General features: G+C 40.4%; 1 long non-coding RNA gene across 1 annotated transcript; it reads right to left on the bottom strand.

Moving 5' to 3' along the window:
- Positions 1 to 58,721: 58,721 nt before the first annotated feature.
- Positions 58,722 to 65,931, bottom strand: LOC121492104. The gene is made up of 3 exons (XR_005988110.1): positions 65,721 to 65,931; positions 59,364 to 59,396; positions 58,722 to 58,849 (listed from the first exon to the last, which is right to left on the bottom strand). It is a non-coding gene; the product is annotated as an uncharacterized LOC121492104 (long non-coding RNA).
- Positions 65,932 to 72,089: the final 6,158 nt, after the last annotated feature.

The raw sequence follows: 72,089 nt of genomic DNA, 5'->3' as shown, positions 1-72,089 counted from the left end.
AACAGACACATAAAATATGTCTTATAATCAGCTGTATAGGACTCATGCTTAACAAATTCTTCTATGGTATTCAAATATTTTCATAGATAAATGAGTAGACTAGATGCTCCCACCTGCTTCAGTCAAGTTTGGGGGACAGATGTTAACAAAACTACAGTAAATTATCCACCTCACATAATCTTCCTTTAAGGGGATGGATTTTTGCCCAAGTATACTACATGATACAACAGCACTTACCATGTTCCATAATTAACTGTTCATGGGCCTACATCTCCACCAGGCTGGGAGCTTTCTTGAGGATGGTGTCTTACACATTTTCTATGGCTCACATGTATAACATGGTAATTAATGAATTGACACATTAGCTAATATAATTGGCATAACATGAAAACTATCACTCTAATCTTTGGGGAGAGAGGAATTCTTAAGATGCTAAAGGAGCTAATAGTAAAAGATTGATAAATTTATTTATATTAAAATTAAAATGTCTCTTTATGACAAAACACTCTTAAAAATCAAAATGTTAAAATATAAACTGGAAAAATATATTGTAACACATGTAACCGATATGCACATAAGCACAAAAGATATAGGACTTCTACAAAAAAAAAATCCCTTAAAACAAAAGACATGAATAGGTATGTTACAGAAGAGGAGTTATATGTTACCAATAAATATATGAAAAGACATTTGATTTCATTAGGGATGAGGAAAATGCACATCAAGATCACAATGAGATAAGATTTTAGGACCAACCATTCAATGACAAAAATCAAGAAGACAGGTATTTGAGCAAAATGTGATCAACAGAATCCATTTCACATAGCTGATGGAAATGCAAATTGCTACAACAAATTTGCAGGACAGGCTGTCATTGTCTTGTAAGACCTAATGTTCAAACCTCTTACTACCCAGCAGTTCCATTCCTAGGTAGGTGAGTGTTTACCTGTGTGTGTATGTATGTGAGCATGAATGTTTGTGTACAAGCTACTTTTAAATATGTGCTGGAGACATATATAATAATGTTCATTAACAGTACTATTTATAAGATCAGGAATGGGAAGCGCTACAAGGCTCTTTAACAGTACAGTAGATACATAAATGGTGGTATATTTACACAATGGAATATTTTAGAGCTGTTAAAAAGAATGAACTATATCTACATGCAATAATTTGAATAAATCACAGCAGTATATGATTGAGTGAAAAGTCAATCTCAAAAGATTACATAGCACATGATATATATTTTTATAACTTTACAACAAAAAACAGACTATGTGCTTTTTGAAGGACATGTAAGTAAAAGAACAGGGAGCTGGGAGGTGGTGGGAGCCCCCAGGTGAGGCAGCATGCAGGACCTAGAGACACAGCTCAGGGCCCATGGAGATCTCTTGAGTTTGTTAGCTGCCTGTGATGCATTGGACTAGCACAAGCATATGCAAAATGACGAACTTATAACATCTTGAAGGTTGCTAATTGTGTGACTACTGTCTACGATGACCTGGAGCAAGAGCAGAGCCATGTCATCAGTGTCCCTCTCTGGGTGAACATGGCATCCCAATTAGCTGCTGAACATTTATGATATAGACATCTGTCAAATTTTTGCAGTCTTGCATTCTGTAGGCTCAACCTACAGAATGGTGATGGTGTAATTAGCATTGAAAACAGGCCCCAGGGCAGCCCTGGTGGCTCAGCGGTTTAGCGCCATCTTCAGCCCAGGGCCTGATCCTGGAGACCTGGGATCTAGTCCCATGTTGGGCTCCCTGCATGGAGCCGGCTTCTCCCTCTGCCTGTGTCTCTGCCTCTCTCTCTCTGTCTCTCATGAATAAATAAATAAAATCTTGAAAGAAGAAAGAAGAAAGAAAAGAAAGAAAAAGAAAGAAAGAAAGAAAGAAAGAAAGAAAGAAAGAAAGAAAGAAAGAAAGAAGAAAGAAAGAAAGAAAGAAAGAAAGAAAGAAAGAAAGAAAGAAAGAAAGAAAGAAAGAAAACAGGCCCCAGTTTAGAAGTACACTTGTCAGGATGGAAAGTTCCTGAAGCTACATAGCTTCACGCTTTTGTTCTGATGATTCAGTACTGAGTTTATTGGAATGGAACTTATTGAAGTTACCTCTTAATTAGAAGTGAGAACTGGAAGGCAGATTTCTCTCAGATGAGAAAACAAACACACCAAACCCTGAGAGATTAATTTTTCAAGTAGTAGAATTAAACAGCACTTAGCCATAGGTGCTACATTCTCACCTGAGCCACCTCAGGCGTCCCTCTCTGTCTCTCACCTGGTAGGAATAGATGTGCTCCTAAGAATTCACTGTCACACCTATCATCGAATCTGAATAGTGATAGTTGATACTCAAGAGAATTTTACAGAAGATTATGAAATGCTAAGCCAGACCCAAAAAAAAAATTCTAAATAAAGGTTTCCATCAAGATGCAATAATTATTCTAAAATCTCTTTGTATTGCTCAGAGATCTCCAGAGAAACAGAAACAATAGGATATGTATAAATAAAGAAATTTGTTATTTTGAATTGGCTCATGAGACATGGAAGCTGATAAGAACCTCGATCTGCTGTCTACCAGCTGGAGAGCCAGGAGGTTCCCATGGTGTTGTGTTCAGTTTGAGTCTGAAAGCCTGAGAACCAGAGGAGCCAATGGTGTGAGTCCTGGACCAAGGGAATGAGAAGAGACATTGCAGGACCTAGAGGCACAGCTCAGAAAATCAATCCAGCTCCAGGTCAAGCTATCAGGCAGAGAGGTAAGTTCTCCTTTCCTTCACCTTCCTTTTCTGTTCCATTCAGGCCCTACGTGGATTGGATGAGGCCCACCCACACAGGGGAGGACAAATTGCTTTATGTGATCACTGATTCAAATGCTCATCTCATCTGGAAACACCTTCACAGAAACACCCGGAAATAATATTTAACTAATTATTTGGGCCTCCTATGATCCTGTCAAGCTGGCACACAAAACTAACAATCCCACTCTTTTGATCAATATCTAGATTTTTCTGTAACAAAGTAGGAGGCTATAAGCATCACTGAAAGATATTTTCTATAAATTGGGAAATTTTTAATTTTTGTCTTTTTATTAGTCTCCTTTTTTCCCCATGGGTGAAATGGCAATAAATTACTTATGCAAAATACTTTATTCGGCTTGTTATATGTAAGGTGAAAGTGTACATATATTAAAACAGATCTTAAAGCTAGAGATTGTTTTCTAAAATTGCTCCTTTATAACATATATTTGAATGCACTCTAATACAGTATATCATTTTTCTTACGAAGGCAAATGCACATATTTCATATTACACATGATATGGCCTGACATAATTGCTTTACTTCTCAATGACTGGTGATCTGATGAAAATGAGAACATTTTAAAGAAATCAGCGGTTTGTGACTGGTAGATTTTTGCTTCAATCGCCCAAGTAGCTCTGATTTTCATCAGTAACCAAAATCGCTTAGGTCATAGCAGCAATTCTTCCACTTAGCAAATTAAATCCCAGGAAGTTCCCCGAAGGTGAATATGAGAAAACTGGTTTTTAGGAGTTGAAAATTTGACTAATCTTTATTATTTAGTAAGTCAAATTTGCATTGCATACTAGGTTCTCAGCCAAGTAGATAACAAACATAGAAAATTTTATTAACCATCGTAACATCAGCTGGTAGCGACACTTATGGTGAGCACTGTGTAATGTACAGAACTGTCAAGTCACTATGTTGTACACCTGAAACTAATATAACCTTATATGTCAACTATATTTCGTAAGAAAACAATTGTAACAAAAAAAATACTTAATAGATTTTCCAAATGCAAGTTGTTTTGATCCTTACTAAGAGTGTTTATCCACTAGTAAGGAACCAATCATTGTTTCCTGATCTGATTACTCATAATAGGGGGCAAACAAGAAGGGCCATGTTCTGTCTCTCAAAATTGGCATGATTTCACTGAGCAGCACAAATGGGAAGACAAGTACACATGTAACTCGTTATTAACTGTGTACTCTTTGAGTAATATTTGGCCAGATACCCAAGTTCTAGATGGCAAATGACATAGTTTTCTTACTTAACTGAAAGTTCCTCATGTAAGATGTAGAACTACTTTTACAGTGTCATAAAATTTGATTTGTGCTATTCCTTGTCAAACATTAAACTGCAGTATTTAAACAGAAAATAAAACTACCATGAACACAGTATTAGGGATGATTGTTAACTTTTTTTTTTTTTTTTGATTGTTACCTTAACTGGGGAGAGAAAGATGTGGCAGGAGAATCACACGGCTTATTTTTGTCAATATCCTGGTTTCCATGCAGGATGGTGAGTGCACCAGCAGGAAAAAAAAAATCTAGTTTAATTCTTAAAAGGCATCTCTAAAAACCAAACTAAAATCTTTAGAATATGAAGTCAGAAAGTAATAAGACCTGTAGATACTTCCTCAATCTGAAGAGACTGCTTTTTGATCATGCAAAAATAGCTGTGAAAAATATTTTTTTAAATTTTCTAATATCACTCATCTTTTCAAAGAGCAGAGCAAAACTACCCAAGGAGGGGGAAAAAAATGTCCACTATAAAGGATTGAATAAAGAAAAATCCAACAATCTGATGAGTAGTTTCCTCGGAAAAAAATTTCAATGGTTTGAAAAATGTTTCCATTTTATCATTGTAGAGTAAGATAAGTGGAGATTACTCACCAATTTAGAAGTACATATTTTTCAGTTGTGAGTGTCATTTTTAGTGCAACCTATAAGAATCAGGTCAAGGATTTTTAGTCTGTTTCTGATTCCTGCCCGAAGCCCACTTGAATTCAACTATGAACGTCAACTTCACAAATTGCCTTTACCACATAAGGATCTAAAGAATATCAGCCAATATTCTAACCCTTAATTATGAGCACTATTTGAATGAGGCTATAGAATGTTTAATTAATAGAACATGTAAGCACATAAAATACACATTGTGTACTCAAGATCATTACTCATGGTCAAGTGCGGAACAGGCTGTATTGCTTTCCTGGTCCTTTTGTTATCCTACAGGACCCAAGGAAGTCTCTGGAGAGGTGAGAATGAGACCTCCACTCAGGACCAACGACTCAAGTTCTTGGCTTTGCCTGAGAAACTATTCACACATAAGCCAGACAAGTGAAAACAACAATAATAGTTTATTGAAAGCAAAAGTACACACTCGAGATGGGAGTGCAGGCTGACTCTGCCGAGAGGGAGTCCCCCAGGAGGTTTGCATCTTGTCTACTTATAGGGAGGTAAAGATAAGGGGTGGCATATATTCATGGAAGGGGTAGGGGTTTTCTTTTTTTTAACAAGGAGGAGGCTTTGGGGGCCTGGCGAATTCCTAGGTCTAGTTACCTGGCTCATGTGTCCTAACATTTTCTGTGCATATACCCTGAATATGCACAGAATATACTAAGTACCCTCTAGTGCCTGTGGTGGAGGGTTCATCCTTAGTCATTTAGGGCACTTGTGTGCAAGCTTGTATTTCAAAAGAGGAACCTGGCTTACTTAGTCTTTAGTTAGGTCCCTGACTAGTTAGTCTGACCACAGCCTTCCTATTGGTCAAGACATAACATCCTGTTTTGAGCTCTGTTCCCTCATTCCTATGCTAACCTGCCTGTCAGTTTATTCCAAACCCTCTCGTGTATGTTATATCCATCTTCCAAGTACCACATCACTAGCTCATCTGCCATACAGCAATGCAGCTGGAATATGAATACCTCTCATGCAAATGACATGGGCAGATAAATGTCTGACTTGTCCCATGCCAAGGTCAGAGATACTTGCCCCAAATCTTGATGAGTAAAAAGATTTGACCTGTGCAAATAGCTACTGCCTCCATGGGAAGGAAATGGATAGGTTTCTCCTCTAGGGTTCTAGGTTGGAACCAGAAATCATCTCCAAGAAACGTCGTGGTTATTTTAAGAATGTCCACGGGTGCCAATTTGAGTCATTGTATTCCTGAAATGTCACTCTTAAGTCTGTTTTATTGATAATAAATAAGACCCATTTTTAAACTGGGGACTGCTTATATAAACTTGACTCTTAAAGCAAGTTATCAAGAGAAGACCTTTTCCCCATACTCAATATATGAAGATGAGTTCAGGGAGGAAGCAAATTCAGAAAATATTTCTTGCATGTTTACTCTGCTAAGCATCATCCTCAGGCCCAGGCAGCTACCAGCTATCGATTCCTGACTGCGTGCCAGATATATTGCATTCATTTTTTTCTATGTTCGCCATTCTACATATTAGTTATGAAGTCCCACGTTTGACCGATAAGGAATTCCAGTTGTCCAAATTCACAGGACTAGTACATGCTGAAGTCAGCATTTGAACCTAAATCTTAGTCTGAAACCTGAATTCTTTCATTATAAAATGGACAATTTTTAAGGAAACTTATTAGCAAACTGGATAGTTTGAAAAGCCACAAGTTCTTTATAACTAAAGAACTGTTCCTGAACATTTGGAAACTATAAAAGGTCAATCAAGTCCTTCTTCATCCCCATCTGTTTATTGTAACAATGTCACATTACAAACTGAAATCTCCAGCCAAGTCCACCTTAATTATCTGATAAGTTTGGTTTTTGCACATTCCCATTTTTCCCAGTGTATAGACCAGGGCACCTCACCCCTTGTATGTTATGTTACACTTGGCTCTGCAGGGGTCTGGGGGTGGCAGTGGACAGAGACCTCCTATGCTGGTCTTCCTGGTTACAAAATGTTGCCTGGTAAATAACTCACCCAGATCTCCATAAAGGTATTTTGTAAATGGCCTACGATGACAAATATTAGCATTTATGGCATTTGGGAAGCTACTTTCTTAACATCAAATATCAAAACTATAATCTCGCTCTAATATGCCCAATTTTAAGAAGACTGGGAACTATTGCTTAACAACTTAAAGCTTCAGGAAATTAGGAACTGATATCTCTAAGAAAATAAAAACAAGCCACATGTGTCCTATGTGAAATTAAGTGGGCAAAAAATGTTAAAATAAGCTGTTTCCCTTTCTTTTCCATTTGAATGCACAAGGCTCATCTCCAGGTAGTAAAACAGCATTTGTCAGCAGTGGGCCAGGAAAAGCCATCTCTAAAATGGAGGGAAAAAAAAAAAAAAGAAAGTTTGATGACCAGATGTGGGAATGTAATTTGAGACAGAAGAAGCTGAATTTCAGAGACTAGAATGGCCCTTATAAAGAAGCAGCCCGGTGAAGGGTGTTAGAGGGCAGCGCTTCCAAGTTGTAACGTGCATGTAAATTACTGGGGAATTCTATAAAATTCAAATCCTGATTTGTGAATTCCAGGTGAAGCTTGAGCTTCTCAGGTGACATAAGGCCACTGATCCTCAGACCACATTTCAAATACCAAGGTTATAGGGTATTTCGCTTTTTAATGGTGTCAACTGATGTTTTGTGGTAGTCAACGACAACGCCTAAGGAAGAGCAGTCATGCCAAATGAAACTAGCGCAGGAAAGGCAGGCTGATGGAGCTAAGCATGCATGGCCCCACACATGGGGAGGCCATGGGAGGAACCCAGAGGCCTAGGTCTGGCCCTAGTATGCTCATGACCTTATAGACAGTGGATAGGTGTCCTCTGGGATTGGCTTTATGAATTCATTCATCCATTCTATTCTGATATAGCCAAAAAGACAAATACATTTTGGAGTATGGTAATTTCTACAATCAGTTATCAATTTATTCAGGAATAGTGTCAGGTTGCCTTACATCTATTCTGCTATGATCTGAGAGTTTGTGCCCTCCTACCCCCAAAATTCATATGTTGAAATCCTAATTCCCAAAGTGATGCTATTAGGAGGTGGGGCTTTTGGGAGTTGAATTGGAGGGCAGACCCCTCACATTTGGATTCACGCCCTTATAAAAGAGGCCTGAGAGAGCCAGCTCCCTTGTCCCTTCTGCTATGTAGGCAAGAGGAGAGTTGTTGAGGAAGTAGGCTCTCACCAGGCACTGAATCTGTGGGTGCCATGATCTTGGACTTTCCAGCCTCCAGAACTGCGAGCAGTGCAATTCTGTTGTTTCTAAGCCACACAGGTTATGGTTCTTTGTTACAGCAGCCCAAATACACTAAGACACACATGTGCCCTTTCTGTACTTCCCCAATCACTTTCTTTACTGCTTCTGGAAATAGCTGAATATGGGACAAGAACTTTTGAACCAAAAGTCTATAAAGAGCTGAAATAACAGAAAGCACAAACATTAGGTTCCTGATTAGACCTAGTTTGTAAGACCCATCCTTCACACTCACACTAATCAATACCTCCTTTCTCTCAGAAGACTGTGTATTGCTCACGCTTCCCTATTCTGCTTTCTGATAGCTCTCAGTTCCCCCATTGCGTATGCTAAATTCCAAAGGGAATCTCATTTCTGGAAATCCCATTTCTGTTCCATGGTTATATCCTCTCTCTATCCACCCCATTGCAAAGCCTCATGGTAAGTGTACCATTTGACATGCTCTCCATCAAAGGCATCAAAGTCATGAAGGCTGGGCAGACACCCAACAGTCACCAATGATGCTGATGAGAAGAGCACTTGTCCCTCCTTTTTGGCGGTGGCCATCCAGTTGTCCCCTTACCACCCAGACCCTTTCTCACAGAGCCTTCCAAAGACTCCCCTACTTCTCAGCTCTCAGTGGCCCCCAGCAAAGCACAGCTACTTTAAAACACATCCTCAAGTAAAACATGAAAGATAAGATGACTCATTCTAGTAATTTGTAAAGAAAAATACATTGAGCTGGTTGGTAATTCTACAGGATTTCCAAACTCTCTATCCATCACATCCATCCTTCCTTCTATAAACATAAATGAACATTAGTCCCAAGAACCAGAGGGAAACACAAGGGCACGGGAGGCAGATCCTGTTCTTAAGGAATAAGGTATAAGCAAGACAGACCTGGGTTCTACCTTTTCAAACCTTATTCCTATAAGTTAGCATAGTGCCTGCCATACAATTAGTGCCTACTGAAGATCTGTTGAATCAATGAATATTTAAGTGAAAAAAGAATAGGCGTGTCTTATCTTCAGAGACTATCAATATCTTAAGAACAGGATCTGCCTCCCATGCCCTTGTGTTTCCTCTTTTTTCCCTGATTAACCTTGCTAGAAGTTCTTTCGTTCATTCCTTCTGTCCTTCTTTATACCTTTCTTGCCTTCTGCTATTTCAGTTATCAATCATCTCTGTATTTTCTTTGTTTTATATCTTTTTTTCTTTTACACATTTTCCTCTTATCTATACTTTCGACTTGTCAACATTACCTCTGGATCTACTGCTTTCTTTTTAAACTTAAAACCTATAGAATTGTATTCAGTATTTTTTCTAATATATAAATGTATAAGACTTTAATTTTCCTCTGAGAACTTTTTAGATGCCAGATGCCCAGTAGATGACAGAGAAATATATTGAGTGATGTATTTCCTCAGTTTGGAGACTGGTAAAGTAGGTTTCTTTTGCCTCTTTTATCTTAAACTGAGGACTGTCTGCTCCTAGGTGTCCTTAGTGGGGCACCGGGAGGTATAAGCATCCAGGAACAAACAATGAAATATCTTCCAGGGATAACAATTTTACTAAATGATGATTTAAGTGTGTGCATGCATGTGTGTGTAATAGAATAGAAAATGTACGTGAACAGTTGAGACCTAACAGGTGACTTAATGACATGGCTGTTTGCATCAGACCACTTTGGCCTCGGCAGCCACAGCATTTTTCCATGACTCCATGACTCCACCACAACACCTTCCCTGTTCTACACGGTGAAGGGTATTTTTAGAGAGAGGAAGAAACCCTGTTCTACTGAGAACATGAGATATCCATTGGGAAAGCTGGTTTGGGTCATTATATGAAAGATTAAATGCCAGACTCAGGATGTCAAGTTTCACTGGTGACAGTGGAGGAAGAGGGATGGGGCTGAATGTTTATGAACTGAGCAGGGACTCATGGAAATGGGCAGATGGCTATGTTTCTGAGGCTCAGTGGTTGTGGATGTGGATGTGGATGTGGATGTGGATGTGGATGTGGACAGTACGTGGGTCTTTATCTGAAGATCCAGGGGTGAGCGTGCCAATATAACAAAGCCAAATGGAAAGGGTATGGCCATGATATATGTGTGTGTGTGTCACTGGAGCAAGGTCAAAGTTGCCAGGTCTGTGTGCTCTGGGTACTGTGCAGTGGAAGTGCATGGAAAAGAATGTCACAGTCTGAGGAGCCATGGGAACAAGTAGGGGACTCAGGCTCATCCTCCCTGGGGTGAGGGTTCCTGTCTACACGGGTGCCAATGTCACCTCAAGAGAACATGGCTCTATTCCTGGTCGTGGCTTTCTCTCATTGCCAAGTCACAGGGAAGGGGTGAGGCAGGAGATGCAGCCACCTGGATTAGACCCAGATTTGAATTGCTCATCATTGCATGAAGGCAGAGGAAGGGAAGAATGATTAGAAATGATCTTTGCTCTTAGAGGAGCCCTGGCCTTTTTAGTTAGATATGCTGGTAGAGCCCAGGGGGGTTATTGATGGATCCTCCCAGGTCATCCTCTCAAGGGGGAGGTAATGTGACTCCTCAGAAGCTCCAGGTTGGGTCAAGGTCACCCCAGGAGTCTTGTCTGACTCCCCCACCTCACCCCACTACTCATATTCTAGAGTGGGGCATGGCTCTGAAGATAGGAACTATCCTCCCAGGCATGTTTAGATGGTTCTGGACAGAAAGCATCTGGTGAAGCTCAAGACCATTGCTGCCCAACAGATAAATCATGTGCACCACACATGCAGTTTTAAATTTTCTAGTAGCCCCAGTAAAAATGTAAAATAAACAGATGAGATTCAAATAATGTAATCAGTATAAAAATTATTAATGAGATGCTTTATGTTTCTTTCTAAGTCTTTTTTGCACTTAGTTTTACACATGCAGCACATCTCTGTTCAGACAAGCCACACTTCTAGGATGCAATAGCCACATAAGTTTAATGGTTACTATTGTGGACAGCATGCTTCTAGAAGGTTTGAACCTCAGCATCACAATCATGCCTCCTGGGCATCCCTGCAGTTATCAAGATCCAGAAATACCAAGTCACTTGCCAGGGTTCACACAACATGTCAGAGTCAGAGCCAAGACAGGATCAGAAATCTCTCAAACCTAACTGACTGTTCTTTCCAACACAGCGTGTGCTGACTTCTGTCTTCACAGCCACAGCTACACCATCCGCAGGCTCTCAAGTCTTCCTTCAGAGCCTTTTACATTACTCTAACTCTCCGTTCCGGCTCCCAGCACCCCACCCGGGCCCCAACTGCCTTACCTCTGGACGATCCCAGCAACCTCCTAACTGTTGTGCTTGCTTTTTTGGTCTTCCCTTCCAGTCCTTCTGGCAAAACCTGAATTTCCCACAGCTCTGATGAGAATAACCATGCTGTTGAAAATAATGGTTCATTCAAATATATTTTAGATAGGTTTTACTTTTTTCAAGAAGTTTCTGGTTTGCAGAAAAATCAACTAGAAAGTACAAATAATTCCCATATACCTTCCCCACATGCTTTCTGGTTTCCTCCATCAACATCTTGCATTGGTGTGGTCCACTTCCTACAATTATGAACCCATAGTGATACATTATTATTAACCAAAGTTCACAGTTTATATTACCACTCATTCTTTGGTGTCCACAGACAGAGAAAGGGAGAGACACAGGCAGAGGGAGAGACAGGCTCCCTGAGGGGAACCTGATGCAGGACTCAATTCTAGGACTCCGGGATCACACCCTGAGCTAAAGGCAGATGCTCAACCACTGAGCCCCCAGGTGCCCCCCTATTTAACTTTTTATGACCTGTAGTATCCGTAGTTCATACCTCCTTTTTCATTCCTTATATTTATACTTTGTGTCTTCTCCTTTTTTTCTCTCTCACCAGTCTGACTGGAGGTTTTTGATTCCATCATTCCTCTAAAGGAGGCAAGAGAAGAAAAGAGAGAAGAGAGAGAAGAGAAGAGAAGAGAAGAGAAGAGAAGAGAAGAGAAGAGAAGAGAAGAAGAGAGAGAAGAGAAGAGAAGAAGAGAGAAGAGAAGAAGAGAAGAGAAAGAAGAGAGAGAAGAGAAGAGAAGAGAAGAAGAGAGAGAAGAGAAGAAGAGAGAAGAGAAGAAGAGAAGAGAAAGAAGAGAGAGAAGAGAAGAGAAGAGAAGAGAAAGAAAGAAAGAAAGAAAGAAAGAAAGAAAGAAAGAAAGAAAGAAAGAAAGAAAGAAGACAGAGAGAAAAAGCAAGCAGGAAGGGAAGGAGAGAAATGGGAAGGAAGGAGGAGGGAAAGAATCAGTGACAGAGCCACTTAATCTTGAGTCATCCTCAGCTCATCCCTCCAGTTCCCAGAATGACTCAGCTATGAAAGCACAGAGACATGAATATTAAGGAAGAGAGGGAGTGTGTAAATCAGTTTCCTTGTGTGCAAGAACCAGGGACATGAAGCAGGCCCTCTCAGGTATGGCAGGATGCCTGCTTTGTGTCCAGCTTTCCTCAGGGCCTGTAGGGGCCGGGCTGGTGGTTACAGGCCAGGCCTGGGCCTTACCTATGCAGATGGTTACCAGGCCTGCCTGCGCGTGAGTGCAGCAGACACAAAGCAGAGCCGTGCAGGTGGTGCACCCCACTCCAGCTGTGGAAAACCTCTGGGCTGGACACAGGGAAATGATGTTTGCTCCAGGCTTGGGCACCAGGGTGCACAGCCGTTTGTGTGTGTGTGTGTGTGTGTGTGTGTGTGTGTGTCCATGTGGGTGTGGAGGGGAGGCAAGAGGGGGAGGAAGGAGGAGACGAGTGACTACCAAATCTGTACTCTCCAGGAGAAAAGAACCAGCGGCTTCTTTATTTCCTTCCCTGCTGCACCCAAATCCCACACTTTCCTAGTGATTTGATCTAAAAACACCTCACCTACCTGAAACCAAGCTGTGCCTATTAGTCATTAACACTGTTCTAGAAATTTGTACTTTTATAGCATTCCATAGCAGAGAAGGAGGTTCTCCCCATAAAATTACATGCCTTTTAGGAAATTAACTTTATAAAAAGAGATCAGATTACCAGGCTTTCCTGGGGAGTTTTGGACACCAGCCAGCACATAGGGCAGGTATATAACTGACTTCCCAGGTCACCTGGTCCACCCCAGGCATGCTTCCGTATCCCTTAAAAACTACTGAAATCAACACTTTCTCTTGTTTGGTATCATGTGAATCTATTCTAAGTACAGAAGTAAGGGGAACATCTTCCTAGCAATCTGAGATCCATCACTAAAATGCACACCCAGGACAGCCCAGGACAGCCCAGGATGATGCCCACAGAAATGAACAGCTTGACTGGGGAGGGTTAGACCTCTGCATGCCTCTTTCTGCAACCCTGTCCACTGTTCCTACGTGAGCCTGCTACCCTCCTAAAACACCTGACCTCTCAGCAATCTGAAGAAAAACAAAAAACAGACTCTGCCTTTTCCCAGGTCTTTGACAATATGTCAGGCATTCAGGCAGCATCTTGCAAAAAAGGGCTGCCTACTTGGTTTGGCTCCTCCAGTAAACTGATGAACTCCATTCAGTTTGTATCTGGAAAAGCTTTCAGCCTTTTAATTCAAGGCTTCATAAAGAATGCATGTATCCTCTGCTTCTCAAAAGCGTGTGATGCTGCTGCTGCACTTTTACAGAAGACTTACCTTAGTACCTGGTTTTGTTAACTCAAAGAAATCTAAAGAGGATTTTCTTTTATGAAAAAAAAAAAGATGAAAAGTGAGAATCACAATTTAGTGTTTGTTCTGCATTGAGCCCATATAGAGGCAGCACACACCGAGCCGAGCGGCGGGAGCGTCCTGCCAGCAGGAACCACACGCAGCATCTCGGCATCAAGCCACCATAGCTTCAGACTGCATCTGTGAGCATCTGTGCTTTATCTGGATTTATTTCGTGCATTCCTTAGCAATATGTGTCCCAAGGTATCAGAAAAACCTAAGTGTGGTTATTTTTGGGGTCTGAAAACACTCAAATTCTTTTTTTTCATATGAATGAATAGGAATTGCTTCTGTGCTTTATGCCATTTCAGCTTATGAAAGTTTTCATAGGAACATTCTACTTTTGGATAGCAGGGGAAAGCTGTAATTGGATCCACCCTCACATGAGAACCTGATAGTTTACCCTGGGTCCTCATAGATGACAGCAGGTGAAGCACACAACAGACTGACCTCAGTACCGAGGGGCCCCTCCCCAAGCAGCTGGTGAGAACCCTTACCTAGTGTGGGGTTCGGGCTCATGCAACTCCTCCTGTGTGCCGTGCATTCTGGAGTTCCACAGAGCCAGCCTGAAGCTGTCTGCTCCTTGCTCTGAGCTTAGCATTTACAAACTCAGAACACATCTATTGGTTGCATGGGGTGTAGCTTTCCTCCAACATGCTCTGCCAAGTGACAGCTGTATTTCTGCGAGAGCACCCAGAGATCATATCTGTTGTCTGGTACTGTCTCAGAAAGAATAAAACCAGGTTTGGAGGCAGCCCCAACCCTGGTTGGCAGCTTCCTTGTACCCCCAAGAGGGGGCTGTCAGTTGGCATTGAAAAAGCTTACCCTAGGCTCCAAAGCACGAGAGAAGTGAGCCTTTCTAAGCTTGACCTTAACAGACCCTAATCATGAACTTGAATCATCTATTCCCAAAGAGAACCTTTTGTTTCCTTCTGCTGATCCTTTTAGGTCTCAACTGTTTCACCAAGGAAATTGATTTGTCATCTCCATCTAAAAATAAATTTAAATCCTATTATGTGACACAATTTTCCCTGCTGGGGCAGAGATTACCAATAAAGTAGCAATCAGTAGTCTTTGACAGAACAACTCCTTACCAAATGTTTGTTTCATTGACTTACTGGTTTGTTCATCACACATCTCCTGTGTTCCTTCTTTGTACCAGATACCATGTTAGGCACTGGGATACAGAGATGAACAGCCTCCCACCTCCAGGGAGCTCATAGCTCAGGGGAGTGAGACACCTAAGCAAGGAAACACATTACTTTGCTGTATGAGGTATGCTGACCACACGTGGAGGGTGTCATGGGGTTTTGGAGGAGTGGTTTGGGTTACACGGAGAGTGGGAAAGCACGAATAGGCCAGTGAAGAGTCCGCATTGTCATCAGATAAAACTAAGCTTGAATCTAGCCCCAGCCCTGCCCCTTACTAGCCATGAAGTGTTAGGAAAAGTACTTAACCTTCTTAACTTTGGCTTTATTATCTGTGCAATCAAAATAATTACAGTGGACTCTCATAGGAGACGAGATGGGATTATAAAGCACTAGGCATAGTTGCTGACACCTGTGAAGCATCCAATAAATAAATAAATAAATAAATAAATAAATAAGATTAATTAATTTTAATTAATTAATTAATTTTCTCATTATTATTTTCTGTGGGTCAGCTTCTGACACACCAGCATAAGATCTGTGCAAAAGACAAGATCTAGGGAGGCAGACGGCGACTTCCTAGGCAGGTGACAGAGAAGACCTATGTTCTGTTTACAGGGAGCTGTCAGCCTGTCTCAATTTGCTGTAAAACCCACTTCTTCTCCAGTTGCTGGCTGGGAAATTCTACCCCGAGTTATCGGTTTACGAGGTGTATGGCAGAGGCAAGATTGGGAACGGTCTCGCCACGTTATCTGGTTCTCTGCCTGGGCAGTGCCCCATTCCTCAACTCCCTGTTCACTATGCACTCAGAGTTTAGAGCAGAGAAAGCTGCATTTCCTCTTGTCACTGGCATGACTGTGTCTGTCTCCTGGACAAGTGCCAGTTGTAAATGGCTCCTAGTTTTCGCCCATTAATACTGTGTCTGCATGTGCCTATCTAAGCCTTTGTTTAAGTACTAAGAAAGAGTGTGTCCAGACAGTAAGCGCACAGAAATGTAGACACATGGCCAAGGAAAAGAGTGTGGCTGATATAAAATACAGTGGTGAATAAATGCTCCGAACCTGAGAAATTGTAAAGATTCATTTCAATTTTTTTCACAGATTTATGCAACTTAATTAGGTTGGGAGGGAGGCATGTGATTCCCAGATACAGAACAAGTGAGAATTTGTATATATAATATGTTTATAAATTCACTCAACATGCAAATTTTCCACCAGGCCTTCTTTTCTTTCTCTAATCCTAGCAAGGACAGAGAGAAGGAGAAGGCAGCTTTCCTCAGGCATCTGCAGCAGGCCACATGCTGGCTATCACTTGCACGAATTGTCCCATAAAGGCACCTTCCATCATCCCTAGATTCTGAGCCAAAGTACCAGGGCTTTAAGGACAATGGTGTTCACTCACCCATTCATTTAGCCAGCATTAATGGCATCCCCCATTGCCTATAAAACATTCCAAGAGAGACACACAAATGAATAAAACCAACCAGGGAGTTTCCAGGTCTAAAGGAAGATACATATTACTCTAACACCAGATACAAAAAGGGAGGAAGGAAGCAAGATCAAAGATGAGTAAGAGTTATCAAAAGAGCTGATGTTCATTATGTAATCTATATGAAATGCACTATCAATGGTTCATTTTTTAAAGAGCAGAGTAGTCACTATATAATTTTGCAAATTAGAAACAAATAGCTGAGTGATATTCCATCATCATCTTTTATTACTCAGCCATCAGAAAGGATGAATACTTACCATTACATGTTGGTGGATGGAACTGGAGGGTATAATGCTAAGTGAAATAGGTCAATTGAAGAGAGACAATTATCATATGGTTTCACTCTGTGGAATATAAGAAATATTGCAAGGGACCATAAGGGAAAGAGGGGGACCTGAATGGGGAAAAACCAGAGAGGAAGACAAACTATGAGAGACTCTTAACTCTGGGAAACCAACTGAGGGTCACTGGAGGGGAGATGGGTGGAGGGATGGAGTGACTGGGTGATGGGCACTAAGGAGGGTGCATGATGTGATAAGCACTGGGTGTCACACTATATGTTGGCAAATTGAAATTAATTTTTAAAATTAAAAAAGAGGGATCCCTGGGTGGCGCAGTGGTTTGGCGCCTGCCTTTGGCCCAGGGCGCGATCCTGGAGACCCGGGATCGAATCTCATGTCGGGCTCCCTGCGTGGAGCCTGCTTCTCCCTCTGCCTGTGTCTCTGCCTCTCTCTCTCTCTCTCTCTCTCTCTCTGTGACTATCATGAATAAATAAATAAAATCTTTAAAAAAAATAAAAAGAAACAAATGACAACTTGAATGAAAAGTTGAAAGTTTAAGGCAGATATTTTGCCTACAATGAACAAAGAGCTTTTATTTTTAAAGATTATTTATTTATTTATTCACAAAAGACACAGAGAGAGAGGCAGAGACACAGGCAGAGGGAGAGGCAGGCTCCATGCAGGGAGCCCAATGTGGGACTCAATCCCGGGACTCCAGGATCATGCCCTGAGCTGAAGGCAGACACTCAACCACTGAGCCGCCAAGCGTACCTCAAAGAGCTTTTTGTGTTAGCTTCTGCCTATATAGCAAGCATTAAACACACAGTCTTATCCATATATATATATATATATATATATATATATACACATATATGTATATATATAATATGTTCTGTATACATATATATAATATGTTCTATATATATATATTTAGATTTGGAGATGAATTATAAGGCCACAACAACTTCCAAATTATTCAGATATTGGAGTGTCAGTGAGACTCATTGCTGTAAAAGTCAAGCCTCAAAATCTTTCTCTTTTCTTCAGATTAGGGACACAACATATCCAAAGCACAGCTTAGCTAGGGAATGGTTTAATATGTGAGGTAAAATACAGATTTCTAGCACACAAACACACTAGGTTTATACGTGAAGAATACTAAAATCCTCAAGTATATCACCAGCTATCCACACATCAAATCTGGTCCTGAAAAGTGAATGACCGTCATGTCGGCTGCCAGAGTCAACGGGGAAAGAAGTTTCAAACAATTCAGAAGCCCATGTTTACTCACAGTGTTTACTACTTGCACATCATTATTCTTCATTGCATTAAATCCTGAGGCTTCTCTTAGCAGACATTTGATTCCATACCTTGAGAAAAAGAAGAAAGAATAGGGCCTTGAATGAGCACAAAATGATATTTCTTTCCTAAATGGAGTATAATTCTGACAGACTTTTTCCAAGTAACTTGGGATTTTTGAGGTTTGACATTGATCGAGCAGATGTAAAGCAAATAATACATTGTATTATAAGCTAACTTGCCATGCTGCTTTCTGTGTAATAAGAGTGATTTTTAAAATAATATCAAGGATACTGTGAAGTGTGCCCACTCTTCCAGAAATCAACCTTGTGACCTTGATACGATATATCAATTTATTGAAAAATATGACATATTGAAAATAGCTGGTATAAAATCAGTGGAGAAAGAAAGGACAAAACATTTTGATAAATTTAAATTATTATAATCTGTTAAAAATACCAACAATAAAAATAACATACTTGAGAGAGTTTCAATGCAAAGTAGATTAAATTATGAAATGCCAACAATATGAAAGATGTTTGGAAGGAAGATAAGGATATTGATTAACCTTGGATTCTGTTAACTGAAGTATGAATGGTAAAAAATTTTAGAGTGACAACCAAAAGAACAGCAATAAAATGCATAATTTTCACCCCTCTACGGGGAAAAAAAAATAGAAAAAAGGAAAGAATCTAGTCAATAAAAGCAGGGAAGGAAAAAAAAAGAAAACATCATGACAAATTGAAAACATAATAATACTGAAAAACATATCATAATAGAAATTTAAATGTTTAGAAATAAATTGCAATTAAAGCAATATATCTCTACAAATACCCACCATTATAGCTGTCGTTGTAGTCATGGTTATATAACAATTCCTACCAGGCATCTGGCATCTAAAAAGTTCTCAGAGGAAAATTAAAGTCTTATACATTTATATATTAGAAAAAATAAATACTGAATATAATTATATAGGTTTTAAGTTTAAAAAGAAAGCAGTAAATCCAGATGTAATGTTGACAAGTCGAAAGTAGAGGTAAGAGGAAAATGTGTAAAAGAAAAAAAGGAAGTAAAACAAAGAAAATTACGAGATTATTGATAACTGAAATAGCAGAAGGCAAGAAAGGTATAAAGAAGGACAGAGGGAATGAATGAAAGAACTTCTAGCAAAGTTAATCAGGGAAAAAAGAGGAAAAGAAAGAAAGCAGATAAATACAGATAATATGAGGAATGTAAATTATGCCATAACTATATATAAAATTTAAATTACATTATAAAAGTATATTCAAAATAATTTTGCATCAATCATTTGAAAATATAGTAAAATATGTTGACTCAAAATACATGAAATCCTAAATTCATGTAGAACTATTAAACAAATGGCATAGGCAGTCAAAAACACACAGCCCTTCAAACCAAGATAACATAACAAAAAGGTTTTTTTAATTTTTTTATTTATTTATGATAGTCACAGAGAGAGAGAGAGAGGCAGAGACACAGTCAGAGGGAGAAGCAGGCTCCATGCACCGGGAGCCTGACGTGGGACTCGATCCCGAGTATCCAGGATCACGCCCCGGGCCAAAGGCAGGCGCCAAACCAATGCGCCACCCAGGGATGCCAACAAAAACTTTTATTAAGCCTTCAAAAAGCAGCTAATTCTTTACTCAAAATTTATAAGAATAAAAAAAAGAAAAAGAAAAGATATGTATCTTATTTCATTTGGCCTGTACAAACTTAATTTGAAAACAGGAAAATTAAGAAAGGTATAGGTAATCTCACCTATGAATATAGATGTGACTCTCCTAAACAAAATATTATATCAAAAACAGCAGTATCTATTTTTAAAATGCATCATAACTGGGTAGAACTTATTCCAGACATGCAAGAGTGTTTTTTCACACACACACACACACACACACACACACACACACAAAAGAAACACATAATAATGAATTTACCACATTAACACAGTGAGGAATATGTTTAATAGGGGTATGAAAATATATCTGTTAAGATGTAACAATCTATTCACGATTTTTTTAAACAACAGAAAGCATTTACCTAGCATCATAAAGAGCCAACTGGATAAAAAAATATGTAAAACAAAATCCATACTAAAGCACATCCCCTACTTACTGGTAAAATTTTAAAATCAATTAGAGAAAGACAATTATTATATGATCTCACTCATATGTGGAATTTAAGAAACAAAATAGGGGATCATAGGGGAACAGAGGAAAAAATAAAACAAGACAAAATCAGAGAGGGAGACAAGCCATAAGAGACTCTTAATCATAGGAAACAAACTGAGGGTCGCTGGAGGGGAGGTGGGGGTGGGGATGGAGTAACTGGGTGATGGGCATTAAGGAGGGCATGTGATGTCATGAGCACTGGGTGTTACAAAAGCTTGATGAATCACTGACCTCTACCTCTGAAACCAATAATATATGTTCATTAATTGAATTTAAATAAAATTTTTTTAAAATTTAGAAGTAGTCTGGGATCCCTGGGTGGCGCAGCGGTTTGGCGCCTGCCTTTGGCCCAGGGCGCGATCCTGGAGACCCGGGATCGAATCCCACGTCGGGCTCCCGGTGCATGGAGCCTGCTTCTCCCTCTGCCTGTGTCTCTGCCTCTCTCTCTCTCTCTCTCTCTCTCTCTCTGTGACTATCATAAATTTAAAAAAGAAAGTGTAAAAAAAATTTAGAAGTAGTCTCATTCAAATCAAACTATTCTCACAATCTTTAGCTCACGTCAGTGAAATAAGACAAGAAACACAAATGTTTAATTAAGATCAAGAGAGGAAAATATCTGATGATGTCATAGATGTCCCTGGAAAATACATGAAGACTGACAAAGTATTAAAACTAATAGAAGTCAGCAACATGCAGGTTATCTTCCACTTGTACTTGCACACCCCCCCTCACCCTTCCCCACCCTCCCCCACTCTCCCCTACCCTTCTTCACTTTCTCTGTGGCCTGTGGCACTAACTTCTGTGAGCTTGAGATGGATGTGGCCAGTGGTGAGAGGGAGAGCAGAGGCAAGGCAGGAGATCTATCAGCAGAAAGTAAAGCCAGGCTACTGTTCCCTCAACCCCATGTGGCTGCTGCCGGCCAGCTGATCCTCTCCACAGATGTCTTCGCTTTTGTCAGGCAGACATCCTATGGGGACCTCCCTGTGTCCTGTTCCAGGTTTTGCTCCTCCTCTGACCTTTCAGGTGGGCGACTGATAATTGAGCCTTACTATTACTAGCCCCAGGCTACTGTATTAGCCATGGTGATTTTATATACCCTGCTCACGCCTCTGTAAATAGTCCCTTTGCCAAACACTTCCCAAATTAACTTAATCTGAGTGTTCCATCTATTTCTTGCTGAGATACTGGTTTATATAGGCAAGTGCATTGAACACAAGAGCAGAAATATAAATCAATATTTCTCCATCAACTGACAGGAGCCAATCAAAATATGATTATTAAAGATCCTGGAAATTAGTCTGGCAAAGAAAATGTGTAAAATATTCACAAAGAAATATTTAGAATTCACTGAAGGACCTTAAGACAACCGGGATAAAATATATGAACATACAATGTTCACTTTTGGAAAACCCAATCTTATAAAAATACCGATTCTCCCCCCAAATTAATGTGCAAATCAAAGGGGTTCACATCTAAATTCCAACAAGATTTTTATGAGATGGAATCTTTCAAATGAATTCTAAAATGCAGAGGGAAATATGAAAATCTAAGAAGAGTCACTCATCTTTGGAGGAGAAAGGAAGAGAAGGAGGCAGGTCAAGAGAAGGAAGGAGAAGAATCTCTCCTACTAGAAATCAAGATGTACTTTAGAGCTAGAGAAATAATAAAAGTGATGTATTTGCATAAAAGAAAATTTACAAGTGAACAAAAGAGAGAGCCCAGAAGCAAACTTGCACACTAATGGTGACTTGCATTATAGCAAAAATTACATTCTAAATCACTAGGGAAAGAGTCTCTTTTATGAAAAGTATTTGTATAATAAGCTATCCATAAAGCAGAAAAAATAATTATCTTGTTTAAATAGCACCAAAAAAGAAACCCAAGTATTAAAAAAGCAAAAACTTTATTTAAACTGCTCACAAAGTAGACTATCTTCATCATCCATGCATAGAAAGATATTTTCAAACAATACACCAAAAACTAAACTTGTAAACCAAACAATCATCTCATTCTACCTTCATGTTAACTCTACAGGCTAAGAGAAAAGCTATTGTTGGGTTTAGGTTGTTTTTGTTTTTGTTTTTTTGTTTTTTTACTCCTAAGGAAGGCCTATGTGACTTGCTTTTGGTGACACAGATGAGATTTTGTTCCGGGTCTGACTAAAACGCTAGTGCTTTGGGAAAATTATCACTGTTTTTGTCTTTCCTTGTATTTTTAAGAAGCTATTAGTCACTTAGTTTTGAAAATTGATGAAATTTTTGACTATTTTAACGATGACCTACAGTAGATGGAGAGGTGCTTGAGGCAAGACCTGTACTTATATTCCAGTAAGAGTGCCCCAGAAAGGTTGGAGGCAGAGAGGAAGGGCAGGATCCTGTGTCCTGACACAGCTGATGCATGCCAAACCTGAATTTTCCTGCCAGGTCAGAGAAAAGACACATGCCACCAAGATCACCATCCTTCCAGCCCTGGACTCTTTCTCTAATTAGAATGTCAAGAGGTCCATTGGTGGAAAACTTAAGAGTAGATACCTGAATAGAACAGCTTCTTTTCTGATACATGGTAGACTTATTATTATCTCTGAATTGATTCAAAACTCTTGAACCCATTACTATACCATCAAGTGTTCAAATTTACTCCCCACCTACCATTTTGTCTGCCACAAAACCCTGTTTAACCTTTAAGCATGGAGGCTTTCAAGCTCTGGGATGTGGAAACTAGGTTGAATGCAGAGCATCAAACTTCCTGATACTTGAATATCTCTTTCCATCTGCAGTCCTCATCTCCAAGTTCTAGCATGTTCTATGCCCAGGAACCCTCCCCCCGCTCATTCTCTTGTACCTTCCTGACTGTGGTGAACCATCCCATCTGGGGCCAAGCACCTGTTTACGAGGGTAAGGGTAACACATGAGCTGTGATTGGGACAGGACTGGGACTCGTCCCATGGCTACTTTAGCTGAAAAAACTTCATAAAGGAGGGGAGGGTTGGTGGGGACCTTGAAGAAAGCCAGGATCAAAGCCTACAGTTCAGGCTTTCTGGCAGGTGTGTTTGATTGCTTTGTGCCTACAACCAGGAACTGTGAAACGTGGCTACCAATTTGTTTTCATCCTTTGTTGGGCTTCGTCTAATAAGGTCAAAACAGCCTGTCAGTTTAACACAAAGGTACTAGCTGGTTCATTGGAGACACTCACTTACTGTTTGACTCGGCAAAGCCAGAGAAGCTGGGAGCGGGACCGCCCTCTCGCCTCCCTGGCCTCCCTCCAGCCCCCTGGAGTAGATTTGCTATTGTACATTTCGAGATTGCAAGGTGTGAAAGAGGTAGCTCAACATGAGCCCTGGTGAGTGAGCAGAGGGGCTTTGCTGCTCCCGGTTATTTGATCTGCGCTGTTAATCACAATGAGCCCTACTGCCATTGAGGGATGCACACCACTTCACGAAATTCAATGTACTCAAGTCTATCTATTGTTGGTCTATGGTTGGATAAGGATAATTATTACAGTAATTAATAGATCATTTGCAATAAGAAGAATTTGCTCTATTATCTTCACCTTTATCTTCAAAGCATTAGACAAACAGTGACTTGATCCTTTAAACACCCCCCCACTTGGCCTATTCTCGTCGGTCAATTGCTCCCCACATTAATCTTAGGACATAGCAAGGGAAATACCCCCTTCCTGTAGCTGGGCTCAGTAATGACAATCTTCTGAGGTTTTGTGGCTACAGCCACCTTCCTTCCGGCATTTGGTGGGCTAAACACCCCGTTCATCCCACTGCTGGGTGGTGAGAGATCCCAAACAGTGCACCGCATGGAACTTGAATCATCTTCCAATACACTTTTTTTTGCAAGTAAAAGTAGCTTTATGAATGTGTAGGGTTTCATCTGGAGCTTCGAATTCTAGAAAGTAGGAAGAAAGTGACCACGTAGACTTGCAACAGACACACAGCTGCAGGAATACGAGGTTTCCGTGCAGGCCAGCCAGAGCATGAAGAGAATCCAAAGTCATTTTCAGCCTGTGTTGGTTCTGGCTAGAGAGACCAAAAGTATTTCTCAGCTAATTTTTAAGGTAATGAAAAGGAGGAAAAAATACCTACCTTCTAATTTGAATTTAAAAATCTTGATTTATTTCTGCCAACAATTTGCTTGATAGCTTTATCTTTACAGACTTTGCAGTGGTAACATAGTTTCATCAGACAACCCTTAATCACCCAGCTCTGCAATATTATGAGGACTGGGTGTCCGATCACGTGATAGTTCCCAGCAACCAGGCTTTACTTTTTTTTTTCTATACATAACACAATACCAGATGGAACACTTTTTTTCTTAAGCTGAGTGACATTTTTCAACTGTCGATTGTATTATATTTGTACAGCACACAATTAAATGTTTGCCCATTTCAAATTGAAAATCAATACTTTCCCTTTATATCTCCTCTGTATAAGGAAGCAGCATTGCCTCCAAAGGGAAAATACTGTTTCTAGAGTTTCAGGTCTTGTGGTGAATGCAAAGGTCATCGGCTGCGTGTGGCACCACACACCGTGGTGTGCTTCACTCAGGCTGTGACAACTTGCTGAAAGAAAGGTTTTTAGCCAGACACAAATTTGGGGGTGATGAAATCTGTTCAACGTCTTCCGTAGCTTCTCAGGAAACATCCGGTGATTCTCCCCAGCAGCTGTCTCCTAGGCCATTCCTGCAAGAAGGCAGGAAGCAGCTCAGCACTGAGACCTGAACTTCAGCTCAGTTTCTCACCTGGGGACAGAGAAAAGTTCTCATAAATTGGAGTCAGGAGACCTGTGGACCCACTCAGGCTCTGGGACAAGGCCACCCTAAGGCCTTAGACCAGGCAGTCCCCCTCCTGAGTCTCCAATCTCTACTTATAAAAAGCCAAGAAGATTCCTGACAGAAGTGACATTTAAGTTTATGTCTAGTACCCTCTGTCAGCTTTAAATACATAGCAATGATAAATCAAGCATAAAAAGAGAAATCCCAAAAGAGAGAGTTGGGCTCAAAAACCCAACAAACATACCATGGACTGAAATAGAACTTAAATGCAAAGCAGTGAGCGGAGCTGAAGCCACAAGCCTCCTGGGTCATGATCCAAACCAAAGCAGTGGTGGCCAGTAATCAATGGGCAAAATGGACACCAAGTGCTCCACACAAACTGGGAGATTAAAGCTGTGGTCTGCACCTGGAGTAAAGTGCCATAAAGGCAGCTCCCAACCATGACCAGAGGCGAAAAGAAGCTGTGATTGATTCTTCCTAGAGCTTATGTTCACAGGAGAAGGGGTACAGGAGAGCACAAATACCAGAAATGGAACCAAGCTACCTGCTGGCTCAGTGACAGGGTTTATTTGAAATTCATTAGATGCAGAGCTTATCTGTGGTCTCAGAGCTATAAGGCTGTACCTTCGAACTTTATAGGATAAGAAGGATACAGGTAGAGGGAGGAGCAAGCTTTCAAACTCATCTAAGACAAAAGTTCTAAAGGCACAAATATATCTTATGGTAAGAAAGATGGCCAAATACTAATGTATTGAAAAGCTATTATCTTTATATGAAATTAATTTTATAGAACAGCTTGAGAAAAAAACAATAAATTTGTGTAGGAACATCAAAGAGATAAAGGAATCATTTCTCTGAAAACAAACAGGAAAATACGAAACAGAAATTGGCAGAAATTGAACAAGAGCAGGAAGTGAAAAATAGTCACTTAAATGAGAAAGACCTAATACTCTCCAGACTTGACACAGCAAAAGATGAATTGGAAAATAGCACAAAGGAATTTAACGATGATATCAATTATGTAATATAAATCTATAGAGCTTAAAAAATTGTCAGATGTATATTTTAAAGAGAATGGAAAAGTCAGAAAATAGACAAAGTTTTATAGAATTGGAAAACATGTGACTTTGCAGACTTACATTTCACTTCAATGACTAAACCATAAAAATAGTCACATGAAGATATCATAAATATTAAGAATAAACAGAAAAATGATACAAACTGGAGAAAAAAAGACAGGCTATCACAACGTTTCAACAGTAGGACCTAATGTTAACATTAGGTTAAACTTAACAACGGAGCAACAGGAGACAGAAAATGGTAGGTTAAAATATTTAAAATGCTGCAAAAAGATAGCCAAATCTGGAATTTTATACACAAAAGTATACTTTGGAATGGGAACAAAAGAAAGACATGCATATCTACACAAAATATAAAATAGTTTAACCATTATAGGCCCTCATTAAGAGAATTTTTGAAGCACTACTTCAGCAAGGATTTAAAAAGAAAAAAAATGTACTCAAACTCAAGTATGACAATTATTACAAAAAACAACTATTAAATTATACACACACACATAGTAAAAACTGATGAAATTTTGATATCAGAAAAGTAAAGCAATAAAAACCATCAATGAAATCAAAATCTAGCTTATTGAAATAATCAAGAAAATTCAAAAATCTCTAGCCAGATTTAAAAAGAGAAAAAGACAAATTGCCAATTTCAGTAATAAAATTGATACATGGCTAGAGAGCTTATAGATTAAAAGGATAAAGGAATAATAATATATTAATTTTATATAATTCTATACATTTTATAAAATAGCCAAATTCCTTGAAAAAAATCTACTAGTAAAGAAAAAATAGCTAACCTAAATAATCCTATATTTGGGATCCCTGGGTGGCGCAGCGGTTTGGCGTCTGCCTTTGGCCCAGGGCGCGATCCTGGAGACCCGGGATCGAATCCCACGTCGGGCTCCCGGTGCATGGAGCCTGCTTCTCCCTCTGCCTGTGTCTCTGCCTCTCTCTCTCTCTCTGTGTGTGACTATCATAAATAAATACAAAAAAAAATTTAAATAATCCTATATTTATTAAATAAATTAAGTTGTAGTTAAGAAACCCTCCCCACAATAACCCCCCCCACACACACACACACCAACACACAGATGCAAATATCTCAGACCCAGTTGGTTTGAATGGTGAATTAAGAAGGAAATGCCAGTTTTACACAATTTGTTCAAGAAAATCAGAGATGAAGGGTGCTTGGGCGGATTAGTGGGTTAAGTGTCTGCCTTCAACTCAGGTCATGATCTCCAGGTTCTGAGATTGAACCCTGAGATGGGCTCTCTGCAAAGCAGAGTCTGCTTCTCCCTCTCTCTCTGCCCCTTACCCCACTCATGCTCTCTGTCTCTCTCTGTCTCCCCTCAAAAAAAAAATAAAATATTTTTTAAAAAAATAAAAAAAGGGAACACTTCTCAATTCATTTTATGACCCTAGGATAGTTATTTTCATTTACCAAATAAATGGTGAAAAATAAGCACATGAAAAGTTGTTCAGCATTCAATGTCACCAGAGCAAATAAAAGCTCCACACACACACATAAAAAACACTACACAATAGCAAGCATGGTTATATAATTTTTTCCCCTGACAATACCAAGTACTGGTAAGATTTTATAGTAATCAGAACTCTAATTCATTGCTAGTGGCAATGTAAAGTTGTACAACCATTTTGGAAAACAATTTTAGTTTCTTACAAAGTTGACCATCACACATACCATATGACTCAACCATCCCATTCCTAGATACGTACTCAAGAGAAATTACAACTTATGTTTACATAAAAACTCTGAATGTTTGTAGAGACTTTATTCAAAACTGCCAGGAACTGGTAACATCTCAAATGTCCCTTATCTAGTATGAATAAACAAACTTGTGGCATAGCTATATGATGAATACTGTTCTGCAATAAAAATGAACAAACTGATATGTGCAATAATGTGTGTCAACTTCAAATCTGTTATGCCAAGTGAAAGGAGACTACATATTGTATGACTCCATGAAAAAGAAGGAATCTGTTTAAATAATTTAACAACAGACTAAATAAAGCAAAGAAAGGATCAGCAAATTTGAAGACAGGTCAACTGATACTATATGAAGAAGGAAGACGAGGAAGAGAAAAATAATTTTAAAAACTTGAGCAGAATATCTAAAATTGATAGGACAAAAATCAAATAGTCTGAATCCTTGAAACTAGAGTCCCAGGAAAACAGAAAAGAGGAAATTGGAAAGTAAATGTTTGAGGTTATATTGGCTGAGAATTTTTCAAATGGATAAAAGAAATTAACACAGAGATATAAGGAGCTCAGCAAAATAAAGAATAACATAAGTTACCTAGAAATATCATATTCAAATTTATAAAATTAAAGATAAAGGAGAAATATTAAAAATACCTACAATACAAATAGAACAGTAATCAGAATAATAACACAACAGAAACCATGGAAGTCAGATGACAAAATGACAATATCTTGAAAGTGCTGAATTTAAAAAAGAATCCTTTTGGCCAACATATATACAACAAAAGTATCCTTCAAAAATGAAGATAGGATGCTTGTTGCCAGTATAATTTAGTAGCTCCTACTAGGCTGGTCTCTCATACAAATCAAAATATAAATTCTGGGCAACATGCACAGCAGCAACTAAAACAATCATCTATACTTACTGGAGCAGAATAAAAGTAGCAATATTCTGGAGACAGATTAGCACTTGCAAAAAAGGAATGACACTGTGCATTCCCTGTTATCACAGCTTTCTGCCAGAGGGTAAACCCTAGTGAATGTCTAAAGTCTTTGTGCCTGAAGAACTGGAGGAACTGAAGGGAAAAGTTTAAGCAACCAGAGAGTTGAGAAGTGAAGAGTGATTTCTAAAAAGAAGAGGACGAAAAAGAAGTAGTTACAAACTCTGTGTTTCCATTCTGCCCAAGTATCTGGTCAATCCCTAATTCATGTACACATGTGTGTCTGAGTTAAAAGGGGAAGGAACTGAGATTTAAACATATCCCCCAAAAGATAAGAGTTTGCTGTTTCTTTCAAACCAAGTTCATTCTTCTCTGTCAAAATAAAAAATAAAATACAAAGTAAAATAAAATAAAAACCCATTCAGATTCTTTGGAAGAATATTTAAAAATCCATAGTCTCCACAATGCAATATTCACAATACTCAAGCTGTGATCCAAAATTGTGTGACAGGAATCCCTGGGTGGCTCAGCAGTTTAGCGCCTGCCTTTGGCCCTGGGTGTGATCCTGGAGTCCTGGAATCGAGTCCCAGATCTGGCTCCCTGCATGGAGCCTGCTTCTCCCTCTGCCTGTGTCTCTGCCTGTCTCTCTCTCTCTCTCTCTCTCTCTCTGTGTGTCGTTCACGAATAAATAAATAAATCTTTTAAAAAAATAATAGAAGAAAAGAAAGAAAAAATGTAAAATTCAAAATTGTGTGACATGAGGAACCAAAAAGATGTGGCTCAACTTCAAGAGAAAAAACTATCAATGGAAATGAGCCCTGAGATGATGAGGGTGGTATAATAAATCCATAGGGATTCTAAACCAACTCCTATAATAATGCCTCATGAAATATTTTTAAATACTTACAGTGAAGGAAAAGATAGAAAATATCATCAGAGGGACACCTGGGTGGCTCAGTGGTTGAGTGTCTGCCTTTGGCTCAAAGCGTGATCCCAGTCTGGGGATCGAGTCCCCCATTGGGCTCCCTATAGGGAGCCTGCTTCTCCCTCTCCCTATGTCTCTGCCTCTCTCTCTGTCTCTCATGAATAAATAAACAAAATCTTTAAAAAAAAAGAAAAATATTATCAGAGAAATAGAATCTGTACAAAGAACAAAACAGGAATTTCTATGTTTTAAAAAAAAGGAATTTCTATGTTTAACAATTATAATACCTAAAATCAAAATTTCACTAGCCAGGTGTAACAGTAGTGTGACAGTTTTTTTTTCTTTTTTTTTTTAATTAATTTTTATTGGTGTTCAATTTACTAACATACAGAAAAACACCCAGTGCTCATCCCATCAAGTGTCCACCTCAGTGCCGGTCACCCATTCCCCTCCAACACCCGCCCTCCTCCCCTTCCACCACCCCTAGTTCGTTTCCCCGAGTTAGGAGTCTTTATGTTCTGTCTCCCTTCCTGATATTTCCCAACATTTCTTCTCCCTTCCTTTATATTCCCTTTCACTATTATTCATATTCCCCAAATGAATGAGAACATACACTGTTTGTCCTTCTCCGATTGACTTATTTCACTCAGCATAATACCCTCCAGTTCCATCCACGTTGAAGCAAATGGTGGGTATTTGTCGTTTCTAATTGCTGAGTAATATTCCATTGTATACATAAACCACATCTTCTTTATCCATTCATCTTTCGATGGACACCGAGGCTCCTTCCACAGTTTGGCTATTGTGGCCATTGCTGATAGAAACATCGGGGTGCAGGTGTCCCGACGTTTCATTGCATCTGAATCTTTGGGGTAAATCCCCAACAGTGCAATTGCTGGGTCGTAGGGCAGGTCTATTTTTAACTCTTTGAGGAACCTCCACACAGTTTTCCAGAGTGGCTGCACCAGTTCACATTCCCACCAACAGTGTAAGAGGGTTCCCTTTTCTCCGCATCCTCTCCAACATTTGTTGTTTCCTGCCTTGTTAATTTTCCCCATTCTCACTGGTGTGAGGTGGTATCTCATTGTGGTTTTGATTTGTATTTCCCTGATGGCAAGTGATGCAGAGCATTTTCTCATGTGCTTGTTGGCCATGTCCATGTCTTCCTCTGTGAGATTTCTCTTCATGTCTTTTGCCCATTTCATGATTGGATTGTTTGTTTCTTTGGTGTTGAGTTTAATAAGTTCTTTATAGATTTTGGAAACTAGCCCTTTATCTGATATGTCATTTGCAAATATCTTCTCCCATTCTGTAGGTTGTCTTTGAGTTTTGTTGACTGTATCCTTTGCTGTGCAAAAGCTTCTTATCTTGATGAAGTCCCAATAGTTCATTTTTGCTTTTGTTTCTTTTGCCTTTGTGGATGTATCTTGCAAGAAGTTACTGTGGCCAAGTTCAAAAAGGGTGTTGCCTGTGTTCTCCTCTAGGATTTTGATGGAATCTTGTCTCACATTTAGATCTCTCATCCATTTTGAGTTTATCTTTGTGTATGGTGAAAGAGAGTGGTCCAGTTTCATTCTTCTGCATGTGGATGTCCAATTTTCCCAGCACCATTTATTGAAGAGACTGTCTTTCTTCCAACGGATAGTCTTTCCTCCTTTATCGAATATTAGATGACCGTACATTTCAGGGTCCACTTCTGGGTTCTCTATTCTGTTCCATTGATCTATGTGTCTGTTTTTGTGCCAGTACCACACTGTCTTGATGACCACAGCTTTGTAGTACAACCTGAAATCTGGCATTGTGATGCCCCCAGCTATGGTTTTCTTTTTTAAAATTCCCCTGGTTATTCGGGGTCTTTTCTGATTCCACACAAATCTTAAAATAATTTGTTCTAACTCTCTGAAGAAAGTCCATGGTATTTTGATAGGGATTGCATTAAACGTATAAATTGCCCTGGGTAACATTGACATTTTTACAATATTAATTCTGCCAATCCATGAGCATGGAATATTTTTCCATCTCTTTGTGTCTTCCTCAATTTCTTTCAGAAGTGTTCTATAGTTTTTAGGGTATAGATCTTTTACCTCTTTGGTTAGGTTTATTCCTAGGTATCTTATGCTTTTGGGTGCAATTGTAAATGGGATTGACTCCTTAATTTCTCTTTCTTCAGTCTCATTGTTAGTGTATAGAAATGCCATTGATTTCTGGGCATTGATTTTGTATCCTGCCACGCTACCAAATTGCTGTATGAGTTCTAGCAATCTTGGGGTGGAGGCTTTTGGGTTTTCTATGTAGAGTATCATGTCATCGGCGAAGAGGGAGAGTTTGACTTCTTCTTTGCCAATTTGAATGCCTTTAATGTCTTTTTGTTGTCTGATTGACAGTTAATATTACATGCCAACTTGACTGGACTACAGTGCCCAGATACTTGGTCAAAACATTATTCTAGATGTTTCTGTGAGAGTGATTTTAGGATGAAGGTAACCTAAGGTCACCTATGAAGGTGAGCTTGTGTAAAGCAGATTACCATAATGTGAGCAGGTCTCATCCAATTGTCTTCATAAAACAAAGACTGAACTCCCCTGGGCAAGAAGGATGGCATTGCTTATGACTTGCTTGATAGTATTCAAACTTGAACTGCAACATTGGCTCTTTCCCTGGGCATCTAGCCTGACAGCCCACACAGCCACTCAGTAGATCTTGGACTTGCCAGCCAGTATAAGGTTGAGAATCAATTCCTTAAAATTGATCAATCTGCACGCACACATACACACACACACACACAGGTGCACACTATTTGTTCTATTTCTGTAGAGAATTCTAACTAATAAAAGTGGAATGGAGATGAAAAAGGAAAGAGCCAATGAAATTGAAAAAAATTAATAGAATTATCCAACTTAAAGAACAAATAAAATAAAAGTTAGGGAAGGATAGTTTCTAGGACATGAGGAACAATGTCAAAAGGCCTAATATATGGATAATTGGAGTCTCAGAAGATGATAAAAGAGAATATGTGGCAGAAGAAAATGTTTGAGGAAATAATGAAGTCATTTTTTACAAATTCTGTGAAGAATATAAATTTATAGAATCATGAAATGCAGCAAAACTCAAGCACAGTAAATATTTAAAAAACCATGCCTAAGTAAATCATAGTAAAATTGCTAAAAAAACTAATGAGACAATTACTAAAGAATATAAAGACAAAAATTCACATTTGATACAGAGAAACTAAGTGATATTTATAGAGAGACTAGAATATAAGGGAACAGCATTTTAAGGTTCTGGATGTGGGTGGGAAACTGCCAACACATAATTCTTTTTTTTTTTTTCAAGATTTTATTTATTTGTTCATGAGAAACACAGAAAGAGGCAGAGATATAGGCAGAGGGATAAGCAGGCTCCTCAAAAGGAACCCAATGTGGGACTTGATCCTAGGACCCTGAGATCACGACCTGAGCAGACACTCAACTACTTAGGTGTCCCGCCAACCCATAGTTCTATACTCAGGAAAGATAAGCTTCAAGAATGAAAGTCAGATAAAAGCAGTTTTAGGAAAATAAAATAAAAGAAACCCAACAGATATAGAGGAAGTGTGTTAGAAGCAAATGTAAAGTAGATGGAAACTCAGATATTCAAGAAGAAATGACTACCATCGGAAATGATAAATATCTTTGCTTATGTAAAATGACAATGTTTTTCTCTCAATTATTTAAGAAATGATGAACTGGTTAAAACAAAATTATAACATTGTCATGTAGCATTTATAATATATACTGATGTAATACATATCAAATATATCAAAAATCGTCTAATTAGACTGTGAAGTTAATGATGTATATTTTAAACCCTAGAGACTTTAATAAACCACTAACAAGTATGTAAAAGGTAAGACTAAAAAGACAATGGATACATTAAAATGAAAAATTTTAAAGCTATATTTAAATAATAAAAAATACAGGAAGGAGTAATAGAATTGTTTAAAAATGAAATAAATAGAAAATAAATAATAGCAACATTTGGTACCATTACACCAAATGTTGATAATGGTATTAAATGTTAATGACTAAAACACTCTAAGCAGAAGGCAGAAAACTGTCAGAATGGATTAAACCAAAAACTGAAGAAAATTTTACACATGAAAGCAAAATGTAAGACTCACATGAAATGTAAAGAGAGATCACTTGAGGGATGCCTAAGTGGCTCAATTAAACACCAGACTCTTGATTTAGGCTCAGGTCATGATCCCAGGATCGTGGTATCAGGCCCCACGTTCACTCCATGCTGGGTGTGGAGTCTGTTTGAGACTCTCTCCCCTTCCTTTTGCCCCTCTTTCCCTTCTATCTCTCTCTAAAAAATAAAAATAAAAAAAAATAATAAAATGAATAATAAAAACAAATACAAAGAGATAGTTTGAAGGTGGAGGAATGGAAAAATATATACTTTGAATACAGTATGCATAAGAAAACAAAGATGTCTGTACTATTAACAAATAAAATAGATATCAAAACAGTATTACAGGAGAAAAAAGAGAAACACTAAATAATGATAATAGAATCAATTCTTCAGGTATTCATGATGACTACAAACATCTATGTGGCTAATAAAAGAGCCTCAAAATACATAAAACCAAAGATGGCATAATTAAAAAGAGAAATAGAAGAAAATCCAAGGAATCTATAGAAAAACTCCACAACTAATCAGTAAGTTTGACAAGATCACAGGATATAACACCAGCATTAAAAATCAGTTGTATTTCTATGTATAAGTAATGAACACATGGAAACTAAAATTTAAAATGTCATTTGCAATCACTAAAGATATTAAATACTTAGATGTAAGTCTAGCAAAATATGTACAGCATTTGTATGCTGAAACCACACATTATTGTTTAAAAGAAACCAAAGATCTAAAAAAATGGGGAGATATTTTTGAAAAAGAGAGAGAAATAGATAACTTCATAATCACAGTTTAATGGATAGATTAAGTAGTATTATAAAATATTAAATAATATATAAATTTAAATTTATATATTATATATTTTATATTACACAAATATTATATTTATATGTTATATAAGTAGAATATACTATATATATATATATATATATTTTAGGCCTTTAAGGCACTTTGATTTTTTTTATCATATATATTGTTAAAAATAAGAACTATGGGGCATCTGGTGGCTTAGTCTGTTAAGCATCTGCCTTCAGCTCAAGTCATGATCCCAGGACCCTGGGACTGGCCCCACATGGGGCTCCCTACTTGGTGGGGAGCTTGCTTCTCCCTCTACCTCTGCCTCCCACTCCCCTTGTTTATGCTCTCTCTCTCTCTCTGCAAATAAAATATTTTTAAAATAAAATAAAAATAATAACCAGATAAAAGTAATATCTAGATAAAACAGCAAAAATTCCCCCCAAAAAATAAATTGCTCAGATCATTGATGTAATTATTATTTGGGGAACATTACCATGGACAACAGCAGAATACATTTCCTTTTCAAATGTGTATAAGATGTTCAGCAAAACAAGACCCTACATATTCAAAAGGATTGATATTATATCAAGTATGTTCTCTAACCATAATGAAATTAAATTAGGATTCATTATGGATAAAACATCTTGAAAAAGTCCAACAATTTGTTTTTGTTTTGTTTTGTTTAAAGATTTTATTTATTTATTCATGTCAGACACAGAGAGAGAGAGGCAGAGACATAGGCAGAGGGAGAAGCAGGCTTCATGCAAGGAGCCCAACGTGGGACTCGATCCCGGGACTCCAGGATGACACCCTGGGCTGAAGGCAGGCGCTAAACTGCTGAGCCACCCAGGGATCCTCAAAAGTTTGGAAAGTAAACAGTATACATTCAAATAATCTATTACTCAAAAATGATAGGAGAATGAAAATAACAAAATATTTTAAACTCAATGATAATAAAGATGCAACGTGCTAAAATTGGCATTCAGCTAAAGCAGTGTTTAAAGGAAAACATACAGCTTTAATCTTTACAGATATATCTATAGAGAGATCTAAAAATCAATGACCTAACATTCTACTTTTAGAAGCTAGAAACATAAAAGCAAAGTAAAACCAGGCAAAAGGAAGAAATGAATATAGGTAAAAGCAACAAATCAATTAAATTTAAAACTGAAAAAAAATAGCAAAAAAAACCCCAAGTTTAGTTATTTGAAGGAAAAAATCAACAAAATTGAGAAATACTTCAACTAATCATTTTGAAAAAGAAATGAAGAAGAGCACAAATTAACAATATTGCAGGTGAAAGATATCTCTGGACCCTACAGATATGAAATAGATAATAAAATAATATTATGAGAAACTTTATACAGACAAATCAAACATTTTTGGTAAAAGGGATACATTTTTAAAAAATATAACCGAAATGACACAAAATGAAATAAAATCTGAATTGCATTTTATAAAGAAATTGTGGGGGTTTTTTTTAATCAAAAATCTTTGCATAATAAAATACCAAAACATTTTACTGGTGAATTTTATCAAATATTTAAGGAAGAAATAACACTAATCTTGTACAAACTTACAAAAAAAATACATGGAGACAAATACTTTCCAAATCACTTTATACTGCGAGCATAATCCTAAAACCAAAACCTACAAAGACATTACAAAAAAAAAAATAAAATTATAAATCAGTATCCCTCAAGAACATTGATGAAAAGTGCTTAACAAAATACTGTATAAGTACATGGACTCCAGCAGTTGTGTACAGTAATATAATGCAACTGACATCCTTCTCCAGGAAAAGGCTGGAAGCGTCAACAATCTGATTGTTGATACAACGCTTACAGTACTTGACTCATATCAGAGCATGAACTTCCTAAGGGAAAAAGAAATTAGCCTAGTCCCTTTCTGAGGTCATCAAACACCTATTTCTTTTTCATCCCTGTTCTCTCTTCCACAGGATCAGTTTTATCCGAAGGCTGGCTCTCTGCTACCGCAGGATGCCTACCGATAGCAATACTTGCTCATTCTTGCCTACAGGAGTTAAAGAACATCTCTTCCTGGGGTTTTTTGGGGTGTGTGTTTTTTTGTTTTGTTTTGTCCTGTTTGTTTTTTGTTTGTTTGTTTCCAATCAAGGAAAATTTTACCAAAAGCCCTTGAAAGTATGTTTCCTGCCCACTTAGGAACAAATTCTGGCAACAGGGAATGCCAGATGGGGATTAGCTTAGGCCTGAGGCCTCACATCCTTCTCTGTCAAAAGACATAGGGATGACTAGGATTGAATGTATTCCAGGGCCCAGACCCAGAGCTGGGAAGCTCCATAACAGGGAAGGACTGGAAGGACAGCTGGAGAGACCAGTAGTGTTCACTGAGTATTACTGCTTATACCACAGGAAGTGCTGTCAAGCATTGGTGGGGCTGGCTAGCTTTTTGACATTTCCAGTTTACATTTCGTGTCCCATTAGTCCTTGAAAGTATTACTTGGTCAAAAAACACTAATCAGAGGCCCAAAGTGACACCGGCCTATTTTGCCTTTCAAGGGAGGACAACATGGCAGGAACATGGCATTGGGAAGGTGAATAAATGAAATCTGCTGGCTCAGAATCAGATGGAATTCCAAATCATGATCTCAAGGAATCAAGATGCCTCAGAATCTGTCAGTTTCCCAGAGGTGTTGTCAAAGATCCCTGGGGCCTTTTGTGCCCTTGTTGTTCTTGGTGGAGGTCGGGAGGATCCCGGTGTTCCAACAGTTAGGGAGGGAGATTTCGTGACTCGGCAGTGACTTCTAAGAAAATGTGTTCGGCTTCATACCCTACAGGCTACATAGCACTTTAAAAACTCTTGCCTCTGTGGCCCAACTAGATGGGGAAATACATTTTTGTTCCAGATATTTATTTAAAAGTTTCATTGTCACTTAATAAATCTATAGCCATGGCATCCATGGAAGGTTTCCCCAAGTGGTAATTTATGCTTATTGTAGAATTACTTTTGAAAGTGCATGGGCTGCCTGTCACTGAGGGAAATTGTGGCCATTCAGTTTTTAGACTTATTGGCTGTTATAGATTTGGGAGTTGATATATATTTGAAATGTTTATGCCTTCTCTTTCTTGTTAATTATCGATCTAAACCTTTATGGATTCCAAGACATTTGTGAACAAGGCTTTCATTAATCCCCAAGGCTGCGGAGGGGTCTGGCCAGTGGAATTCCCAATTTACAGATATGTAAAAAAAAACTTGGGGGTAACAGGATAATTTCTGGGGTCACACAGTGGGTCCATGATGGCCCAGTGCACAGAGTTACTAACAGGGGTAAAAGACACCTGACTTGCTCGCCAAAAAGGACACCTTTGCTGTACCTAGAATACACAGTCGAAGTTGGCCCCAGACACAAATGGGATGTGGACACAGCCCTTTACAACCTTCGGGGACACCTATCCTATGTCCTGTTTCAGCCCCTACCTAAGTGTAAGCTACCTCTGGTGGATATATCCTCTTATTCTGAAACAGGTATAGAAGATTTCCAGACCACTAAACCCTTCCTCTCATTTTATGCTGCTCCTCTTCCTTTTCCTCTTATCTCCCACCTACCTACTACTCTAAGGCAATGGAGGGTCTTAAAAATAGAAACACTGGCTAGAATCTCTCAGAACTTAGGCACCAGAGCATGAGAGCACGGGGAGCCCAAGGCGAGGTGGCTTATTGATTCTCCTCATTGGTGGGAACCCATGCAGGACCTCAGAACTGGCCATAAGTCCTGCCACTGCAGGGCTGGCATAGAAGCTACATCTGCTCACACGAGGAGCCTTACCTCTCAGGTCCACGGAAGGAAGAAGGAATGGGGAAGACACTCTATTTTCTTCCAGCTCCTTGCCCTCTCCCAATAATTTCTTAAGAAGATTACGTGCTAAAAAGAAAAATTAAAACTATTTTTCTTTCTCTATACAAGACCCTCTGCATCTGTCTGGCCTTCCAAAAATAACTCTGGTCACTCTGAGGTCTGACTTTGAGGCCTCCCTAGCACTTTTCTTACCTTCTTGTTTCCTTGGAGGTCATGGCCTTGAAATAACATAATACAGGTTGATGGGAATAATGAGAAAGCAGATATCAGATCCTGGAGGCCTTAGGTGCAGAGGTGAAGAGCCAGGATGTTACACTGTGGGCAATATGGAGCCTCTCCAAAGTGCCTACCTCTTCCTTCAGGAGACCAGAGAAGACCCAGCCTCCTTCCTCCTGGGCCAGGGACACTGGGAGTTCTAGAGCGCTCTCTGCCTCGTGTGAGAACTAACGGGTTCTCAGATTTAGCCTGGCGAGCCTCTCCCTGCTGGGCACAAGATACCAGCACCAGAAAGGTCCTGCAAACTCTGCTTACCTGAGCCCTGCATATGTAAGAAATGAGGACCCTGAGGCCCACTGAGTAGAAGTCAAGTCTTCAGTCCTTCGATCACATGCTCCTGATTACCGATTCAAGAATGAGGGGGTCCTCATGGGGTGCCTGCTTCCAGGAGGCCTGTGGTTTTATGTGTGTGAGCAAACACATTTTGTTTAAGTAGACCTTCCTCCTGCCCCCACCTCCAGCCCCGCCTCTGCCACCCTGCCTTTACTCATTGCTAACAGATGCCACCCCCATGCTGCCGCCAGACAAGAGCAGGAGCGCACAACCTCCCGCGCTGGTGAGAAGAGGGAGAACTGATGAGCTGCCACAGTGCAATGCATATGAGGGCCTTGGCTTTGAATTTCAAGTGTTCCTCCCCCTCCCCCAACCCTCCAAGCCAGGCCTTCCGACAATCTCTGTTCTGTGTCCTCTCACATGTGGGAACAGCAGGATGAAAGGCCCCTGTGAGCCGCCGAGGAGCTGGGGCTCCCCCTGACAACCTCACCCCGGGGCCAAGGAGCTGATGCGTGAACCATAACGGGCTTGATGTCAGAGACCCGAATTGGAATACTGGCTCTGCTGTGCACACCAGCTGTGTTACCCTCACTGTGCTCCACAGCCACATAAAATCTTGGACTCCTCACCTGAAAAATGGAAACGTTGATCTCCATTCCTGCCATATACACCATTTCTTTGGAATCAAATGAGAAAGTGGACTCTAAAGAGCTATTGCAACTATTCGATGCAATACATAAGTAAACTGGCACTCTAATTGCTGTGCTTTTGCTACTTCTGTTATTAGGACTCCTCCTCTTATTATGATTAATAATGGAAATGAGAAGGAGGACCCTTTTGAATAGTCCATTTCAACTGCTCAATAGCCTCCTCCCAGAGGAATTAGTTTCATCCATTCTCTTCTTGCACTCACTTTCAGCACAGAACAGAGTGGGGAGACAAGATCTCTCAGCTGTGAAAGGGAGATTGAGCCAACCACTGCCCACCCACCTGCCCCAATGTACTGAGCCACTGGTCTGACCTGAACCTTTTCCTAACTTCAAGAGTGGCCTGACGTCTCAAAGCGGAAGTGGGCAGAGAGACCAGCTTCCTGGGATCCAACACTGTGTGCATGAAAGTTTAAAAACTGAACATACCATGAGAAAACACGAGAAAGCGTTAAGAAGAAACTTAAATGTATACTGCTAAGTGAAAGAAGCCAATCTTGAAGAGGCTCCATACTGTATGATTCCAACCATATGACGTTCTGGAAAAGGCAAAGCTACAGAGACAGTAAAAAGATCAGCGGTTGCCAGGGGTTGTGGGGGAGGGATAAATAGGCAGAGCCCAGAGGATTTTTAGGGCAGTGCAAACCCTCTGTATGATACTGCATGGTAGATGCATGTCATTATACATTTGTCCAAATCCACAGACTGTATAACACTAAGAGTGAACTGTAATGTAGACTATGGACTCTGGGTGATTATGGTGTGTCTATGCAGGTTCATCCATTGGAACAAATGGACCACCGTGCTGTGGGACGTTGACCATGGCGGAATAGGGGGAGTGATTGTTGTCCATGTGTAGAAACTACACCCGGGCTGCTGTGGGAAATCTCTGTACCTTTCCCTCAATTTTGCTATACCCTTAAAACTGCTCTAAAAAAAATCAAGTCTTTTTAAAATGTGAACATGTGCCTCATAAAATAAACTAATATTTGCTTCTTTAGGAATCCTGAAAGCTGAGCTAGCAGTTTGACTTTTTATGAAATTTGGGACCACTTTCAGGGCTTCCTGGGGGAGAGCAAGATGGGACAGGAAATGAGTAGGGATGTTAAAGACTGGAGGAAAACACAGTAGGAAGAAATGGCCAGGAGAAATACAACCCAGGGAATGCCCGGATCCCAGCTCAGTCACAGACCTAGATGGAGACATAAGGCTTCTAAGTCAGGGTTCTTTTTTTTTTTTTTTTTTTTAATTCAATTTGCCACATATGGTATAACACCCAGTGGTTATCTTCTTAAAAATGTTTCTGGAATGATAAAGATTTCCTCCTCTGCCGTCAAAGGCATTAGCTAAGAAGCCAACCCTGATATTGCAAAGCATTATTTGCTACACCAGACACCAGAAATGGAGGGCATGAACTTTCTAGATCTTTATCATTTGGTATCCTGTGCATCACAAACTTTCTTGCCTTCACACCCATGGCATGAGCCTTGCCCTGTTGTTCCCCCATGTGTGAAAGCAGTAGCACATGGACAGTAGGGAGGTGGGCAGTCTAGTCTTCCTAGTCTTCCTCTGAGCATTGCTGGTATATTTATGGGTGTGCCTCCTGGGCCCTGTACTGGCCAGGCTTTCTCCAAGGCCACCTTGGACACACTGTGTGGGGTGTCTGTCCCACATTGGAGAGCTACTGTGGAAAAATCTGAGAACCTAGTGTACAGGCACAAGAGCTCAGAAAATGCTGTTCTGGGGTCAAGGGGAAGAAGGTGGTTCTGTTTCTCTTCATGAAATGAAACTCCCCAGAATTCCCAGCCTGCTGTGCTGCTTTTCAAGCATAGTCTGGTGGCAGAATTTAGACTTTTGGGTCACTAGTTTTGGCCCGTGATATTTCAAGGACACAAGTGGAAGTAGCGCGTCTTAGGTCTTGAGGATTGAGAAATATTTGTCCTTCAACATGCAGTTACCTGAGCTGTCCCTGCCAGGAGTTGTCCCTGATTACCCCTTCCCCCGGTACCACAACAGGATAACTATATTTACTCTGTGCTCCCCCATCACCCCATGGGGACCTCTCCCCCAGCATTTATTACATGGTATTGAAACGATGTGCTTGCTTCTCTGGCTTCCTCAAGAAACTATAAGGTCAGGGATCCTGCTTATATGACTAGTTTTGGTGACCCATCTGTCCTTGTGACCCAGGGGCTCAGCAAAGTATCTGGCAATTAGCAAGTGTTCAGTAAATGTTTGTGGAATGAATGAAGGGATATCCAAACCCTAGGGAGCCAGGAAACCACAAGAGAGGTAAAGAGGGTTGATTGGACCTCCAGAATCCTAGGGGTTTCAAGCCAATACAATAAACAGCAGTGACAAAATTGATACAAAGATAGATAATAGTAACAACTTTGCAGGAAATATGTGATTCACTAAATAGGGTTTGAGCATTTTTCAGATGGTATCTCATTCAATTTCCCTATAACCTTATGAAGTTGACCTTATGAAGTTGACCTTATGAACTGCTTCAATGAAGGGATTACAGGCCTGAGAAAGAGATCTTCATCAGAGACACCCTCTATCCTGCCTGGAGTGATTCCTGGGACCTGATGGATTTATGTTTCTGAGCATTTGCAGAAAGGGGAGGCAGATAAGGGACATCACCGTTCACTGCATGCCCACCTTGGACGAGGCTGTGGACTGGGTGCACACTACACACACATTTTCATTTAAGCCTGCAGGAACCCTGAGGGAACTGTATCATCATCTATAGCAATTTAATAAATGAAGAAACCAAGACTTAGGGGGTGAGAAAAGGTTGAAATGCACCCAGGCAATAGGCAGGTCCACACAAGCTGATATAGACTTGGCACTCAGTAAATATGTATGGAATTAAGTGGGATGGAATTAAACTGAATATTCTCTATTCACAAAGTCAAACTCTATTTTAGGGTGCCTCATTTCCACAGACCCAGCAGGGTACCACCCTCAATCTCTCTTTAAAAGGCAGCAATGAGCCCCAGGAGCCATTTGGAGAAGTGAGAGCAAGAAGTGGTACCTCCCACATTAATGAACGTGTGCGGTGGTCATGGATTTGGGTTGAGGCTATGGCCTGTAGGCCACAAAATCTCATCAGCCTTGTAAAGGGAGATGTATTTATGCAAACGGCTTGCCAGTTGGACTGCACAGGGCTCTTTTCTCCCAGAACACCTTAGGAAGGCAGTTCTGGTGGTAGCAAGAGTGGCTGTGAGCCAACTTAGGGCTGTGTGCAGGCCCCCCCAGAATATAATTGGAATGTTATTTATTATATTTGACATAGCAGCCTATGGCACTTGGATGCCTGGATCTCCAGCAGTGATCCAGAGAGGAACGGGGTAATCATTTTAAATAACTGAAGATAATTTGCTTTAAAAAATGTGCATATTGGTTGTCTCTTGCCTAGAAATATCTCTCAGTAAGGGAATGATAATTTTGGATTTCTGTAGCTAACTTGGAAACTAGTACTTATAACATTTTCAGTTGGTGGCAGCAAAAGTCTATGTAGTTTAATATCACCAGATTTAATATTTTAATTGGAACGTGAGCTAGACATTCCAATGCATGAATCTTTCTGAGAACCTTGCCATCCCCTTATTCACCCAAGTAATCCAGTCATGGAGTTGGTTTATAGTCAACAAGAAAGTCAACTGGAGGTCCCACCCTTTGGACTGTTTTTCTCTTCTCCTTAAGTATGTCAAAATATTTTAAATGTCAGTTATTCCCATTCTCATGGCTCAGACAAACTCAATAATCAGTAACTTCCCCAGCTGCATAACAAATGCTAGGGGAGGTGGTTGCAAGAAAGAGGAGAGCTTAAGAACTTGAAAGCAATTACAGCCAAAACAGTTCACCCCTTTTGTTTCTGCAAGTCTTGTGCAAAAGTCCTCTGCTACCGTTCCCTGGGCTCGAGAGTCTACTTCCCCCTTAGAAGCAAGCAACAGCTTGCAGCAAGCTTTTGTTGACACAAATTCCATGTTGCCTGGTGCTTTTGTTTGTTTCACACATAATTCACATTTTTCTATCTTACATGCATTTTTCATAGTCCGTCCTGAAGCAATGTCCTGGCTTCCATCTGGGACTCCCCGTCTGGGGTCAAAGTCCTTGCAGATAACTGGGTTAAGGGTGTTGATGGAACACTCAGCAGGATGGAGCTGACATATTAGAAACTACGTTCCTACAATACAGATAAAAAATCACCTTGGATCAGACCCTAAACCAAACATAAAAATGAGAAATCACTCAGGTAGCCCAGTCTTAAGGACATGACAGTCAAATTTTCCTCCTTTCTATTATTTTTCTAAAAGAGTTTTTACAATACTCAGAGGGGGAAACAGAAGTTTTGATTCTTAGATGGGACTCCAAGGGAAGAAGAAAGGGAGGACAGAGAGCAGGAGTAGGGGACCCACTGGGTATCGTCAGTGTCCCGAATGGCATTTGTAAGACTTTCCATAACTCATTAAACCTTCAAGGAAGTGTCCTGAAAGTGAAGACCACTTTTTCTATCTCCCAGCTCAAGGATACTTGAAGGGAACCTCTAGACATGGCTTTTCTACTTACAGCAAATTCCACGGTAGACACTGACTTCATGGAAGTTACGAATGCCAAGACTAGAAGACTTCTTAGAAAACATTTATTCCAAATTCTTTCATAATGAGGGACTCTACTCATGCTATGCAGCATCTCCAATGGCATAGACACCCCATTAGTAGGGCATTCACTGTTTCACAAGGCTTCTCATTTCCTTATTCAAACACTCCTCTGTGACCAAGTTCCTCTTTCCATTGAGACAAAGCACAAGACCCTGTTTACCATCAGTGAGTGTAAATTCTACCTTAAAGTCACAAGCCTTTAACCATGGCTGGGTTGTGTGATGGTTATCGGCACAGGTTTGCATTCATTCTGTCCTGAATTCAAGCCACACGTCTGCCACTTATGTAACTTTGAGCAAATGATGTAAGTTCTCCAATATTTAATTCATCTGAAATGTGAGCACAATAGCAGGATCTGTCCTTTTAGTCAGGCTTGCCTGTAAGAGGTATAAAGGTGGCAGGACCACATGGCAGAAAGAAGTATGAAACCATGAGTCAGGAGATTCATGTTTTGTCCTAGTTTTGCCCTAAGTGGGCTGGGTGACTCATGCAAGGCTTCCTACAACTCACTCCTCCCTTTTCTAAAATGTCACTCATAACACTTGCCCTGCCTATTAGCATCTAGATGTCATTATAGAGATCATATGCATGTGACTTGCACATCCTGCACCTGTGACCTATGGTACAGCACCAGGCAGATCAAGGCAAACATTCAGTACCCAGTGACTAAATTGTGCTTGTGCTTTCTGAATGAAAGATTAGAAATGGTGGGTTGAAGGGGCTTACTAGATGATGTTTGCAATTTGGTAGGCTATCTGGAAGGACAAAATCCATAGAAAGCAGAAGCTGTGTGTTTGGGCTTCAGGAAAAGGATCTGACATTCAGGGAAGGACTTAGGTGTTACATGTTGTAAAAAAACTGGAAGGGCAGGAGTGATGGGAAGAGCACATCCCTGGGTTCCAGAAGATACTTAGTGGTAGCCTCTGGGGCACTGATGAAAGGAGTTTTAAGCAGAGGTGAGTCGAGGGGCCCCGTGTGCTGAGGGATGATGGGCTGCCTTGCGGTCAGCTTCCTTCACCTTGCTCTGATTCCCAAGATCACTCCTTCTTTGAGACAAAGCCCTAATTGAATCTCCCCCAGAAAGTCATCCCTCAAGTCTGGAACAATGAGAAATCGACCCCCTTTCTAAAATGTAAACCACAAGAAACTCTTAACTGCAGAGAACAAACTGAGAGTTGATGGAGGAGGTGGATGGGGGATGGGCTCAATGCGTGATGGGCATTAAGGTGGGCACTCATTGTAATGAGCTCTGGGTGTTGTATGTAAGGGATGAATCACTGCATTCTACACCTAAAACCAATTTTTAACGAACTAGAATTGAAATAAAAAAAAACAAATAAAATCCCTATAATAATTTTAGTCTGTATAAATCATCTAGTAATTATGAGTGTAAAAAAATAACATCTGGACAATGTATCTACTACTATCCTAAAATAAGATTATTTACCATTTTGTAGGTAGAGTATATTATGGTCTGCCATTCAGCCACCTGACATCCCCCTGGAGCATACATCAAATGTTACATAAAAGGGATTTCATCTCCTTCCTGCTTCATGGTCCCGATCCCCAACTCTTAATCTTGCTTACATGTCTGAAATAATGGCCAGCATCCTTTGTCTGGCCATGTGTTTGCCTCCTCTGTTATTTTTCCCCCGGTCTCTCCTTGGCAGTCCCTCTGCCAGTACACTGCCTCATGAAAAGCCTCTTCACTAAGCTGGCTCAGAAGGGACCAAAAATCTGGAATGAAACCATGAGGTCCATTCTATGCCTCTCCTTTACTTCTACCATGCTTATCACAGAGTGGTCCACAAACTAATCTCTTGATAAAGATTGGTAAGTTTAGATCGCCTTTAAAGAAAGTGGCAAAATGGTCAGTGGACCAAGCAGTGTATGCAAGAATTGGTTGCAAAAATGAGCCATTTATGAATTTCCCTCAGTTACAGCAATGGGTCTTGAACATGGCAGGTGCTCAACAAATATCTGTTGAATAAACTCTAGAAAATCAAGGCCAAATGACTTAAGTATCAAACACTCCAAATGGAAAAGTGGGTAGGGAAGAACTAAGAGAAGAAGTACTTGCTGACATGGAAAAGTATTTCATTAGGCAGAGCCTCTCCTCTTAAATACCAGCCCCACTTACAATGCAGAATGATAGCTACTCTCCTTCAACCTCCTGAACCTCAGTCCTACATGACAAAGGCGCTCCTGGCACTGTGCTGTCCACAGCAGGTTAGGAAGGCTGCTAATGGAAGCAAATAGAAGTTACCATGGGTGGGTGGGTGACTATCACGTCCATACCAACTTTCCAACTTCCCTTAGCCAATGTCCAGGTATTCCCTTAGGAATGCTTTCAGAACAACTGACTCCAATCCAGTTAAAAAGTTGGTTTTCTTGAACTCAGTTATGTGTTGGCATCTGAAGACTCCAGTCCAAAGAGATGGGTGATTCATCTGTTTATCACGATGGAGGTTGGGGTGGAGGAAACAGGTCCTAAGGACAAGAGGATGCATAGGGCAGTAGGTATCTACCCTCAAAAGCTAGTCATCCTGAGAAACCATCACCCTGTTTACCCTAAGTCATCATTGTGCCTACCTTCCCAGCCCAAATATGCCTCTTTCAGATCTGTTATTTCCCCATTTACATGTACATAGCACATATGGATCTCCTATACAAATGGCAAGTTCATGTTTTTGTTCCTTCTAATACAATTATTAATTAAGTGCCTTCTGTGTACCTGGCACAGCACTAAATGCTTCTCATATTTTGTATCATTTAGCCACTATATCAATGACTGTAAGATGACTATCCTTACCTCCAGTGCACTACTGAGGAAACTTAAACATAAACAGGTTGCCCAAGGTCACACAGCTAATAATAAAATTAGACTAAAATCCAAAATGTCTGAAGCTAAGACCAGTATTATTCTCATTGTACCACACTTACCCTTTAACAAGTGTATAATAACACTTAAGAATTCAAATGATAGCTATTAATTATGAGTATTTATGAGTTATGAATCCCATAGTAGGAAAGGCTTATATGATTTATGTATTACATTTATTAATGTATCTATAATTACTTTAGTGCTTAGACTAAATATGGAATTTTACTGTTATTTTCATTCTGTATTTTGCCAGTTACTCATTTGTCCCAGCAATATTTCTGACATCGTTTCATTTTCTTTATTTATTTGTTTATTCATAGAGACACAGAGAGAGAGAGAGAGAGGCAGAGACACAGGCAGAGGGAGCAGGCTCCATACAGGGAGCCCGATGTGGTACTTGATCCCGGGTCTCCAGGATCACGTCCTGGGCTGAAGGCAGCGCTAAACTGCTAAGCCATCTGGGTTGCCCTCTGACATTGTTTCTATAGAAAGATACTTTACATGCTTTGCATCTATTTTGCAAACCACCCCCCACCACACACACACACACACACACACACACACACACACACACACAGCAGGTATGAGCCCTACTCTTTCCTTCTCCCAGCTGCAGCCCACGGGACAGGTGTGCAGCCTCAGTGGTGGTAATTCACACATACTAGGGGTTCTGTGAGATATAACATTTTTTTAAGTTCTAAATAACACGAATTTGGACATTGTCAAAATAAAGCCTATAGTTAAAACCAACACATACCATCTTAGGAAAAAGCAGTTTCCGGGGAGTTAAGATGATCTTATGCAGGTGGAATATTTGGACCTCTACTTCAATCAGTTTTGACACAGATCTGGGAATAAGTGGCTATTCCCTGGCCCAATCATCTGGCCTACAATCTAGTGGGTTTTGGATATGTGCAATTTGGGCTGAAAAAATCCAAAGTGTCCAATAAAAACAAGAGCTTAAAATGGGAGACACTGACATAAAGTAGTGTGAAAACATGCTCTGTTCCAATAAAGACAGCTGAAAAATTCCCCCTTTTGTAACACTGAGCAAAAGTGATGACATATTTGGTCTCATACTGAATGCATGAAAACAGAGATTTTTTTTTGCAGAGGATGAAAACATCATTTGGTGTCCTTTTCCAGCAACAAATGCTAGCATTTCACAACAGGTGAAATTTGGAAACCTAAAAGGACAGTGGGAGAGGACAGTTTTTCTAAGAACAGAGTTTTGGGTTCCTTCTCAATGTTCACACCAGAAATTTCTAAAGGCCAGTTTATTCTTCTACATCGTTACTGCCTGTTGTGAATTAAGTTTGAAATACCTTCTCCTGACATGTGGCATTTCACCTTGGTGCTCTTTCCCCATGGAAAAGTCTTGCCCATCTGTTTTGAGGCAACTTGGCATCAGAATCTGATTTCTCTTGGAAACTTTAGGATAGGACTGGTCATCAAAGCACATTAATCTCAACTAAACCTGCAGCTGAACACATGCATCAAGTGCCTCCCTGCCTGATGTGCAAGTGTTCTCACCATGCGTGCTGCAATCCTACGGTTCACTCCACAGCATAGTGCTCCCCCTTTCCTGCACACCCCAAACCCCCCATCCTGCTCTGGGTAAGAGCCCTTGGCTTGTTTGCATATTTTAGCCTGCTCAGGCTCCTGTTTAGCATTTGTTTTTCTTGGCATTTCAAAGCATCATGTCCATTTTTATTATACCCTTGACAGACCAAATCCTAGTGCCAGCAGGCCACAATGAAACGAACACTTAAAATTTATAGAAGAAATTCAGAATATATTTTCCACAGAGCCTAGAAACTTCGTCACCTGGTAAAATACTGCAGGCAGGACAGTGGGCTTCCACTGCATTTGTGTGACCTTCAGAATCGGCTCTGAATTTTGAATCTCTCTCTTTCTCTCTCTTCTTCCCCTCCTCACCTATACACATACACACACAATAACAACAACAACAGCAGCAACAACAATAAATTAAATTCCAATATAGATGCCTGTTAACCTTCATGACATAGCCACAAACCTAGCACCTGAGTTTTGAGCACTGAAAACCAGCAGTTATATTTAAATAGTATAAAAGACTCAAAGCCCCAATCATTTCAACTCTGTCTATACAAAACATAGCCTAGGCTGGCTATGCATAGCTCTTTCTTTACAGATAGATAATTTTTCCCTGAAGACTAAATGTTTTGAGGGATATTTGGGCTCAGCCGCACATGTTTTCCCACCAAAACATCTTACCTCCTGGCAGTTCTGAGATTTGAGATTGCTCCCATAAACCCAGTTGTCAAATAACCAAAAGTGAATACCAACATGGCACCCACGTGGTGATCATGACTCTGCTTGAAAGCTACAAGTCCCCACAAGGAACATTTAGACAAGACCCTTGCTCTTAGGAGAACATATTTAGTTGAGAAGGGAAATCTTAATACATCTAAAACAATCAGTATACCTTCTGAGTTCCACTGATACAAGTTTAGTTACATTTTCCAAGTTCTTTGATCATGGAATATAGTATAACAACTCATGAAGGAAAGGGAGTTCTGATCAGGTGGGACCACCTGGGAATTTCAAGGATGCTAGTATCGTGCGTTTTATAATCTATGCAGGCACCACGTAGGCATTTGTTCTCTAACAGTTGGTTAAAATGTACGTGTAATTACCTGCTCCTAAGTCCTCAAAATCATCTACCATGGCCTGAGCTGAGCTGTAACTAACCCAGCAATGTCAGATTTATCATCCCAAAATGCTGTTTCTTTCATACTACAGCATGTTGAGGAGCTGAAAGGTCTTCTCTCTTGCCCAGGATATTACTGAGTTCCAGCTTCTCTGAAAGGAATCTTTAAAGTGTGACATCACATCTGTAATAGTTATTTTTATTTGTCAACTTAGATGGTATTTTTGAATGAAATTATCACTTAAATCAGCTTTGAGTTAGCAGCTTGTTCTCTATCATATGGGTCGGCTTCATCCAATCATTTGAAGGCATGAACAGAACAAACAGATTCGCCTCTCCAAGCAAGAGGGAACTTTCCAGCAAACTGTCTTTGGACTTCTTCCACACCAATGGTTCTCTTGGGTCTTCTCCTGCTGGTCCACACTGAAGACGGAGTATCAATCTCCATAACTTCACAAGCCAACTCTTTATGATTTCTTTCCCCCTTCTCCTCTCTTTTGTTCACTCTTTCTCCATAGAAATATATACGTGTGTGTGTATCCTCTATATGGTTCCTCTGGAGAAATGACTGATACAACACCCATTGCTGCATAGTAAGTTATACCAAAACTCAGAGGCTTAAACTACAATTAGTCTCACGTAGCTCCTGTGGGTCAGAAATCTGGGCACGGTGTGTATGGGGTCCTCCACTTCAGAGTCTCTCACAGGCTGCAATCAAGGTCTCTGCCAAGACTGCAGTCTCATACAAGGGCTTGCTTGGGGAGGGATCTGCTTCCCACCTTCTTTCCATGATTGTGGTAGAATTCAGTTGCATGTCACTACTGCAAGGAGGGACCAAGTTATTTGTTGGCCATTAACCAGAGGTTGCCCTCACTTCTGAACCATGTGGTCCCTTCCATAGGACAGGTCATGATATGCAGCTTGTTTCATCAGAGCAAGATTGCAAGAGAAGTCAGAGGGAGAGGGCTACCAAGAAGCAAGTCACAGTCTTTATAACCTAATCATGAACATGACATCCTACCACTTTTGCCATATTCTATTCGTTAAAAGCAAGTCACCAGGTCCAGCCTAGCTTCAAGGGCAGGAGACTGCATAAGGACACTAATACCAGGAGGCAGAAATCATTGGGAGCCACGCCGGAAGCTGTCTACTGCACCCATCTGACCTCTTCTTTCTCTGTTTTTCTACATGAATCCTCAATGCAGCCTTCAGAACTCTTAACTGGCACTCAACATAACCCCTACCTTTGCCAGCCTGTTGTTCCACCTACAGAGCTCTTCACTGTTTCTTCCTAGAAAATTGTACCCACAACTCTGGATATGTATTTCAAAAGTTGTCAGTTATCTCATGCATGCAAACACTTTGACTTTAAGACATTTATCCGTACCTATCTAGAGTTGTGCATTGAGCCTCAGGAGATGTGTAGGTTAAGTCTGAACAAGCCATCATTAGTGTCACCAGAAGAAATGTATTCAACTTTATTAGAAAAATGTTGCTCAGGAATGTAGGCAGTTCGCTGAGAAGTGTCCAGATCTCCTGGACCATGTGGAAACAGAGAAATGGCCATCCTTATCAAATTTCCATTGCTAAAACCATAATGGTAGAAACACAAGTCTAATTTCATTTGAAGGGAAACATTTTCAACCCTCAAGAGAATGACTGGTTTTAGATTCTGGGTTCTGTTTCAGGGAGGCATTTTTGTTTTCTTATTGCCTCCCTTCTGTTCTATGGAGGTCAGTTCCATTTCAAAGAGAATAGTATTTAAGGTTGGTTTGCTGTATGGCAAGGGATTTGCATGCCACCTCATCACGAAGGTATTTATCTTTCTGAGTAAAGTGAAAAAATAAAATGATACCAAATTATGCTTGCCAAAGAAAGCTTAAAAATCCAAATGAAGGGTCAGACATATATGATTGCTATAATCTACAGGTTTCCCTCAATCCAGTATAGAGAGAGAGACAGAGAAAGACAGATGCCAAGTGGTAAATTTTCAAGTTCCCAATCTTAGGCTTTTAAAATTAAGTTCAGAGAATTAACAGTTTAATGTAGGGAAGTTAATTTTATTGCTATTATTCATAACATCCTCCTTCCCTTTGTTTTTCTCAGGTTTATCAATTGGTCTACTTTTATGTTATCTTTCCAGATGAATAGAGGGTACAAAAATCACACCAGCAATCATTTTGAATAACAAGCTTGGACATCAGACCTCAAAAGAAAATAAGAATGCAAGGACACACGTGTGCACAGACGCTCACACAGCGTTTTTCAACATGAAGGTATAAAGGTATGTACGGAGGAGTGAAAAGGATTCATGAACACTGACAGAATTAAGAAAGCTGCTGAGGCAGTTTCTTTGGCTCAAGTAAAGTTTGAGATTATTTTTTGGCAAGAATTACATCTTTAGGGATGCTAAGAAAACAATATGATAGCTACAGAAAGAATTAACCCTTCCATTGCTTCAGAAACCTTCTTTGAGCTGTGGACCCATTTGGCACGTCACAGGATTAAGAATGGGGTGGGGGGTGGGCACCGCAGAGGTGAGGAAACCACTCTCACTAATCAGTGTGGAGCAAGGCACCATGTGAAGTCACCAGTGTAAATAAAGCCCCATGATGACCAAGTACAGCAGGGACAAGCAGTGACGTTCATTGTTCTCTCTCTACCTAAAATGGAAACCACTCAGATACAGATGGGGGAAGCCAACTGGATAGGAAGAGCAGTGGGGAAAAAAAGTTGGTGACAGGCTATGATGTAAATAGACTTGCTGAAAAATCATTTTGTCTTAGTCTTAAAGACTGGTTAGTTCTAGCATATTGAAATTTTTATAACTCCAATGTGCAACCAAGAAGCAGTTCTGCATGTAATCTCGTCTTAATAATAGCTGCTAAGGGACTGTTCGATGAAAATTATGAATAAAAAAGGTACAGCTTCAGAAACAGCTGGTAGGAGGGATTGAACAAAACCATTTCCTACCCGTTCCCTTCAACAGTGGCTTCACACAAACTGAGGTCATCACATTATTCTGCTATGTTTCTTCATCTCTTTTTCCTGAGAGAATTATAAGAATAAGATCAGTATACTCAAAAGAGTAAATGGGAGTCTTTTTTCCACGAAGTTATAAGTGGTCCTTTACATATTAGCTATTGGGGTAGTTAGTGGTCACAAAAGTTGGTAGCGAAAGAAAGGCTAGTAAATCACTTCCTGCAAAACTTCCTAGGGTATCAGACAAGCCCTGGGAAACTATTTACTCTGAGATAAAACACACATGATTGGGAAGTGCTATCCATAGAACAAGTATTAAATTGTGGAGGTACTGATATTAGTTGAATATCGGTGAGAAAAGTATGCTATTATAGCTATTCGTTTGCATTTTCATGAAATGCAGCTAGAATTTTATATTTATTTTATTCTCGTATTTTCCTAATACAGTCCAATCAGAGTTAAAAAGAAATCTGTGGCATTTCCTACTCCTTTCCAGCAGTGGAAAGTCGTGTATATAAAAATCAATTAACATTTTTTCAAAACCAAATCAACCATCCAATAATCAACTGTCTTACACTGAGCAGTTACTACAAGCCAGGCAGAGTGTCAAGCATTTGCATATGTTATTTCATGTAATACTCACAAAAATACAATGAAACCGTCTCATTTTACAGATAAGAAAATTCAAGTTTGGCCAAGTGGTTTAATCAAGGATTCACAGCTGCTGACTGCAGTGCGGAGGTAAGAACCAAAGTCTCTGAGGGCCAGTTCCTCCTACCAGCTAAAACTGCACTCAGGGCGCCAAGCCTCAATGTTACATCCCTAGAGTTAGAGATTCATGAAGTCCTTGCTATCATATATATGATGAGAATAGAGGAGAATTGGTATTTGGTTTTAGGTGTTCTTACCTACTATAACCAAAATTTGCCAATTTTTAATACTCATGTGGATTCTTTATACTGTTCTATTTTATTTACTGGTTCATGAAAGCTCAGTCTTAGCACTGCTGATCCAAGGAGCACATAGTGTTCTAAATAATAAGAGTTAGGCACTATGGTAGGCTGCAAAAATAGCTAAAATCCTCCATTCCTCTCTGTATCCATGTTACTTTGACGTTACAGTGAGACTTTGAAATCCTCCCACTGAAGGATGGAGGTTATTTCCCCTCCCACATGAATCAGCTGGGTCTTATGGCTTGGCCATACAATGCTATGGAAATAATTGATATGCCAGTTCCCAGTTTAGATCTCAAGAGACCTTGATTACTTCTGCTGTGTCTCCTAGAACCTACGACCACCATATGAACAAGCCCAGGCTAGCTAGCCTACAGGAGAAGAGAAACGATGTGCCCAGATGTCTCTATTACCCACAACAACCAATATCCAGTTAACCCCCAGAAGCAGAATCATCCCGCATACATATGAGTGAGCCCAGCCAAAATCGCCAACCCACAGGATCATCAGTTAAATAAATGGCTGTTGCTTTAAGCCTCTAAGTTTGGGGCTGGTTTGTTCCACTGGAAGGCTTAACTGATACAGGCATATTTATAAGCATTAGATAGAAATTGGAACAGATATTAGAAAATCTTATCACTCATCAGAACTCTGAAACCAATCTTGGAATAATTCCTTAGCATATACATTCCTTGCAATCATCTTTTCCGATCTTATTTTAAAGTTGAAGCAATTTAGATGCACGCTGTTGTGAGAATTATGCAAGCTCACACATCTAATTATTGATAGAAAGTATGTCTAGGAACCTCAAGCAATAGAACTATTTCTCCACATGCCCTTAGTGCACTAAAGTTACCTTTGTTCATCTATCTATCATTACTGAGTGGTGTTTTTTTGACACTGTGCATGGCACCATCAATGATCTCTGTGGAGCGAATGAGGCTCTAGGAGATGTGTTTTGATGACCCAATGAAGGGAACAGAACGCTCCTCATGGGCCAAGCTGACCCCATTTTAAATTAGAAATATTTTCAATAGAAAAAAAAGAAATATTTTCAATGCTTGTCAGTCAACTGGAGTAGCTTGGAGCTGGAGGACCCCAATCAAGTGTATGGGTCCTAGTCCTCTCTGTGCTTATTATGGCCCTAGAACAAATTCCTTTCCCACTCAGCCATTCAGATTCCTCATCTATGAGGTAAGGGGGCTGGACGCTGAACTTTACGGCCCTCACCATTCCAACAGCATCTTGAGCCCTTAATCTGGTCACTGAAGGCTTGGAAATGAGGCCCAAAAGATAAATGCATGAAAACTCTCTGGAGACAGAAAACCTGGTATCTACTTTAGTCGAATTTAACCTGCTGCTTTTCTGAAATCCAAACAAAAGGGAATTTGGTTTACAGGTGTTATTGTTATGGGTTATTGTAGGTTATTCTTCTAGAAATAAGATTTCTACAGCTTTTTTCACTAAGGTTGCTTTTGTGCACACTACGATCGTGATTTTCCATGGTCGGTCATTAAATGTATTCTGTGACTTGAGTTAAAGTATATTCAAGGATCCACATGAAAATAAAACCAGGCACATTGCAACCTCTATTGTGATATTTATCACTGATGGCGCTCACATGACTGCAGAGCTCCATAAAACTCTGGAGGGGTTACCTTCACTTAATGGCGTCCTTCCCTTTCACTCACCAGCCACTTCTTATTGCAAACAGCTGCTTGGAAACGAAAAAACATTTTGTATTTCCAAGGGACATTGTTGGCTCTCAAAGTACTTTACTCATTTTATTTAACAAATGTTTAAGTTTAATCAAATTTCTAATTCCAAAAATGAGCCGATCTTGCATTTTGAATCGCTAGCTCATGAGACCTGTGCATTTAAAATAGTATAAAAGGAATCACATTCGAGAGCCAAAAAAAAAAAAAAAAAAAAAAAGTGCAGTCTGTGGCTTCTATGGCTTTAGCTTCCTCCTGTGATGTTTCTGTCACCCCCTTGGACCAGCTGGCTTCTGCCCATGCATTGATTCTGAGGGGACCAACGACCTGGCCTATAATGAAGGCTTCCCTGAATTCTGATAGAAAGCCCATTTCAAATAATTTAGGGAAACTGCATCGGCACCAAAGTAAGGGAGGAAAACAAGCATAATATAAACTTTATTAGCACTCTTTATAATGAAATAAACTAGGCTTACACTTCTTTTGCAGGGGAAAATGATGAACACAAAAAACATACCGTATTTTTACTTACTAACGTGCACTTGTAAAATGCATGGCATGCTGTTTTACAGGCAGTAGCATATAAAATACTTTTTCCAGATGTGGATTCATAATTCTCTAAAGACTATAATAGTTATCATAAGATTTATGGAGGATAATTATTAATCACATTTTTTTCTTTTAGAGATCTGTTTAGTAAGATGAAAGAGAACTTTAAAACGTCATTTTAACCAAATGTAGATGGCATAATATCAAGTTACTCCTTTTGTTCAAATTATTTTTAATGACTTTATTTGTTTTATGGCCTCCACAAGTCAGTACCAACTTGGTGGTAATGATCTATTCAGGAAATCTCTTAAGATTTTAAAAGTAAAATAGCATGGAGCTATTTTAAAAATTAAATGAACTGAACTGTGTGACTGTGTGAGTTGATTAGTGTTCATTTATTTGAGGGACATGGGAGCTACTAAAGCTTATTTTTTATAAGATTTGGAGGAGACAAATCTTGTGAAAACCGTGGCACACTGAACATTCAGGCAGCTTCCTCAATAGAACCTCAGAAACCCACGTGTGTCTGAAGTGCTACAAGTAACACATTGTTAAATAAAACACACATTTCAAACACGGATCCCTTTAATCTGGCTTAGATTATTAAAAACACAGCTGTGTTAAATCCTTATTGAGTACCTGAGTCACGTGATAAGCACAAAAGTCCAAGAGACCCTCCTTTTGTCATCAATTTATTTGAAGTAAGTTCTGCCTAAAGCTTAACACTGCCAAAGGAAAGAAAGGTAACTCTGAAGTTGAAGGGAACTCATCAGTCCTAAAATAACTCTCCTCTCACACACCATCTCACTGCTCTCCAACTCACTGCTCCCCTGGCAGGGGTGCTTACACGATGGGTGTAGACCATTACTGAATGAATAGTCAGCATATAGATCACCTTCCTTGTTCCATCCAGACTCTTACAACAGCCACCAGACTTTCTTCACCTCTAATATACGTATAATAACACTTAGTTTGCAAGTTATCATAAGTGTTATAATCAAATGATGAGTACAAGTCATCTATAGCCCAGCACATAGTCAGTATTCAACAAATAGGAGCTATTCTAATTATCATGTATGTAAGCATATGAGAAGTTTGTCTTTATTCTGGAAGAGTAATATAGTCAAATAGTATTTATTGACAAATGTGAAAATAAAAGCTGCAAAATTATTATGAAACAGAAACCTTTTGAGTCACTACCACGTAAAATCCAGTATTCTGGGCTTGGTAAGGAACAAGCAAATACATGAAGGGGGAGGGATCTATGTTCCAAAGTGTTGAAAATTTCAGCAGTATTTTAAAGTGCCAGGAATATGAGACCCTGAGATCAGATACAGACCTGGGTGGTAAGCAGCAATTACCACATGAAGGGAATGGGCAGTGACTCCTGAAACTCAAGAAAGGGTTGAGAATGGATGGGTAGGCTATGAAGACTTCACCCAGGATGAACCTGAGTATAAGAAGGTAAGAAGTATAAAGGAAGGAACTCAGGGGCAGCCGATATTTAAGTGAATCAGGTAATAGGTGTAGCCGAACAGCTTGAGCAGTGAAGTGATGATGCCAGAAGAATTGGCTCTAAGTAACTGAAAACCAGGCTCAGTTTCTGTGTGGAGACACCAGGCCATCCTGAAACTCTCTGAGAGTATGAAGGAAGGCTGAGGCTAATATCGGTATCAGTCCCTAAAGGAGGAGACGTGCTACATCTGATGAAGATTAGTATCCCCAGGGGAACTTCCTTTCCCATGAGAAAGGAACTCCCCTCTCCTGCACAAAGCAGCCTGTCAAGAACACAGCCCTCCAGCTACGCCTCATGTACCCCTCCACTGCAACAGTCTCTGTGGTCCTGGCAATTCCCTCTCCACTCATCTGCCTGCCACACAGAACTGTGAGCTCCTAGAGGATGGGAACTACTTTCTCTCCGCTTCTCCAAGATCAGGGAACGAGTTGTAGTCTGAGAATGTCTGATGAATGGTCTTATTCTTGGCTGAAAGTCCAGTGGTAATGGTGATTGTCAAAAGAAGATGTTTATATACAAGGTTTTCATCCAGGCAGAAAGTGCCACATGGAAAGAGGAAAAGAATGTAGGAATAAAGGGAGCACTAAAGTCCACCTGGGATGCAGATTAAAGCATTCCCTTGCACCTCTTTAGTTAGTCTAAGGGTGCAACCTGGAAATGCACATGCTGGGGACACTTCTTAACCAGGAGCCAGCTGACCACAGTGACCTATTCAATATCAAACCAGACTCCATCTTGTTCCTTTGTCCTCCAGAGGAGAGACCAGGCAGGACCAGATCATGAGCAACAAAGTGTCTTGAGCACCCTACCCAAGAGCCCATTGCCCTGAGAGTGCGCACAGGCTTGACCTCTGCCTGAACCTTACAGTCCACAAAGCAACATCCTTGGACCATGGAGAAACATGCTCTCCTACTTGGTCAGCTGTCACTGATCTGGAAAGCAAATGAGTGCTCTGTCCACATGAGACAAGAGACCCTCCCTTACCAGAGGGAGTGGGGCTGGAAGATAATCTGAGTGTCACCTTGGCAGTATACATGTAGTTACTCTTCCCTACAAGCTCTCCCCTAGATCTTGTCTAATCTACTTACCTGGAGGGCACTGTCCAAAGTATAGGGGAGATGCTTCAGAACAAATTCCACATCTCTTCTAAGCCATGGCTCCTCCTTTCTTTATAAATGCTTCTTAGTTGAACAAGGAACACAAACCAGAGGTTAACAGATGCGCCCTGCAAAAAAAAGCCATGTGGGGAGCAATAAAGAGAGCCTCATGGGATAAGAGAAAAATACACCCGCTTTGTAGTCAATGTAACCAGACTACATGGCCCAGAATACATGCATCATAGAATTTCAGAGATTATAGAGCAAAGATTGGGTGGATCTTCTCTGAGGAGACAGCATGCCAGTCTTTTCTAGAGCAAAATAGCCACGGAAGGAAACCACTGTACATATGTCTCCTTGTTCTAAGCTGGGGCCAGATCATGGCTCTCAGAGAAGTTTACATTAGATAATGGGTAAAGATAGGGTTTTTCAAAGGATTTTATTTATTTATTCATGAGAGACACAGAGAAAGAGAGAGAGGCAGAGACACAGGCAGAAGGATAAGCAGGCTCCATGCAGGGTGCCTGATGGGGGACTCAATCCCCGGTCTCCAGGCCCATGCCCTAGGCCGAAGGTGGGGCTAAACTGCTGAGCCACCCGGGCTGCCCAAGATAGTTTTGAATAAATAGCATGTGGACTCACCGTCCCTTCACCAGCTTCCTTCATGTCTGGTTCCTCGGGGAAAAGATAGTTCACACATTTATATGACAGTTGGTCTCAGGCAGTATTCTTACTGTTTTGCATAGAATAATGCAATTAGCTCACAACCACCCTATGAGTTTACACTATTCTCACCCCCATTGTTATAAACCCAAGTACTATGAAAGTTGACAGACACCCTAGTAGGGAAGGTAGAGTCTCAAAGGGTGTTTTATCTTCTATCAGCAAATGCTTTTCAGGACCCCAGTGTCTATAAAAAGAAAAGCTCAACTATAAAAAGATGAGTCTCAACTCATCTCTGTTGAAATCCAGATAGTCTGTAAAGTTCGAGAGAATAAGTGGCATTTAACTCATTAGTCTGCACCTAACACCACTGTATATTCTCTTCAGCAGCTTAAAGAACAGAAGTGAGAGCAAAGGTGGGAACTCAGGACATAAATTTACCATCTGCAGTGAAATGAAATCTGATCCAAGGAGTTTCCACTTTGAAGTCTTCCTGAATCTGTGTGGGTTACAGGTCTGAACATATCACCAGCTTTGACAGGTGGCTTTATTTTTCATTTCAAAGAGGGAAAAAGAAAGGCAAGGAGACCGAGGGAACACATGCACAGTGGAGCTTTGAACATTGCCCTCCGAGTGCTCACAGATGCACTTCCCTAAGTTCAGGTTGCATGTTCAAGAGACCAAAAGAAGTTGGGCTCTTGTGCCTCCCAGACTTTTCGTTCCCTGGTCAGAACTCTGTGAAAGCAGCTGCTCACCAGCTTCCTCCCTGCTTGGAGTGCCCACCCTTCTCCTCAGCTCCTGCTTGGGCTGAAAACCTTGCCCACACTTGAGCCAATGCTCCGGGGGCTGGGCATCTGTAAGGTGATGCCAGCAGGCAAGAGAGAGCTCCAGTGGAGAAGTAGCACTTGTCATTTCCTAGCAAATGACAGCATTTCGGAAGGCTTAAACTCGGCTGCCCTTCAAAATCATTCAGCCCATAGCCTGCTGGTTACAACACTGAGCCTGTCTAACCAATTACCTTTAATATCCTGAGCAAGGCAGAACATAGAGGACTGAATATGGCCAATAGCTCACTCTGGGTGTAAGGTCACCAACGTGTGATTTAAATCCTACCTCCCTCCAAAAGGATTACCTGTTACTTATTCATAAAAATAAAAAAAAAAAATGCAGCAAAGCAGAGCCTGAGTGTTTCCCAGTGTAAATTCAGGCAAGCCCATGCATGTCCTGGCCTGCCACAAGCCTCCACCATGAGGTCCCCAGGAATCCCCTGAAAAAGCCAGTGCTGACCATCACCACATCCTGCACCATGAGAACCCCTTACACTATGGGGAACAAGAGGTCCCACTCCACTGGGTGGGAGAAGGACATTCTTCAGGAAGAATGGGTCTGGTGTGTGAAATCAGATCACTCTCATGGCCTTGTAGGGAAGATGACACTCGGGTTCTCTTCCAGCCAAGCCCGCTCTAGGCCAGCTATGCATTCTCAGGGGAAGGACAGAGGGAGTGGGCCTCTTCAACAGCTGTGAGGTCAGACCCCCCTGTACGAGACTGGGAGCATCCAGCAGCATAACTCAGGGGTGTCCTGAACTGAGTGCTTGGAGGACAGGATTTGGCTTTGTATCTTTAATAAGTGACATTTGTTTGACATTTATTTCTGATTACAAAAGTAATACATGCTCATTACAGAAAAACTGGAGAACACGGAGAAGCATGAGGAGGAAAACAAAAGTCCACCATAATCCCACACTTCTGGGCCTTGTGTTTTATTTAGTCAAATCTTTCTTTTAGATTGTCAATATACTTATCAGAAATAAAAATATTATTTTGTAACCTGCCCTTTTGTAACATTGCAAGAACCCTTTCCCCCCTGATGATGTATGCTTCCACAACAGGGGATGTCTAAGATCCCTGTGTGTACCTGCCATAATTTGCTGGGACCCCTTGTTGACTATCGGTTTGACCATCTATCATTTTTTATATTATAAATAACACTGAAAGGGACATCTTGTATTTACAACTTCATGTACATCCCGGATTTTATCCTTAGAATACAATTTTGAAATCCAACCATGGGAATAGAGTGTTTGCATTTCTTATTTTCAAGATTTTTGTTGCATACTCTAATTTTAAACTGACTGACAAATCCACTTAGAATTGCTCAGTTAATGTCCTTGGCTTCCTGGAGACTGGAGGTGACTCTGTGTCCCAGGGTTTGGATGGAAGTACTTCAGGGTACTCTTGGAGTCTTACTGCTGTCATGAAGAGTGGGGTTTAATTAATGTGTGATGTCATCACCCAGGGCAGTCCCTTATCTCATAATTGACCTTCTGAAATGTTCTTCTCTACTTGGTAGTACTGCAAAGCATGGATTTGAAGGTTGAAAAAGGCCCGGATTTGGATCTCTGCTTCCCTTATTATTTTGTGACCTTGGGCAAATTGCTTCATCTCTTTTAGTTTCCTCTTAGACTTCTTGTTTAGTGCTGTGACTACCCACTAAGCACAACCATCCCAAATCCTGCCCCACATTTGAAGTTTATGCTGAATGCCTTATCTTATGATTGAGATCAAAGCTGAAAACTTTGGGTTGTATGCTATCAAGATATAAGAAAAATTTACTGTATCAGGATTTGCTGGGTATCAATAAGTGAAACAGTGATTGGGAGTCAAAGGGAGTTATAGAAACTAAGTACCTTAGAAATCAACTAGCCACACTCTCCCATGCAGCTTTGCAATGTGAGAAGACAAGCTGGAGAGAGGTGAGCATCAGCCCTATTTGTGAATATCCATTATCAGTCCCTACACTCTAGCTTTTTTCTAATGGCCTTCTTCACCAATATTACATACTCTCCAAAGCAACAGAAGGAAACAGGAAAGTAAATGGCACTTCCCATAGAACTTTTATCATAGAAGGATTTGTGATATTTGACCTGCCAAAGGTCTTATGGGAAATAGTGGGAAAGTGCGAACTATCCCCAGGGCAGGAGGGATGCAGCTATCATTGGCTACAACTGGCTTGCTATGGGCCCTATCCTGCAACCAAGACAAGTTAAAATCCAAGGGAGCCGGGTTTCCAATAATAAAAGGTGAGTATGAGCTAGAGATCTACTCCTGGGTATCTGTTGCCTCAACTTAATCACTGAGCACTACAGGTGTGTGTGTCCTGGGAATTCAAAAATGATGGGGTTCTTGAACTTTGTGAACAATCATAAATCCCTCTGAGAAAATGTTGAATCTATGTCCCTATATCTTTGTATTCTTTAAATACAAAGGAATTGTTGCAAATATACAGGGGATTCATGAAAAACCCATCCTATAAATCCAAGATAAAAACGCAATGCAAAGTTAGAACAAGAAGGAATTATCAGGTGCTGGGGTAGATGTAGCACAATTGGGCTCTCAGTTTTAAGCACATCGACTGCTAAAAACAAAGGGGAAGCACATTTGTTTAATAATGGTTACTAACCACAAAACCAAAGCATTTGTTTTTTTTTTTTTTTTTTAAATTAACTTTTATTGGTGTTTAATTTACCAACATACAGAAAAACACCCAGTGCTCATCCCGTCAAGTGTCCACCTCAGTGCCCGTCACCCATTCCCCTCCAACACCCGCCCTCCTCCCCTTCCACCACCCCTAGTTCGTTTCCCCGAGTTAGGAGTCTTTATGTTCTGTCTCCCTTCCTGATATTTCCCAACATTTCTTTTCCCTTCCTTTATATTCCCTTTCACTATTATTCATATTCCCCAAATGAATGAGAACATACACTGTTTGTCCTTCTCCGATTGACTTATTTCACTCAGCATAATACCCTCCAGTTCCATCCACGTTGAAGCAAATGGTGGGTATTTGTCGTTTCTAATTGCTGAGTAATATTCCATTGTATACATAAACCACATCTTCTTTATCCATTCATCTTTCGATGGACACCGAGGCTCCTTCCACAGTTTGGCTATTGTGGCCATTGCTGATAGAAACATCGGGGTGCAGGTGTCCCGACGTTTCATTGCATCTGAATCTTTGGGGTAAATCCCCAACAGTGCAATTGCTGGGTCGTAGGGCAGGTCTATTTTTAACTCTTTGAGGAACCTCCACACAGTTTTCCAGAGTGGCTGCACCAGTTCACATTCCCACCAACAGTGTAAGAGGGTTCCCTTTTCTCCGCATCCTCTCCAACATTTGTTGTTTCCTGCCTTGTTAATTTTCCCCATTCTCACTGGTGTGAGGTGGTATCTCATTGTGGTTTTGAAACCAAAGCATTTGAATCCATCTTTAGAGACATATTTATTTCTAAACTTAAATTTAAGGAAAAAATGATCACGTGGATCTTGACAGAATACATCCCAAAGTCTTCAGCTTTGATTTCTTTTGAGCATAAAAATACACTCTATGAAAATGAGAGAACACCCCTCCAATGATCTGATTAACTACTTTTCAAGAATAACTGGAGATTCATGGTGCCCATAACCCCTTCCCTCTGGTGAAGAAGAATCATGTGGCTCATATTTGTTAAAAATCTCTTTCTAAAGATGAAATAAGGTGAAATCAGAGATGGAGACAAATCATAAGAGACTCAACTCTAGGAAGCAAACTGAGGGTCACTAAAGGGGAGGTAGGTGGGGTGATGGGATAATTGTGTGATGTGCATTAACGAGGGCATATGATATAATGAGCGCTAGGTGTTATATGCAATTGGTGAATCACTAAGTTCTACCCCTGAAACTAATAATGCACTCTATGTTAATTAAAATGAATTTAAATAAAAAATAAAACTAAAAAATAAAAGAATTGTATAATTTCAGCCCTATTTTATAAACAAATGCAAGAAAAATCAATCATGAAAAATGAAGATTCATTTATTAACTGAATCTGACCAGGCAACTGTAAAATAAATGATTTGGAAAAAGAAATCCATTTCCTAGAACCATGGGCTAGGGCATGCCTCAAGGGCCCATATACTCATCCATTCATCCATTTACAACTTTTTCCTAAAGGCTATTCTATTCCAGAAGTTGGATTAAGGCACTGGCCAACAGGAACTGATAGATTACAGATGAGAGAATGATATATGACCAGAAAAAAGCAAATTGATGCGCTGTAACCATATTCACCTGTGAATCTCTGTATGCCTGCGATGTGGAAGTGAGTTCCTCCATCCTGTGTGTAACACTATTGCCTTCATGCCAGGCAGAAGCTAGTTAGGGTCAGGGCCTAGGCTGTGTCTACGTTACCTACAGTTCTGACGGTGCCACTGGGTGTTCAGTGAGTACTTGCTAAGAGAGGGGTTCACATCTTCTCCTGTGCCATTAGGTCTTTCCCTAAACCTATGGATAGGTTAGACAGTACTGTCTGACCCCTTCTGGAGCCTGGCTCATAGCCCTTCCCTTAGTCCAAACCTGCTCCTCCTCGTGGAGCTAAGATGACATTTCTTTCCCAAGCCTCTCAGAGCCCCATGTGGCTCTTGGTTCACCAGCTGTGCTCATGCATCCAGCTCCCAGCTAGAAGCAAGAGAAAGGCAGCAAAGTGTGTCCTTCTTTTTCACTTTCAGCTTCAAAATAGAGTTTTAAAATAAATACTGAAAGAGGGGCACGTGGGTGGCCCAGTCAGGTAAGTATCTGATCATTGATTTCAGCTCAGGTCATGATCTCAAGGTTGTGAGATCGAGCCCCACATTGGGCTCCGAGCTCAACATGGAGCCTGCTTAAGATTCTTCCTCTCCCTTTCCCTCTGCCCTCCCCACTCTTTAAAAAAAATTTTTAATTAAAATAAATATTGAAATTACCAACTTAAAATAACATAAGGTAAATACTGAACTCACTAAATTAATAAGATAAAAACCTGATTCTGTTAATGTAGTTCCTTGTTCCTATTTTAAAGGAAAAAGTCCAAATCCTTCATTTTGGGCACTCATACCATAGCTAAAATTCCGGAGAAACTTAGGAAAGAAAGGCACAATATTTAGTATAATTATTCCTAAAACCAAGCCTGTAGGAAGAACATCTTTGTGACATAGAGTGGTGACATAGAGTGGTGTAAGAAGAGCTCAGCTAAGGGAACTGGAAAAAATGAGTTATGTCAGGAGACAGTCTGGTCCAGCAGGGACTGGGTATCAATAAGTGAAACAGTGATTGGGAGTCAAAGGGAGTTATAGAAACTAAGTACCTTAGTACTGCCAGCCTGCACACGACAGCAGCTCACATCTACGGAGAGTCCTCCAAGACTCTGCAATCCGAGTGTTACACACCTAGTCTCATGGAGTCCTCAGGAGCAACCCTATGAGTCATTGTTATTATTCCCTTTCTACAAATGAGGAAATGGGAGACCAGAGGCTAACTTAAGTACCTGTAGGTGATAGATCTGGGATTAAAATCCAAATTTTGGAGTGCCTGGGTGGCTCAGTCGGTCAAGCATCCAATCTTGGTTTCAGCTCAGGTAGAGATCTCAGCTCATGAAATCAAGCTCCATGTCAACAGGGAGTCTGCTTCAGATTCTCTTTCTCTCTCTCTCTCAAATAAATAAATAAAATCTTTAAAAAAAAAATCAAAGTCTCTCTGATTCCATCACTCAAGACCTTGCCATATTTAGCTACTCTATTATATTTAACTATATTTAACTATTGCTTTTTTTAAGCATAGGACCAGATCCTTTTATTTCTATAGTCCATTCCCAATATAATGTGCTGGATCTACCACAAAGCATGTTGTGGTTGTGGTTATTAATGCTGTCATTGTACTTAATGAAAAAGGTAAAAAAAACAATCATTACTTTTGATAAAAACTAACGTGTTTATGACATTTTGTAAGTATAGTATTAATTGATTCAGCAACTCTTTGAGGTTGACATGTCCTGTTTTATAGATAGGCAAACCAATTTCAGAGAGTTTGATGACCTGTACATTTGTCAACCCATCAGCATTAGGCAGACCCAGCACTAGCATGACCCTGAGAGTCACACCACCCCAAATGTTGTGCCCTAGGCATCTTGCTTGCCACACCCTAGGCTCTGCCCTGAGCCCAGCCTCTACCTAAATTCAATTCTCCTGGTTGTGCAGATTATATTGCTTTCCATCATCTTGTAAGATATTGGTGTTTCCTATCCACTGGAAAAGATTGGCATAGTAAATTAACCATGAGTAAGGAAACTTGAACACAAATGCAGCCAGAATTCTAAGACTCTTGGTGAGATGCAGCTTATTCTTGGGCCCTTAGGCTGGAAGCTTCCTGGGGACACCACCTGTGAATCATTTATCTCTGTACCTCCAACTTTGGCCTTTGGCTTGATGCACAATGTATACTGTGATGTTGAATGAACGAATCAAGAAACACTTCTGAGTTTGGAGTTCTTGATGATCTTCTTGTGCTTCTAGTGCTTCCTCTTTCAACTTGTTCTTGGCATTTAGAGAAGATAGAAAGAACTCCAGGGAACCTTGGTGAGCCCCAAATCAAGTAGGAGGTAAGAAGGTCTGTATGGTACAAGCTCCCACTCCCAGCCTCGCTCTGACCTTCTTGTCTCCCTGCTTTTTGCTGACTCAGGTCCCTGACCCCAGAAGCTTCCCTCTGTCCCCTTGAGGATTTTTTACAGTTATAGGAAGCCATTCACCTCCACTTCCCTATCCCAGATTATTCACTGGTATAACTGAGCCCTTTTCATCTGCAATCCAGGGGGTGCCACCCCTTTGGAGAATGCTAAGATCCAATTTTATATAAAGAAGGGCTTCTTTTATTTCTTCCTTCTATTTTAGGGAGAAAGAGAAGCAAGATTGATCCCAGTTTTCAACATGGATTGAAAATGGAGTTTTGCCAATTTTCTATGTTTTACCCTGTAGCTCTCTGCCAGCCAAGGTAGGAGAACAAGCAGCCTGTGTTCCTGGAGCATTTTTCTGAGAACAGGAAAATGTCAGTGATTTGGATAATTGAATGTCTGGATTAGAATTTACCTATGCCACATCTTTGAATAAAAAGGGTTTTGATTAAATAATATCAGCAAAGCAAACAGGATGATAAAGTAGAATTTCTGTCTGATTCAATGAAAAAACTATTTATATTGATCGCATACATAAGTAATGTTAATTGTGATCCAATTCAATCTCCTTATTAAAACATATCCCATAAGGCCCTCTACTAATCAGGAAACATTTATTAGTCGAGTTTGGGTATATAACTGGCTTTCTTGGGTTTTGTTAGTTTTGACATTTCAGAGTTCAGTTTCCCTCTTGTCAGAGACTGTTCGCATCTATGAGGTTTCACCAGGGTTTTACCTGGGGCAAGTTCTCATGGGAAGGGCCTGTCGGAGAATTATTTGTCAGGACCAACCTTGGCCTGAGAAATGTGATGAAACTGCCTGGCTCTCTGGGTGTCAGGGGTGGGCACGCCATGGACTGTGAAAAGGGATGGAATGTAGACAGAAAGGTCTTTGGACAGAATTCCAACAGCAGATGAATCTCTACTCTGGTTTTGCAACCTTCGGTAGCATTGAGATCTTTCAGCATACTGCTTTATGCGATAAAATTTTGAAAAGAGGTGAAGAAATTGGACTGTGTTGCAATGATTCCAACTGTGCCCAAATATCTTGTAAACAAGAAGAGATTTCGAGTGCAGAATGACATCGCTTTCAGGGTCTTCCAGGGCAAGACGGTGCTGAAGGAAGTAGTTGACAAGGATCAGAGGGAGTCTGATGAGGGTCCTTCCCCTTCCTGGACCAAGGAGCACTGCCAACCATTTGTGGGCACCCTGACTCCCTTTACAAAACAAGCCAGGCCTCAGAGCTAGAAGGTTCTCCAGATGTTACATGGGCAACACCATTACAATTGTCTGAAATAGAAACATCTGCCTGACAAGACACCCCAATTCCTTGAAGAGACCAAAAGAAAGTTAGTCCTACCAGATGGTGACAACTCAAGTTTTCGAACGCTTCAGCTAAAGGAATTTGTATTACTGCACTCTGCTTCCTCTGGCCTGGCTCTATGTGTTTACAGAGAAAACATCCACACATGACATCAAAATCAATTATACATCTTCATGCATCACAGATGGAATCCTACCATGGTTTTCCAAATAACTAGCCTCTGAGTGCCTTGTGGACTCTTCTCTCCTCTCCTCCTCCCACCCCCTGTATACACACATACACACATACACACACAGATTTGTGTTGTCCCAGCTCCTCTTCCAAACCTTCCTGGACCATGCCCACCACAGTGGTCTCTTTCCACCTGAATTTCCCAGGAACTCATTATTCTCTCTGCCAGAGATTCTTCTCAAAAGTGGAAAGCTCTTAAGCAAGCACTTCACTATCTTTCACAATGTCTTCCACTGAACTGGCACTTAGTTCTGGTTTTCTGGTTGACTGAATAATTTCAGGGTAGTAAATATACACAGAGAAGCTACTCCTCCTTCTCTGTCATCTCTACATGTACCCCCCTCCCATAAGTCTTCTAGACTCCAGTGATCCCTGCCCGGTGAGTTGTGTGGTTGGGAATTAGAGGTATTCCTTCCCAGTTCCCTTGATGTAAACTAATGAGGTTGGGCTTCTAGTCTGTAAGAACCTTTTCCAGTGTAACCTGACAGATTTATGTGATACATGACTTTTCAAAGAGTCACCCAGTTAGTTCCTCAGGCAGCAGCTTCATGATTTAATTTTCAAGGAAAGAAATTAAGCTTTTTTTAGTCTCATTAGTCTTTGTGTCTTGTCTTTATCTTGATTATACAAGCTCCTTTCTGCCCCAGGAAAAATGTAAAATACTGTTCTCAGCATAAGAATCACTCACCCCTGCTCTGACCCCTTCTGCAGGGATTCATCCTTGGCCCAGTACGTAGCACCATATCTCCCCACCCAAGTCTTCTGCCCCTCTGTCCTCCCCTGATCTTCCACCAGCCCTGCTGGCCATACTGGCATCTGAGTGATGAAGGCTCTGAGCACTTTTCCTCCTGAACAGGCCCTGTTGCCTGCTCCCCTAGATTCTCTCAAGATCATTGCCTTTCACTTGAAAGTTTTGTTGTTGTTGCTATTTGTTTGTTTGTGTTGCCTATTTTCAGAACTCTTCCACTTTCCTCTGTATGACTCTCAGGTTGAGATGACCACAGGGGCTTTCCAGGCCTCTATGTTCCACTCACCTACAACCCAAATAACCAGATGTGAATTGTATTTGCATCTTCCCTCCCCAATAAAATTTCCTTCCACGTGAGAGCCAGAAAGTCAGCAGGAGAGTCGGCTAGAACCCCATCAATGTAGCCAAGACGCCTAGAAGCCTCCAGAGGGGCACAACACCTGCCCAGACACACCTGCCCAGCTCCTACCCCAGGCCATCGAAATGCTCCCATGAGTGGTCACAGCCCCCTTGTGCTATCAAATCCAGTATGAAGAGTATATACCACGCTTCCTGGAATATAGCTCTCAGAAAGTCGAAAATATATTGCAATCATGTGGCAGTCCCCATGCACTGGGAACTGGCACATAGCTGTGAGTAGCAAATTTTGTTGAACAAATGAATGAATGAATAGCCATTTTGGCCATGCTTCTTCCTCCACATACAGATTTCTCATTTCCTCTACCTTACAAGCCCTTCAAACTCATGCCCTATATACCATGACTAGCTTCTTGTCCTCCTCCCCTCCTACCACCAACCTATTCTCACTGCCTACTATAATAATATTTGTGAACTACAAGTTACCCCTCTGGGGTTTAAGCTAAGCAATACCAAGTCTTTTGCCTTTCTTCACAAAACTTGCCTTTTGACCATTATCTTCCTTCTACTTGGACTCTCTCCAAATGGTCCGCCTCCCCTCTGAGTTGTAAAGCTGAGAAAGAGGTTAGGTTTATGAAGCCAAACCATTAGGTTTTATCTACTCAGATGGGAGCCTTGGAGAGTTTGGTTTCCAGCTCTCAGAGGGTATAATAAGTTTCAATTAGCCAGAATGACAAAATTACCCCAAAAGCAGCCACTTCTTCTATGCACTGGCCATCACTGCAGTGAGGTGTGAACACTGCCCATCATCTTATGAGCGATCAGAGGAGGCCTGTGACACCATGAGACTGTCTTTACAATCAAGGTGGGAATTAACTGGCAAGAGCATGATGATCCAGGATACCATTGTGGTCTCAGCACTTCCACTGGGAGGCTTATCATCCTCTTCTGTTTACCAAGGTCTTTTAAAAATTATTATTATTATTAAACACCTAGGATTGTGGGGTTCATGAGCTGCATGATAGGAAGGCTTAAGCTCAAGTTGTCTAAGTTGCTTTTGGAAGAGGATCAAAACCCAAGCTGAAGCTCCTTCCCGCCTGACTCACAAGGCCATTGTTATTATATTTAGCTTTGGATAAACTTTCCTATGGAAGGTGATTGCTCACAGCAGTTCATTTTAAACGTGCAGGCTTAGATCTGGCTTCATGTGTGAGCGCAGGCCTGTCATCGTACATTCCAGGTCACTCTCCGAAATGAATTTGTCTTTCCTCAATGTTTCTCAGAGCCGGGGAGCAGACATTCCTTCGGCTCTGCATTAATCCAATTACTAAACACCTGCAGACGTGTAATAACAGTTTGGGTGCCAAGAGCCTTAGAAATGGTTTTAGAGCCGAATGTAATCTGCTGTCCTGCTATCAGGAGTCACGTTACACACCTGCCAAGATCCAAGCCAAAAACATAACACTCACGGTTCTTACTCCAGGCAGGAATGTTCGGTGCACATTACGGAGACAAAGTGACAGGCATTTTAACTTGACTGCCACGGAGCCCATTAAACATCTTGAACTTCTTAGTAATTATATTCAAAGTCATTTTAGTACTAAAATATTTATAAGAAATGTATGACAAAACAGGGTTTTTCTTCCAGGGATGGTTACAGCAAAGCCTTTCCCCGTCAAATAGAATTCAGTGAGCATGATGAGTCAGGCTGATCCTCTGTGCTTCAGAGGATGTCAGAGGTGGCTTCTTATAGATCATCTCCAGGATGCCCATGGCCACAAGGAAGCCTGAAATGAGACAATAAACCCATCCCACACATGCACTCTACCTCACTGCAAAGCTTCCAAATAATTTAGATATTCAGAGACCAAAGAGCCCTGGTGTTCCCAAAGATCCTGAGCTCAAGCCTAAAACCAGGGACACTTGGAAAGCCACACCAACACTCTTCTCCAAACACAGTCACCTCCAAAGGAAATGCAAGAAGACTTTGGAGGATTCTTTCAGAACAAATCACATAAGCCTTGATTGAGAAGTAATTGTTCATTTGCTCTTTTGAGCCAATTTTGAGGAAATTCTATTGCTGCCTATGGGAAGAGTTAAATAAACATTCACAGACAGCCCTTAAGTTCTGTTTCTCACAAGACACAAATTTCTCTACAAGCAGAGCTTCCATATTATCTAATTGTCACCAACCTGAGCTCTTAAAGGATGAGGACAGTATCTCCCTGTGTCTGTGCCCTCAGGACTTTGTGGGGCCTCAAATACAGTGGGCCCTTTGGAGATGTCTGCCGAATGAATTCTCAAGTCAAGGGTCACTTCCTGTGACACACCATCCTGGGCTGAGCACACATCCAACTGACTGTGAGGATATCCTTTCCCTCCCCTTGGTCACTTAGTCTGCATAACAACAACAATAACAACAACCAACAATGCTGGAAACATGAGTGGCCAGGACATAAGAGAGTAGTAAGTGTCCTGGGGAAGGAGGCATAAAAACGTGTATCCTTTACACAGTCTCCCTGAGCTACCCA

Source organism: Vulpes lagopus, chromosome 5 (genome assembly GCF_018345385.1).
Source record: "Vulpes lagopus strain Blue_001 chromosome 5, ASM1834538v1, whole genome shotgun sequence".
In the NCBI taxonomy this organism is placed as follows: Eukaryota; Metazoa; Chordata; class Mammalia; order Carnivora; family Canidae; genus Vulpes; species Vulpes lagopus.
This window is presented reverse-complemented; position numbering and strand designations above follow the sequence as displayed.